The sequence below is a fragment of the Haliotis rubra genome, unplaced genomic scaffold (assembly GCF_003918875.1).
Source record: "Haliotis rubra isolate DU_JTF1 unplaced genomic scaffold, ASM391887v1 Scf1039, whole genome shotgun sequence".
NCBI classification, from domain to species: domain Eukaryota; kingdom Metazoa; phylum Mollusca; class Gastropoda; order Lepetellida; family Haliotidae; genus Haliotis; species Haliotis rubra.
In genome coordinates this window covers 162,325-234,413 of record NW_025764936.1, presented here as the reverse complement: position 1 = coordinate 234,413, position 72,089 = coordinate 162,325, and the positions used below count along the sequence as shown (strand labels likewise).

Sequence of the window (72,089 nt, the reverse complement as noted above, 5' to 3'; positions counted from 1 at the left end):
TGGCCAACAGGGTAGGAAATACGCTCGAAATGGTTTTGTTAATTTGTGGACTGATAACACACGAATGGCTTGGTTCCAATACCGCCTGAGGGCACTGGTACTGCACGAGTCGTCTAGTACAGGGGTTGGTTGTATAGAGTTGATTTCCTTAGCTGCACCAGAATCCGAAAATCGTGAGTTTGAACCGATTCGACCCTAAAAGAATACATGGTTAGTCAGCACAATACAAATGGTCGCCTGTTACCAAAGTTATCAACGTCAAAGACCGTCTTCTCTATGGTATTGTCTCCTCCATTAGGATGACATGGCATACTGATATACTGATTGAAACCAGTTAATTTACTTAACTCCGATTCTATTCGTCGAGAAACGATTGCAAGTGTGCTCATGGTGTGCGTTCACCTAACATTGTGTTTAACACCTAAGGTGTATGTTGGGGTGATGTAGGGTTTGGCGTGGTTGGAAGAGGGGAAGGGTAGCTGTGGTTGATTAAAAGTTTACGATCTAACATATTATTCATAGTTATACTTCCACTGACAGTGTCTATGTTCTGTATAAGACAAATTATATTAGTCATATCACACGTGGTTTGCCCATCTAATTGAAATATACGTTTACATCTATCCATATTTGAAAAAAATGTTTACTGATATGCTCTTTATTTATAGATGTTGAAACGTGTTCAAATTCTTAATAAAGTTGAAGAAGGTAAAATTCTAAACATGTTATGATGAATATTATTTTTTAAATTACTATTATTATTGTTATCGATGGTATCTCAAATAATTGATGACTTGATATATTTTCGAGGGATCCCAGGAACTCGAGTTAGCGGGGACGCAGTATAAATAATCATACATATAATTAATATTCCTGAAACAGCAATGACATACAGGAGAGAGAGGCATTATCAAAGGCTGTCGTGAAACCAAGCAGATTGCCGATGAAATCGCCTCAGATGATCTCTGTTATATCAGATAAGAATCATTCTACAACTATAAGGATCATTGGGTCTGTCATTACGAGAGGATGGAATAGCCATTTGGCATTATCCGTCCTTTAATTGATATTAATGTGTTGAGCTAGTCAGACTGCCATATGGTGTTCTGCTGGTCAATTTTTATATTGTTGGTGTGTCGCTGTGACATTTGATAACCGTGGCTGACGTACATGAATGGTCATTGCCGTGAGCATTAGCGATAACACAATGAAAGAGTCGAGTCATATTTTTTGTATTGTTTGAAAGAACCGACACTCAGCAGCAGTAACGTTCTCGGTGGAAACCATGTCAGTACTGATGAAACGGGATGAGTTTAGCTTTACGCCGCTTTTAGCAATATTCCAGCAATGTCACAGCAAGGGACACCAGAAATGGGCTTCACACATTGTACCCATGTGGGGAATTGAACCCGGATCTTCGGCGTGACGAGCTAACGCTTTAACCACTAGGCTACCCCACAAAGTTTTATTTTGAATACGACATACAGACTTCTTGGTTAAAAACGCAATGACCACATTCAAGATAACAGAATAATTCGTAGTAAACTTCGACAACGAACGACGGATTGTTTTAACCGGGAATTTGCTAGGCTACCCCACATGCAACGTAAAACACAACTTTGCAGATTCTTACCTTTCGGTATGGAAAACAAATCGTCAAAAATGCAAATTCAACTTATAAAGACATAACGCGAGACTTCTTCAAACGTTTCACTAAATTTCCCCGACTTAAAAAACGCTGGGCTGCGCTCATAGCATGTGCGCAGTGAAATAGGTTCCAGCTTGGATTCAATACTCGGTGAAGGCTAAGCTATTTTTCTAATGATATAATTTTATATGTTATGACAGTAAATTAAATGTTTATATTATTTCATTTGTCTATTTCCCCACACGTTCTTCTTACCGAGTCACTTTCTCAGTTCGATACTGCAATGTCATTATTCAGCGTTGACAGAATTTCTAACTGTGATATAGATATGTCGTTGTCAACTCAATGTCTTGTTTTATTGACCCTGTGTGTCTGCCTGCCTGTCTGCTAATGACAATATTCAATACACGCTGCTATCACTGACCACATGCAATATTATACCAATCAGGCTATACACCATAAACAAAATGCATATTTATGGCCCGAGTTCGGCCTCTGTCACATTTTGTAATTACACAGACAGGCAGGTGTGATACTTGAACACATGACATGTTATGATGTCTGTTGATTGCAAAATGTTATACACAAAAAATGAGCATGTTTTTACAAAACCCAACATCTCTATATATACACACACAATGAGCCGTGAAGGCATCTGCAAATGAACAAGCCGTTACACTTGAGTGCACACCCACCCGCTCTGACTGGGTTCGGTATCCCGGCTGCTTCGTTTCTTGGGAAGTGAACCCAAGTACACAATATTGCACTTTTGCTTTGCGATTGTACGCTTATAATTTTGTTTATATGTTTTTTCATAACCAGCAATGTATATTATATGTCATGAATAAGTGATAATTGTGTTTTAATTATGTTTGATTTTTTGGTTGCATGTGACCTTTAACTTGTCACACCTGTGCCCTCAATGATCGTCAGTGGTCCATACATATAGTTTTCACACCTATTTTGCATTTTACGCGAAACGGAATATGTGATTTCTTCTCATCGTCCATGCCATTTGCCAATCGTTTAATTAGTGAAATCATCAATGATTTTGCTAATACGTTGTCGTAAATTTGAATTTTAAAAAAAGAGAACAAATTGAAATTATGACATGAATTGATATGGAATAATAACTTGCAACTTCTCTGATTTGACGCACGGTAACGTAGAACACGCGTGGTTGTGGTTGTGGTTGTGGTTGTGGATGTGGATGTGGTTGTCGCTGACGTTAAAAGAATCGACACATGGCAAACGATTTGTTTGATCACATTCACGGGCATATGCAGTGTACTTATACCACCAAGACTTACAACAAAGTTAGTGCAATATTAACATAAAAATGTACAAATAAACTAATCTCATTTTATAGTTACCAGAACTGGTGTATGTATAGCTCAAAGGGTAACCCTTAAACGTGTTAGATTACATGACAAAGAATGTGTTTTAGGAACTAAACAGACATTTTACATTGCAACATTTGTCAGTTTGACACGTTGAAATCCGGCCATTCTTCATTTAATAGCTTCACCAATTATTTCTTTGTTTGAACGAGCCTTTATTGCCCTGCACTAATTTATCATGATCATCTCAAGTCAGAATGCACAACGAAACTGAAACCAAGCTGAGAGAGGTTATTAATTCTAAACATTCTTGACACATGTGAGTGTTATTGAACGATAACGCCGTCTTGACAACTACCACTTGGGTAATATTGAATTGCACGTTTTTATTCTTACTTTATAAACACGTTCTGTGAGCATATTGTGATTTTCCTCTCACACAAAGGTTTGACATATTATCCAGAAAATGTTACTATATGATGTAGGGGTCTGGGGGTGGGGGCGGGGTACAGGTGGGTTTGGATTGATGGGGTGAGGGTACAAATCGGTTTTCAGTATCAAGCGAGACAGAATGCTAATGGACCATCATGATGTCGCAATGACCTTGATCGTGCTTCATCCTTTGAAAACCGTGAAGATCTGGGTTAGAATTGGTCATCAGTAACGCATGCTTGTCGTAAGAGGCGACTAACGGGATCGGGGGTCAGGCTCGCTGACTTGGTTGACACATGTCATCGGTTCCCAAATGCATAGAACAATGCTCATGCTGTTGATCACGGAATTGTCTGGTACAGATTCGGTTATTTACAAACCGCCGCCATACCGCTGGAATATTGCTGAGTGCGGCGTTAAACAACAAACCAACGAATCATCCTCTGAGTCAATTTATTGTCTGGTCCAGATTCGATTATTTGCAGTACTATCCTAACATGTGTTTTTTTAAAATTTACTGCATTGATTGACATTAACCACCTGAAATATAATCAACCTGAAACATAGTCGAAAGGTTTTGTTGCTCGAGTACATTTTGTTGCACCATCAGTCAACCGATTTCTAATTTGGCATGTTATCAACAAATACTTAGCAAAATGAGATCGTTTCCAACCACTGCGTTTAATATTGGACGTTCAAAAACAAAGTGGGTTATTGAACTGGTACAATAGCAACCTGGACTCAAGGCCCGTGGGAACTCGCCATGTCATTGTTTGTGTTGACAGGACATAACTCACTGCAGTGGGAACTTTCACGGTTGTCTAAACTGTGGGGAAAAAGAAAGTATTGGCTTGAAAACTGTATCAAAACTTTACAGGGCTTAAAACAGTAGATGAAACGCGGCAATATGCAGACCAGAACTTCAAGTCAGATATATCACCATCGTTTTATTTGTTTCGATTCAGAAACCATCAAACATGAGTGTATACTTTTATGTCGGTGAGTTCTGTATGTGGACGGGTTTGGGGTTTTGCGCTAACTCTGCCGGATAGAGATAGGGGGATTGGATTTGATCCTTCTGTGGTCCGACTTTTTATGCATATATAGCCATGGTACATGGTCTCTTCAGCTTTCGCGATGCGGCATGCCGACTCGTACATGAGTGAGTGAGTTTAGTTTTAAGCCGCACTCAGCAATATTCCAGCTATATGGCGGCGGTCTGTAAATAATCGAGTCTCGACCAGACAATCCAGTGATCAACAGCATGAGCATCGATCTGCGCAATTGGGAACCGATGACATGTGTCAACCAAGTCAGCGAGCCTGACCACCCGATCCCGTTAGTCGCCTTTTACGACAAGCATAGTCGCCTTTTATGACAAGAATGGGTTGCTGAAGACCTATTCTACACCGGATCTTCACGGGTCGACTCGTACATGAACTTCTGTAGGAAAAGAGTAACTGTGGTCATAGATCAACTTCCAGCAAGGGTCTCTCCGGCCAGATGATCTTTACGAATGCACTGTGTTGAAAGGAAACGTTACCACGCAAATGTCAAGCTATACAAATAATTGTACATTCTCTCGGAATGCAGATCACCAGACATTTCTCTACACTTTTTGTAAACAACCTACACTTTACAAGGCAGAAATCAGACTAAATTTTTTTAATTTGTTTCAATGAAAATAAGGAAAATAATAATCACCAGACAAATAATAATCACCAGACTTTTAATATAAAAAATAGGAAAATAATAATCTCCAGACATTTCTCTATACTGTTTTGTAAAGAACACAAACTTTACAAGGCAGAAATCAGACTAAAAATTTTGAATTTGTTAAAATGAAAACTAGGAAAACATTTTTCGGTCCAGTTCGACCAATTGCACTGTAAACTTGGGAACTAAGGATATTGCGTTCCTTGCTTCTAAATTATCACAATGTACTTTACATCCATATGGTTCTGAAGTCCTTTCTGTTCCGGACTTCCATCCTGGATTGTCCCCAACAGAGGTCACTAATGTGTGAAACAGACATGTACCGTTACCTCACGACTGAAATCTAACTCAGCATGGAGCCACCTGGCGCGTGTACACATACTGAAGTGAACCTAATCACTCCATTACAACAGGTGCGTGTTGGTATTGACCAGACATGAGCAAACAATGAACAATATACAGTATTCTGTGTCATTACTCGCATAGCCAGAGCACTAGCATGGATTTTGCATATTGTTATGAAATCGACACCTGTTCATTTCAACGTGAAATCAACACTTGTTCATTTCAACGTGAAATCAACACTTGTTCATTTCAACTTAAGAAAAGTAATTCGCGTAATGAAAGTGTTTGACACGAATCATCTACAGTTATGTGGGGTGTTATATTTCATTCTATGACAAATACCGTGATCCAAATGCTACTCGACGGTGATATCTTATGTGGATGCGTAGCTATATTTTCCTCAACATTTTCATGACACTGAAATCTTTTAAACATAATAAGGTTGTATTTGTTTTTTAACTGTGTTCGTTTTTCGAAATACGTTCTCTTCGTGGGGCGGCGGGGTAGCCTAGTGGCTAAAGGGTTCACTCCCAAAAGACAGACCTCCCAAAAGACAGACTTCCCATAAGACAGACCTCCCATAAGACAGACCTCCCAAAAGACAGACCTCCCAAAAGACAGACTTCCCATAAGACAGACTCAATGAGTATACAAATTAGCTGAGCCATGCTGTCCACCCCTATTTAATTAATGAGCTGACCCAGAGTCACTACAGGGTACGTATAGTTACAACACACTCCTATCTCCTGTGCCCTTCTCAAAACATATTACTAATCCTTTTACTGAACATAACAGAATAGAACCGAAATGTTATTCTCAATAATCACATATAGTGACACAGAAAACATACAGCATGATGCAATATGTCTTAATTTAAAAATCATAATTGATTTCATGAATTGATAAAACTTTAGTTAGTACCTAATGTTGTCTTTTTAACTGGGCACATACCATTATTATCAAGGGTACAGCTTAATTAAGCCTTATGCAACCAACCATAAAATGTGTTGTTTTAAGCGGTCTGTCATTTGGGAGGTCTGTCTTATGGGAGATACCGGCTAGGTTGGGAGGTCTGTCTTATGGGAAGATACCGGCTAGAGTGTTTTCTCATCACGCCGAAGACCCGGGCTCGATTCCCCACATGGGTACAATTTGTGAAGCCCATTTCTGGTGTCCCCGAAGTGATATTGCTGGAATATTGCTAAAAGTGGCGTAAACACTCACTCACTCACTTTTTCCTTAGTAAATGTAAATCAAATGTAATTACATGTATTTACTTTCAATTGCTATCAGCTAATGGACTGGAATTATTTTCTCTGCAACGTATATGTTGATATTATTTACCAACAATAATATTATAATCAATGACATCAATTCGAAAACAACTAAATCTCAGTATTTCTCTGGTTATGATTCTTTGTACGTCAGCATAAACAAGTGTATACTTTTCACAAGTAACCTCGCAATATTCGTCATTAAGGTATTTAATTCCACTATAAATATAAGCTGGCACGTGATAATATAACTTAAATATATACAAGCACAGCTACATATGCCGACCCAGTTGCGTAGATCAGTTGGTGAATGTGTCTCGTGTAGTCCCATGAAGGTCTGCGTTAGAATGTGCCTTCCGTAGATCGATACTCATGCTGTTGATCACTGGATTGTTTGGTCCAGACTCGAGTAGTTACAGGCCGCCGCCATATAGCTGGAATATTTCTGAGTGCGGCGTAAAACTAAACTCACTCACATATGCCGACGTACCGACTCACACTAACAGATATCTAACACATACGTGATGTTTAAATCAAATTAACAGCTAAATAGGAAATATGGTTGTTCATAACATTCCATTCATTAAACAACTTGTTGAACCCTCATACATACTTAGACAGACTAACTTGGCTCTTACACTATTTACATATGCACAGTTCCACCGGTGTCCAACCCGGCTTCGTCCTAATACATGACCATTTCTATAGATATAACCTCCACAGGCGAGAAAATAAACAGCGATGTCAATAGCTTACCTGTACAGGTGAGGCGGGCGCGGGGACAGGTAAACGAGGTGTAAATTACCTATATTGACTTTGATCCCCTGCGAGGAGCCAGGTATATAACGTGATCGTATGATGTTGATGTCGTCGCTTGTTGCAGGGTGTTGGCAACGGCGACGGACGCTAAGGAGGAGCGAGGGGGCAGCACATAGTCATCATGATTGAGGGTATCGGGTCATCGAAAATGTACTTCAGGTAAGTGGAGATCAAAGAAACAGTGATACAGGTGTGATAATGATACCATCTATATTCTTTTGTGTTTCTTAGCAACACGTGATAGTGTTGTGTTTGCTGGTTGAGGAGCCAATCATATAATTTTGAAAAATGATGGGCTCCTTTTTTAAATGAACAGAATAATAATATGACGGTGTTTTTACATTATATTTTATGTTGCTATCTAGGGGTGTTGATAATTTGACTGTGTTAAAAACAGCATTAGTTCAAGCATGAAAATCAGTATAAAGGCATTTGCCGTTTGATCACTATTGACCACTAACTCAAGTGAAGCTTACGTTAAACGTCTCGGGAAAATTCCCTGGTTTTGATTCTGCCATTTTAGAAGCAAAACATAAACAATCCAGAGCAGCAAGAAGGAATTTCATCTAATGATCATCTGGATACCTACCTAATATCTCCATATCTTAAGGTTTCACGGAGATGTTGTTTACGTGGAAGACCAGCATTTTACTTATTGTTCCTTCAGTAAACGGTAATTTGCGTTGTCCGGCCTGCATCTATCTGCACAAAGCGGTCTTAGCGTCAAGACGATCGCAACTCCTATGCGTCCTCGTCTGTTTACGATAGTCGACTTTGCGCTAAGACCGCTTTGTGTAGGTGCACCCTGAACGTTTGAAGATATAACTATATGCATAATGGATCAAGCAGTGAAGTTTTAGACGGAACTCTACAATGCACTCTGCTTTTATAAGCAATGGTCTCTGAGTCCTAATGCATGGATTTATGTAGACTTTAGTGCAACTGTACAATGCACTCTACTTTTATAAGCAAGGGTCTCTGTGTGCTAATGCATGGATTTATGTAGACTTTAGTACAACTGTGCAATGGACTCTACTATTAAATCCAGGGATTTCCTATGATAATGCATGGATTTATACAGACTGTAGACAGAACTGCACGGTCTCTGTTATTATCAAAGATATTATAATGGTTATTGAAATGTTTTATCGTTTTTGTGTCTATATCCCAATATAACTTAAACTGGTTTGTTAAGGAATACTTGCTTCGACACAAATGGGTAACACGTCAGTACGGGAAAAACGTACCCGTATTCATGACGTGAATCTTTCCTGTTCCGGGTCGGTGGGGTAGCCAAGTGGTTAAAGCGTTCGCTCGTCACGCCGAAGAGCCAGGTTCGATTCCTCACATGAGTACAATGTTAAACCCATTTCTGGTGTCCCCCGCCGTGACATTTTCTGGAATATTGCTGTAACGACTTAAAACCATACTCACTCCCACTTTCCTGTGACCCGTGAAGATCCTGGTTAGAATTGGTATCACTTGATTGTATGGTGCAGACGCGATGATTTACAGACCCTACCGTCGCCATATAGCTCGAATATTTTCTGAGTGTAGCGTAAAACTAAACTCACTCACTCACGCACGCACTCACTCACTCGCTCACTTTCCTGTTCTAAGCACAACGGGGCGGTGGGGTAGCCTAGTGGTTAAAGCGTTGGCTCGTCACACCGAAGACCCGGGTTCGAATCCCCACATGGGTACAATGTGTGAAGCCCATTTCTGGTGTCCCCCGCCGTGATGTTGCTGGAATATTGCTAAAAGCGGCGTAAAACCAAACTCAGTCAGTCAGTCTAAGCACAACAGTTATATCATTGAATCAGGAAAGCTAGAAAACACAATGACCGGTTCTCTCGTACAAGTACACACAACCTCCACCTGCCCAGTATAATCTAGTTTACGTCATGTTGTTACGCATTGAACAAGAGAGTTGAATCAGTTCAGATGCAGGAGATTTTATACCAGTGTTTGTGAGGAAAGGTAATTATATTCCGTGTTCGCTGTCGATATGGATCTTATGAAAAGCAGTAGAGCTATCCGCCCTTGAAATTACATGACATATTCAGCCAGAGCGCCTTCGCTCAACGTCGGGCCCAAAGCGAATTCAACATCAAAGACAGTGATTACGGACATACGCCTGTGTATAGCTTGAAACGACACCGTCTGATATTATTAGTGTGTGTTGCCTATCTTGAAGGGTGTTAATCCTTGCTTCGGCTAAAAACAGGTGACATTCAACGGGGTTGAAGGTAATCGTTTCAAAAACGACTCAAACTATTATTTTATGGAATATCTATGAATGTAAGTATGAAAGATATATTTTTCTTATCTGAATTGTTATGGTCGCTATATTGCTGAAATTAATGCCGATGTGACGCTAATCTTAACTCACCACAACAACCATCATCGTCATCATCATCATCATCATCATCATCATCATCATCACAGCGTATATAAGATCCCCACAGTAAACATGTTTAAGTATTTTCGTTGATGATAATTTGGGAAGATGGCTACCATCAATTTAGAAATACTTATAAAATCCCAGTATAATTGGTCTCTTAAATTCGTGAACCTTGTCATTGCTTTCTTCCATAACTGACGTTGTGACGTATCGTTTTCAAGCCGTGAGGCGTGCAAATTACCCTTCTTGTAATTTTCTACCTATATCTGTCACATTTGTTGATGTTTGACTGTTAAGTCTCTTGCGTTTAAGACTTCCGCTGACACACGGTGTTTTATGAGTATTGATCTTATCTAACAGGACTTGAGATTCAGGTTCAGGTTGTAAATTTCTTCTGTTTCATCATCTTTAGGCGAAGATTTAATCAATGATAACGGTTGTATTTCTTCATACCAGTCGACATAATTATGTTATGTTCAGAAAAAGTATATTGTAACTTTCTTAGCAGCTTGAAATGACACACATATAAGATTACAGTTATTTTTGTTCGTCACTGGGCAAGAACCATGAGCGACCAGGTCATTTTCGATGCAGAATCGCGCTTAACAGAGTTCCGTCCCTTGGATGCCAGGATCCGGTTGTCGTACGTCTGACAATACCTATCCCTGAACATAGATGCTTATGTGTATGGCGCTATCATTTCTTTATAAACATATCATATGCTAACAAACCGTGAATAATTTGCCTTAGCATAAATAAGACATGACATAATACACCTCCTTGTATCTCCCATTCTGTTTTTTTAGTGTAATGTTCACGTTTGTGCTTAATCCTACATATCATTGAGAGACAGGTCCTGCGTCGTACCTGGCCTCTGTTTTGATGTAAGTATGTTGGTCTCGCTTTCAGACATATATACGTTATCATGCATTGTTTAACTAAATACTGTTCACACAGTCTGGAGAGTGTTGTACATAGAACCACAAATCTCATCCTCATTGTGTTTGTCGATTCCATACAGTCGTATTGCGTTTAGAGTGGACTTGAGGGATTCTTTAAGATCAATTCATAAATGTATTATTTGGTTTGAATGATGTATTAAAGTTTTTTTATATTGTTTGTTGTTTTACGCCGCATCCACCAATATTCCAGCTATATGGCGGGATGTATTAACAAACACGTTTCTAAGCAAATAAACATGGGCAATCTACTATAGCGACACCTTGTTGTACAGGAATTCAATTAACTCACACATATTTGTCTGCATCACTTTTTTCCTTCAACATTTAGCCAACACAACGTGAGGTACCTGAGACAATTAAAGTGGTGTTTAACCAAACTCACGTATTTCATTTATCACCTTGTATGTTACATGTCCTGTATACCCGTGAAGATCAGGGTTAGAACTGATCTTCAATAACCCATGCTTGTCGTAAGAGGTGACTTAAGGGGTCGGGTAGTCAGACTCGCAGACTTGGTTGACACATGTCATCGTATCCCACTTGCGTTGATCGATGCTCATGCTGTTGATCACTGGATTGTTTGTCCAGACTCGATTGTTTACAGACCGCCGGAATATAGCTGGAATATTGTTGATTGTGTTAAACAACAAACCAACCAACCAACATGTCCTTTAACGTCGAAGAGTATGAATGAATAGAAACTGGCATGGCAGCGTAAAACTTCACATGGACAGGAATCAGCGTACAAAGCTCGAGTTTTCATATGAACTGCTCTCATTGCTAAGCCCCATCGTAAGTAGTATCTCTCAAGTAGTGATAATTGAGGTGTTGGGACATCGTTTGGATCATAACATCGGAACATAGCAACTGCGAATTCATTAGCTGGAAGCGCTCTTTAAAGCTCTAGTCAGTGCCTGATATGAGAACTATTGAGGACATTACACCAGACTTGTTTTATGTTGTGTGTTATCAGATGCTAAATTGCTAAATACCCCTGTATGTAACTATAGTTCTCGTGCTCCACATTTATTTGTTATTTCACGAGCAGTGGAAATCAAGCCTAAACACCGGGTGTCTTTGTCCAACTCGAAATGAGTGAGATACAATTACAAGTACGCATTAGGAAATATCATACACACCTTTATCTAGCCAATGACATGACGGGCGGTGGTGTAGCACAGTGGTTAAAGCGTTCGCTCGTTACGCCGAAGACCCGGGTTCGATTCCCAATATTAATGCAAAGTGTGAAGCCCATTTCTGGTGTCCCCAGCCGCGATACTGCTGGAATATTGCTAAAAGCGGCGTAAAACTAAACTCATTCACTCACTAATATTAATGACATGTCATCACAGTGGGCAAGATGATAATGTCAACACCTAAAACTCTCTATCCTTATAGTATCATGATTTCCTACAACCGGAAGTGTAAAAAATAGAGGAATTATGGGTCCTTTCATAACAACATGCTACTTCCCTGTCGTTTGGAACGACGATTGCAATAAATAACTCATAACATTCTCACAATGGAGATTAAAGACGGCAATATTACAGGAAAATATTGAACGCCATTTTTTCTCGACATTCGGGAAGAATACAAACTACATGCAATCGGAAATTACACCATGGTAAGCCGGTGCCACTGTGAAGATTTTCTTGTAGAAATGCAATTATGGTTTTTACAACGATTGATTATTCAACGTTCAGCTGGTATTATTAACAGAGGTACGTGACTGAAGCCATGTTTACACGACTATTGATTTGGTTTGAATGTTTTAAAAACTCTATCTGGTCGTTGTGACAGCGGCATGAGCTTAAACTGACGTCTTTTTTAATACGAAGTTTCACCGAATCAGCATTTATAGTCTGTTTGTAGTGGAAACGTACCGATGAATTTCACTTTAAACAAAAAGTAAATCAAATAAATTGAAATTAAGATTGCGAATCCTCATAATTTTACCTTGCCATTTGAACTTTTAAATCTCAGAATTTTATTTAACTTAGGATAAAAGTTGTTTAACAAACGATCATAGTTTCAAATCGCTATTATTGGATTGTATTACAAGGGGGTATGCACATTAAATGAAACCCCGAGGACAAGAATGGTTGGTTTCTATGGTAGTCTAAGTTAACGCTCATTATGCACCGTACTGCATTTGTTTCACTGTTCCAACTACTGCGCGTACCCCCTTGTAATACAAACCAATAATAGCGATTTTTAACTATGATCGTTTGTTAAACAACTTTTATCCTAAGTTGAATAAAATTCTGAGATTTAAAAATTAAATTGGCAAACAGGGGTACGCACAGTAGTTGGAACAGACTATAGGTGAGCTCCGATTTCAGCAAGAACGTTGAATGTCTTGTGGCATTGTGTGTTGTTTACAAGTGGGATCGATATAATTTGGTATTTCTTTCTTTTTAATAACTTTGAGAAAATTATTGAATATTGTTTGCGCAATGTTAACTCTTCGTGTTATCGTCAAACTGATTGTGCACTCAAATGACACATTGTTATTATTGTGATTTGAAACTGACCGTATAGGATGTTTGCTCTGATCGACAAAGAGTATTATCTATTGTCCTGGTAGAATGACGGTAATCATTGAAGAAAGACAATATTAACAGTTTCAATGTGTAACGCCACGGACAGTCTTGCATTTAAACTGCGGAACGTCTTCACAATATTTAATGAAAATATGCAAAAATTCATAAAATAATATGCAACGCCAGCCAGCTATATTCCTCATGTGGGTGAGGTGAGGTGAAATTTGGTTTTACGTCGTGCTTGAGAATATTTTGCTCATATGACGACGTGCATGCGTGTGTATGTGTATGTGCGGCTGCTTGTACTAGCCCAGACTGAAGCTGGTTTTATAGTGCTAGCTCACTGAGATACCATGCCGCAGTGAAGCATGAATACCCCACTCAGACACATTATACTGACTCCGAGCCGACCAGTCCTTGTTGTACCCATTAATGCCGAGCGCCAGGCAGGACCAACAAGTACCATATTTTAACGTCTTTTGGTATGACGCGGTCGGGGATCGAACCCGCGACATTCCGCTCTCCGGGCGGACGCTCTAACCACTACACCACGGAGGCGGTCTATTCCTCATGTAATCAGCAGTTAAAAGCTAAAAGGGAGAATCTTTCAGTAATTCTTTAAAATAGATTTCATAGACTATATGTTAGTCGAGGATACGGAGGTAAAGGTTTCAAAACATTCACGCCAGGGAGTATCAGTCTCCATTATCAAGATTCCATGGGGGATAAAGGGGCAGAATAGCAATGTAAATTATATATATCGATCATTCAAAATGATGAGACAAGGTGTTCACAAAAAGAGGAGGATAAAAATGATCTGTACCGTAGTAACCGTACCAACACATTTTAATAAATATTTTCAGCTATATGCAGTCATTGAAAAAGATGAATTTTGATTAGGAGATAAACATACTGTGTTGGAAAATTAGAGGTATATAACGAAATTGTAATACCTCTAAATGTGATTTAAAACCGAACACGTGGCCATGGGTTTTAAATTAAAAAAATAGAGCTATTATGATTTCGTTATGTGCCTCTGGTTTTCTAAGACAGTATGTTTATCTCTATTCTACCATAACCGCGTTATTAAGATTTTAAAAAGAAATATACTCTGTTGGAAAATCAGAGGTATACAACGTGATTATATATCTCTGAATGACTTTAAGTAACCAATCACAATCAAGTATTTACTGAAGTCATGGTAGAATCATGCATATACGTTATTTCATTACGTGTTTTATTTATGATAATCGTTGTCCGGAGCAAGACGAGTTTGTCCATGTAGATGAATGACCATGTGGCCACGAGTGTCAGGTATCGTTAACGTGTACAAGTATAAATAACTAATGGCATATAAAAGCGGATCTTTTTCCTACACACATGTATTCTTACATTTCAGCTTAAATGCATACAATATACTCCTTGACCTTCAGCCCTTTAACCTCTGATCTTAGAGTCACCGACGGGTCGGGTATGTTCTATGCTATCATTGAATCTCCAAGCGCAGGCACAAAGCCCCATGAGAACTGCACAATAAAAATAACAACGATGATTATCGGAATTTATCGAACAGAGCACGGAGTCACCCGAGCGTGAAAGTCGCCCTGATCACTTTCTTAACGGGGAGTTTGTGAGCTTAAAGGACCGTTCGGTAGGAACCAAATTGTTATTGATGTATTTAGTTTACGTGAAACCACCCACCTTATATTCTATGGGAAGCGGCCAGTTTTACCATTCGTCCACTGCGGTAAACGTTAAGGTAAGATCATGGTTAGTATGTTCAGATTGTTTAAGGTCAAGATCAGTAGATGTTATTTGATTTTTGAGGTTTATATCTTCTTTTCCTTCCAGCGCCTGTCAGCCTGGGTTGTATACTTCTCAGGAAGCTGAGACAGATAAATATTGAGTGTATACTAAACACGCGGACGGAGGTGTTGGTGTTGTCGCATTGAACATACCTCTCAGGGTGGACGACAACGACATTGATCATCGTATCGTAATTGCGTAGATCGATGTCAATCATTGGATTGTCTGGTCCACAATAAAATTTATAATGAATAAAAAGTAAGAGGTCATGAATGTTTAGACGGAGGGTGTGGTGGAGGGGAAGGGGGGGGTGTGGTGTGTGGTGTGTATTATGACATGTGCTCAGCCTTCAACACAAGGGAACTAAAACTGTTCCAAAATATATACGATCCTAAACTGTGTTCAGTACATAACGGAAGGCGTCTATCCATATGTAAAAATACTTATTCAAAAACGTAATATGTTTTTTCAAACAGCAAATTACCTTAAATGTAGCAAGATTACGTACATGTATTTCAAAACAAAACTGTTGAACATTTTTATAAGTATTCCTTCAAATGCATTTGTACAATCCTGTCTTTAACGCATAGAGGGGCGGTGGGGTAGCCTATTGGTTAAAGCTCGTCACGCTGAAGACCTGGGTTCGATTCCCATTATGGGTACAATGTGTGATGGCCATTTTCCCAGCCGTGATATTACTGGAATATTTTTTTGAAGCAGCGTAAAACCACACTCACTCACTCACTCACTCACTTACTCACTCACTCATTCACCCACTCACTCATTCACTCACTCACTCACTCACTCATTCACTCACCCACTCACTCACTCACTTTAACGTATAGAATCTACAGTAGCTATCGACCCATCAGTCACAGTGACATCGAAATGAATTACCAACACTAAACTCCAAGAGATGTATTCAAGTGTGCATAGGTTCAATGTGTAGTTCAATGGGAATGTCGCCAGGCCGTGAATACAGGCGGTGAACTGGTGCAATGATATATCACACAGTCAATTGCCCTGCTTACAAAAGTCCAATTGTGTGCATGTACAGCGGCTATCAAATAACATGATTGCGTTTAATGGAGATAGATTTACAACTCTAACGGACACTGATTGTGGATGATTTGACACTGGGAAATGATCAACTGAGGTTATTTTTAGTCCTATTGAAATTTTTCGTCTCGAAGCTGTGACGTCGAATAATCATTGCAATTGAAGTCGAGAAAACGCGAGTTGATTGCCTTACTTCGAATAATTTCAGTTCCATATTGTCGTGTTTAAACTGAACATAACTTCGGCGAAAGATTAACAATGGATTACAGCGTGTTCAGCTCCGATGTAAGCAAGAACTTTCTTGTGACATTATGTGTTGCTAACAAGTGGGATCGATATAATTTGAGAGTCATTATAACTTTATTGAATATTGTTTGCGCTATGTTAACTCTTCGTGTTATCGTCAAACTGATTGTCGCACTCAAATGTGATTATTGTGTGATTATTGTGATTTGAAACTGACCGTATAGGATCTTTGCTCTGATTGACAAAGAGTATTATCTAACTGAGACGATCTTGATGATTTGCGTCGAGAAGCGAATGTGAATAACATTTTGCAACCTGCATGAATATAATACATAGAAATAGTTACTGAGAAGTAATTCAATTCGCCTACCAAATACATACAGTAAACCACGACGATTACAAACTCAAAGGAACCTCTAATTTATGTTCGTACTAACCGTAGTTCCATATACACATTTCGACTAAAATATTCAGCAAGTAGCCGAACAAAAACAGTTCGTTATATCCGTCAATTCGTTATATCCGTCAGTTTGTTATATCCGTCAGTTCGTTATATCCATCAGTTCGTTATATCCGTCAGTTCGTTATATCCGTCAGTTCGTTATATCCCTCAGTCCGTTATATCCCTCAGTTCGTTATATCCGTCAGTTCGTTATATCCCTCAGTTCGTTATATCTGTCAGTTCGTTATATCCCTCAGTTCGTTATATCCGTCAGTCGGTTATATCCGTCAGTTTGTTATATCCATCAGTCCGTTATATCCGTCGGTCCGTTATATCCGTCAGTACGTTATATCCGTCAGTTCGTTATATCCCTGTTCGTTATATCCATCAGTTCGTTATATCCATCAGTTCGTTATATCCATCAGTTCGTTATATCCGTCAGTTCGTTATAAGCCTCTTCGACATAAACGCAGTTTACTGTAATCTCACTTCACAAAACACTTTAAGCATGCATGTTCACAGTCTACGGTGTCCTGCTGTAACAGAATCACTTAAACCTGATCCCCGTTTGTTACGCCGAAGACCTTGTTTCAGTTTACAATGGTACAGATAGCTGAGTGTTATTTCTGGTATCTCTGGCCGGCACACAGTTGAGGAATTTATCAAAGCGAGCGTTAAATGTCACTGACACACTTGGTGTTTCATTCCCTCATACATGGTCGTCAAAGAGTGGTAATATCGTTCGGTATCGAGGGGATAAAACAAGAACTGATCTGTCTGAGTAGGTGTTGATGTAAAGACTTCGGTATGGTGTGTTGCTAGTCCAGTAATATAGACCGGACTATTACAATCAGACAGACGCACATACACGGATAAACTGTGGCCAAACCAATTCCTGTTGTATTTCTACACCTCTGTCAAGCGTACAACCCCATTCCTGTTGTATTTCTACACTATTGCCAAGCGTACAACCCTATTCCTGTTGTATTTCTACACCTCTGTCAAGCGTACAACCCCATTCCTGTTGTATTTCTACACTATAGCCAAGCGTACAACCCTATTCCTGTTGTATTTCTACACCTCTGTCAAGCGTACAACCCCATTCCTGTTGTATTTCTACACTATAGCCAAGCGTACAACCCTATTCCTGTTGTATTTCTACACCTCTGTCAAGCGTACAACCCCATTCCTGTTGTATTTCTACACTATTGCCAAGCGTACAACCCTATTCCTGTTGTATTTCTACACCTCTGTCAAGCGTACAACCCCATTCCTGTTGTATTTCTACACTATTGCCAAGCGTACAACCCTATTCATGTTGGATTTCTACTATTGCTCAACCCTATTCCGTTGTAATTTTACATTCTGCTCAAGCGTACAACCCCATTCCTGTTGTATTTCAAACTATTGCCAGGCGTACAACCCTATTCCTGTTGTAGTCATACGATTCTGTCAAGCGTACAAACCCCATTCATGTTGTATTTCTACACAACTGTCAAGCGTACAGCCCCATTTCTGTTGTATTTTTATGCTTCTGTCAAGCGTACAAACTAATTCCTGTTGTATTTCTACAGCATTGTCAAGCGTATAAACCCATTCCTGTTGTATTTCTACAACATTGTTCAAATGTACAAACCCATTCCTGTTGTATTTTTACGCTTCTGTCAAGCATACAAACCCATTCCTGAATTATTTCTACAACATTGTTCAAGCCAACAAACCCATTCTTGTTGTATTTCTAAACCCATTCCTGCTGTATTTCTACAGCATTGTTCAAGCCAACAAACCCATTCTTGTTGTATTTCTAAACCCATTCCTGTTGTATTTCTACAACATTGTTCAAACTACAACAAACCCATTCTTGTTGTATTTCTAAACCCATTCCTGCTGTATTTCTACAGCATTGTTCAAGCCAACAAACCCATTCTTGTTGTATTTCTAAACCCATTCCTGTTGTATTTCTACAGCATTGTTCAAGCCAACAAACCCATTCTTGTTGTATTTCTAAACCCATTCCTGTTGTATTTCTACAACATTGTTCAAAATTCAACAAACCCATTCTTGTTGTATTTCTAAACCCATTCCTGTTGTATTTCTACAACATTGTTCAAGCCAACAAACCCATTCTTGTTGTATTTCTAAACCCATTCCTGTTGTATTTCTACAACATTGTTCTCAAGCCAACAAACCCATTCTTTGTTGTATTTCTAAACCCATTCCTGTTGTATTTCTACAACATTGTTCAAGCCAACAAACCCATTCTTGTTGTATTTCTAAACCCATTCCTGTTGTATTTCTACAGCATTGTTCAAGCCAACAAACCCATTCTTGTTATATTTCTAAACCCATTCCTGTTGTATTTCTACAACATTGTTCAAGCCAACAAACCCATTCTTGTTGTATTTCTAAACCCATTCCTGTTGTATTTCTACAGCATTGTTCAAGCCAACAAACCCATTCTTGTTGTATTTCTAAACCCATTCCTGTTGTATTTCTACAACATTGTTCAAACCAACAAACCCATTCTTGTTGTATTTCTAATCGCCATTCCTGTTGTATTTCTACAGCATTGTCTCAAGCCAACAAACCCATTCTTGTTGTATTTTAAACCCATTCCTGTTGTATTTCTACAACATTGTTCAAGCTTTCAACAAACCCATTCTTGTTGTATTTCTAAACCCATTCCTGTTGTATTTCTACAGCATTGTTCAAGCCAACAAACCCATTCTTGTTGTATTTCTAAACCCATTCCTGTTGTATTTCTACAACATTGTTCAAGTCAACAAACCCATTCTTGTTGTATTTCTACAACATTGTTCAAGCCAACAAACCCATTCGCGTATTTCTACAAAATGGTTCGGAAGCTTACCAAGTGGAAGAAGCGGCTTTAGTAACACCTCTGATAATCATACATTGGCCTCCCTGCCTGGCTATAGGGTGTGGGTTCGAATACACAATGCCATTTTAAAAGAGTACTAAAATCTGTAATGTTACTATAAAGTGTAATCCCAAATATAACATATCAACCGTTAAAAGTCATGTTCTTGTAAGTCTCACGCGAAGGTTGGGTCCCATAGATATCAATGAAAAGCGTACATGCGGTATCCAACACGATCTGATACAGAGCCATTTGATGTAATTAATATAAAACAGTTGTTTAAAATCTGAGATATGAATCTCTATGCCCTCTCTGCACTAAATCCACCACTGTGTTTAATCTTCAAAGAAACTGCTAATAGATATGATACGTTCTGCCTCTTTGTTAAGTTTCATTTCACCTCGGATGAACTCAGCAGTGACCAGGGTATTAGCCAGTCCTAATTCCTCCAAACCAAATACTACTTTCCCAACACCTAATCCGTCTAATACGGCAATATGTAGTGAAGGAGTTCATTTGATAATCCAAATAACCATTCACTGAATAAACCAACCTTTCCATTGGCTGCCATTAATCTTTATGTACTGGAACCTGCCGCTAACAGTGTATCAATGACCAGGTTTGTTGATCTCTTATTGTAGCCCAGAGGGCTAATCTGATATTAATGGACGTGTAAACTTTACAATGATCGAAAGACATCGGCATGACACAAAATCCTCTGAGCGGCAAAGGTAACTGTTTTAATAAATTTGCTGCTGAATACTCTCTGTCCAGGTGATCGATTAATAAAAATATACATACCAATATTTAAACGTTTTATTAATATGAAATACTTTCACGCTTCTCTGTGATCTATTCATCGTATGAGAGGGTAACACAAATCCTCTTACAATTTGATGAAGTTCAAACAGAGTGCTCTCCCTTTGTCCCGCAAAGACCGGCGGCCATTTTTCTCTGTAATTGGCCAATCATTGCATATCAGGGGATATCAAAGACGCCGCCTGTTTTTGAAATGGTTAATATACAGAGTTAACCAGTGCCAGGAGTTACTTGTAAATAAGGACTAACGTTGGAACTACGCTTCGCACCAGTTCCAGTCATGGTGTGTTCGGTCGTCGGATATTCCTTCCAGCCTTTCGTTCCTTTTTCATTTATGTAAGTAAACTTTGGAGCTATTTTAATGCTTCTGAAAAGGACAATCCCGCAAGAAGAAAACAGTAATGTTTAAACCAGGCAAAAAATCATTTGATTGTCTTGGCATCCAGTTTTAGAACTTACGAGTCGTGTGTGGTACCAGTACCAATAACTGGAATTTCACACAGAATACATGAACGTCAGTTCACTGTAATTTGGGGTTTACCATTCTCTTCTAGTGTAGTCAAAATATGCTGTGAAAAATGCTATTTATCTGGTTTCATGGGTTTGTAGTTGTGGTGTATGCATAAAAGGACAACTAACAAGTTGAAGTGGTCTAAGTTAACGGGTTTTGTTTCATTTCCAGCTTCTGAGCTCAAGATGGGCGTACACTCCAATAATGGCATTTGAATCTATGATGGTTAAGGCAGTGGCCATGTGCTGAATATAATTCTGAGATTACTCAGAACAAGGATGAGCATTCGTAATCTTATTCACTTTAATTACACTATTGTTTAAAGTAGCACTTCATCGGGCCCTGTTGGGGATGGAATATAACATTTAGGGGTTTTGTATAGTGTCTGGTATTCAATCTCCCGTAGAAGTAGTTTGATGCCACAACAGTAGTTTCATAGTTCAGTAGTTCATATAAATGTAATTGTCTTCATTGTTTCATGAAATGATTAAGTCAATCATATTTAACCAAAGATGCATGGGCACGAAGTTCATGCATTCTGTGTGAAAACATGTGAGTTTGATGGATTGAAACTGAATGAGGAGCTGGAAAAGTGGCAATCTATATGATCATTCGTAACCACCTTGGTGATATTAGAACAATCGCTTGTGTGTGTAATTTACGGAAAGAGACGAGCTTTTCTGATGACCACACTTGGCCGAAATATATCAACAGTGTTAGTGACGAGTTTTTGTATCACCCTTAGTTTGATGATTCTCATTCAGTGGTCGGGACGGTGGGGTAGTCTAATGGTTAAAGCGTTCGCTCGTCTCGCTGATGACACGGGTTCGATTCCCCACATTGATACAATGTGTGAAGCCCATTTAGGGTGTAGCCCGCTGTGATGTTGCTGGAATATCATAAAAGCATACATACTTACTCACTCATTCACCCATTCACTAACTCGTCAGAGTGAGCGTAATATTCAGACTGATATCCAATGAGAGCCCAGATATCCCAGTGTCTACATCTCCTTCTGGGTTGTCATCGTCAATAGAAGAGAAGATTACTTCAAATTGATAAATCACATTTGATTAAGACGTGCCGGTAATATTAAATCACTACGGCCGTTGCCTACCTTTGGATGACATAACTATCATCATCATGCAAGATACATTTTGCTTCACAGTGTCTTTTTGTAATCTTTATTATTTATTACACCTTGAAGAGTTGCGTCCCTTATGTCAAGATGTGCTCATCGTTGGTTCGAATCCCAGGTTCGCATAGATCATTATGTTGTCAGCACATACCCGTGTTCCGGGTTTTAACATCTTCAGCATTTCGGGTCTGCCTCCCACATCAAGAACATAACCAGCCCAGCCACTCTTGACTTGAATCGTGGGTTTATCCTGGTTTCGTATGTTAGGCTGGTCAATGATAACTTATTGCCAACATATACTCTGACAGGGCCATACTGCTTCACATTATCCTTCGACTATGGGATGATGTTTCATGTTAAGGTGAGCTTCGAAAATCTAGTTTAACTGGTCAATAACTTATATGCCAACATAATTTCTAACAGGACGTAAAACTGCTTCCATTTATATTCCCCATTTTATGGTGTCCCCGCTGTAATGCCGCATGAAGCATGAATACTGCTAAACAAGTCCTTGGCGTAAAACTAAACTCCAGGCAGTCAGTCATGTTTATAGCCTTCCAGACAACTGGGATGATGTTTCATGTTAAGAGTGACTCTGCTTTGAATAGTATCTATTGTACATCACTTCGTGCCACTGTAATGTATGAGTGATCGAGTTTAGTTTTCCACCGCTCTTAGCAGTATTCCAGCAATATCACGGCGTAAGACCCTTGACAAGGGGCTTCACCCACTGTACCCATATTGGGAATCAAACCCAGGTCTTCGACGTGACGAGCGAACGCTTTAACCACTAGGCTACCCCAAATGCCGTATTGTATGAGAAAGGCCCATATTTATGCAGTTCTTCGACGTTTTATTCCACGAAACCCACGAACACAGGTATGGTGCTGTCAACGCCTGGAAACATAATCCGGGGAAACGAACCCACGACCATGGGTCCTGACATACCTAAGGGAAGTAACTCTGCACAGCGAATTGCGGCGCCTTGAGCGACTCGGCAACTCGAGCCCGTCGGATTAAGAAAGGACTGTTCAGCCTTAGCTTATCCACATTTTTGAAGGAGTGGTATGTTAAACCCGGCTCCATCCACAAGCAACTATCATAGAGACAGTAATCCCCATTGGTTTACTTATTCAACGACAGATCAACCGCAGCCTGTTTAATCTTTTCCACTAAGAGTATAAGGCATTTCCAGTATTGATTACATCGGGAGCTTGTTGTACTGGACATCTGAGTAATGCGCTAAGGCATTCGACAAAACACTCAAGTAAGTTTGACATATATTAACAATGCGAAAGACGGCATTTACCCATGGTTTCATTCGTGTAGTAGCTTCCTGAACATTGGATTTTTACGAGATTTAAATGTTTAGTTCTTACTCAAGGCCAATCAGCCCTGAATTTTGCGATCATATCTTTCGGGTACGATACAGTCGCAAGTGAATACCAAGTCGGAACCTTTTTACAATCATCATCATCATCATCCGTCAACATTTTGTAAGGAGACGGAGCGGCAAGTACTTGTGTACTCATGATCAGTCCTCATATACAACATGTTAAAGTAAAAACCAAGTTTCTGTGTTTTGGAATTATGGTCTTCAAAACTTGGTTGAACTCCATACAGTAGCATTCTTTGATGTTTTAATAATATTTCATCTGTGTATTTAAAAAAGACTAATGCAAATGAATATTTGATGCTGAATTTGGCGCTTTGTACACTTGTCAATTTGACCTGGAGTCTTTTGCCACTGTGAATGGTTTTTTTTATGATTTAAGACTGTCAACAGCTCGTATATCGCAGGGGCGGATACAGCTTTTTGAGAAATGGGGCTACACACTATTGACAAAAAGGAGGGGTGCACACTTCAATTCAATGGTCACAAACTTTCAGCAATATTGCATTCCGCCTATGTATCTACTTATCAGAAACGTAAACTTACAGATTCAGACACTTAATGACACGGTCGGTTGCAAGGTGACTTGTTGTTACACGATCCTCCATCGGTGTGGATAGACCTTTCCGGTGATTGCTTTGATATTGATTAGTGATTTTAGAAATCCCCCATACTCCTCTTTAGATGGGTTTGACTGACAGTCTGTACAGTCTGTACTGTACAGGTAATTTAATTCTAACGGTGTAAAGGTGACTTGTTCTGTTATCAACATGTACTTGCGATGGTTGAAATGTACACGACATACAGTGATTGATTGTCTGGTTGAATCAACAACTCGGTAATGGGTTGGACATGGCCCAACTTCTAGTGATGGCACTCACGTTACATGATAGCCTACTTCTAACTGGAACACGTGTTTATAGAAAAAGAATATAACTGTTATTAACCAGAGAAAACATGGAATAAACATGGAGATACGATCTTACATTAAACAGTTCCGGATAACCAACATGGCTCTTAGGTAAGAACATATATACAACAATTGTCAAAGGTCAGATTGTCAAATAGAGGAGTATTTAAACTATAATGCAAATTCTGCAAGGTATATAATTAGGCTTAAATATGTGTCAGAAGATGAGGAAGTATTCGATCGCGATAGTTTCTGTAAGAAGACGGTGCCGGGATTAGATGTGACATTTAAGTTAAATGCTGTAATGATAATACCTTAGAAGTGGCCAAAGCCTTTCCACAGGAAAACCCTACTATAGACAGAGTCCATGGTACTATACCGATTATACCATGATCATAAATAAATAGTATACGATTTGCACATGTATCACTCCCCAGTGCATACTTGCTATACCTGGAGAGCGGAAGGTCGCGGGTTGGATCCCCGACCGCGTCATACCAAAAGACGTTAAAATATGGTACTTGTTGGTCCCTGCCTGGCGCTCGGCATTAATGGGTACAACAAGGACCGGTTGGCTCGGAGTCAGTATAATGTGTCTGAGTGGGGTATTCATGCTTCACTGCGGCATGGTATCTCAGTGAGCTAGCACTGTAAAACCAGCTTCAGTCTGGGCTAGTACAAGCAGCCGCACATACACCAACACACGCATGCACGTCGTCATATGAGCGAAATATTCTCAAGCACGACGTTAAACCCAATTTCACCTCACCTCACCTCACCTCACCTCACTTGCTATACCTACTGTATGCAACAGGTGAGGGGGTATGGATTAACGCCCCTTCGGACACTATCACGCAGATGATACGCGAACGCCAGTGAATGAAATAATATATGATTTAAGAATGAAAATGCCAGACGGAGTTGACGTCATTGCTGAATCCAAGTTGGAGTTTGTTTGAACGTAAATTAATAATTCCAACATTCTTGGGTTCTCAAAAACTCATAACCTATTCTGAATTGCAATCCTGTTGTTTCTCTACAGTAGAGAAATATTTGTTTAACTAAGAACCAATCTTTGTATGAAGAACAGGGGGTATTATACCACTTTACTTTAAGGCGTCCATTGTAACGAAACCATGACCTATCTTCCGTGCCCGGCAATACTGAAGTGTTGACACTTTCTTCACAATACCTGCTGGGAAACAACGTAAACTCCTCTGAAAGTCAGAGACCTGAATGAATAACCTGAGAGTGATGTATTGGGCTTGAAATGGCTGTGTGTGTGTGAGTGCGTGTGTGCGTGCGTGTGCGGTGAATATTCAGTCAGATATGCCCGTGTGTTTTCTTTTGATGGAGTGGTTAACTGAAACCGCGCCAATGTTTTAGCGATAATCCGTTAAAGACACTACATGAGTTAATAATTGTCAAGAATCCTTACAGCATCGTCGGGACGGTGGGGTAGCCTAGTTGTTAAAGCGTTGCTCGTCACGACGAAGACCCGAGTTCGATTCCCCAAATTGGTACAATGTGTGAAGTCCCCTGCCGTGATATTGCTGGAATATTGCTAAAAGCGGAATAACTAAACTTACTCACTAACGACTATTGAAACGCGCATGGTCTATTCAGTAGTGTACATTTCTTTTGTCTTTTCAAGGTTGCCAGTGAAATTACAGTCTGTGATTGTCACGGTGAACCACCGTACAATCACCATTAAGACAGGCAAAATACAGTATTAAAAACTAGGTTTGACCAAAACATTACAAGCATAATTACAACGTTACTCGACTATTAGCAGTCACCGAAAACTGCACACTGAAGGTCCAAAGGCTCAATTAAGCTACCCGTGTCAAATACATCATTATCAATAACCGTTCCTTGTTTGTTGAGACTCACGTGTATACTGTTGTGCCCACACTATATACAAAGGCTTAGTGATAAGTTGAACTAGTCCAGATTATCTGATACAGTGACAAGTGTATATTCTGTTGACGCCAAGAAGCCCGGGTCCCGATCCACAAAACGTAAGAAGCGCTACGACATTCATAAGCCTATGCGAATCTATAGAGTTACGACAAGTCGTAAAGTTAAAAACGATCTGCGGATCGGGATCCTGGGTTCTCTTTCTTGCGTGATTGTATGTTACTGTTGTTAAGGCCGCATTAGAAACTCATCTATTTCACTCGACCTCAGACTTTTTGCTTTTTCTGTTTAAGACCATTTGTATTCGGGTCCAAACTGTAGCAGATTTGAGGTGTTGGGAACTGGTACCAAAGTATATCCCTCAAATACTGTCAGTGGGGACTGCCGTCACTGAATTTGTACTATTTGTTTGTTTATTTGCTATTTAACACATCAGTTAAATGTATTCCAACTACATGGAGGCGGTCTGTAGTTAATCGAGCCTGGAACAGACAATCCAGTGATGAACACTATGAGCGCAGATCTAGGCAAATTGGATATTATGACATGTGTCGAACAAGATCAGTGAACCTGACCACCCGATCCCGTTAGTCGCCTCTTACGACAAGCATGGGTTACTGGAGACTTATTCTAAACCGGATCTTCACGGGCCTGTATTTTAGCTGGAGCACAGCCGTCTATAGTGAAAACGCACGCACACACTTTATTTCGGTGTGTTAATATACTCGTAGGGGCGGTGGGGTAGCCTAGTGATTAAAGCGTTCGCTCGTCACGACGAAGACCCGGGTTCGATTCCCCACCTGGGTACAATGTGCGAAGCCCATTTCTGGTGTCCCCCGCCGTGATGTTGCTGGAATATGGCTAAAAGCGGCGTAAAACTGAACTCACTCACTCACTAATATACTCGTAAGTATATTTACTTACGTAAGTAAAAGGAAACTTTCCTTCTTAGAATGACAATGACCAAAGATGGGTATTTAACAGATGTAATGATGCAGCGTGTAACTTGAATGTCAACACGCGCGGACTTATGTCAGACACACCTAAGGCAGAGCATAATTTAGAGATGAACTTTTGAAATACACTCGAACTTGGTGCAAAATTTAATTGGGATAAATATATTCTCAAAAGCAGGTACAGGAGATCATGTACTCTGTACACCTCAGTGTGTTAGTACAAGCACTTGCCACTACTCAAGTGACAAAATCTTGGCAGACTAAAGTATTTCCGTGTCTAAATTGGTCTATTTTAGTGTCTCTTTAAATCATTGGAGGTTCATACCTCTCATCCGCTTTATTTCGACTGATTTGTCTGTGTCTGGTGTATGCTTGCCCCAGTCAATGATATCCCTTCGTGACATAGTGCCTCAGTCAAATAATGTATGGAGAGATATAAGTATTGGTTGTCAAGATTCACGGTGACGGGTACAACGGCTTACCTTTTCCTTATATTAACGTCGCGTTTCTCTATGCTGAAATAGGATTTCGCTTGCTCTGTTTTGTTTGACTGCTTGTCGGTGGTGAAGTCTTGGGCTACTGGGTACAGTGTTCAAAGCCATTGTTTAGGTTTCACAGCCGAGAATAGCTGCAAAACTGACCAAATAACGTTTAGAAACAATAATCTTTTTTCTGATTTCACGCACCTTCTTAATAAAATGACACAGCGAGGCTTCCGCTATTGTAATATGCAAACAAGTTTCTCTATTCCACCTTGCTCTGTTAAAAACACAATATTTGCCAGGTTACACTTCATACATAACCGGCGAAAAAAGTCATAGTCATATCAAATCTCTGTCAAAAGCATGTAAAGATTCAGAGTGTATCAGAAACATGTATTTATGAATAACTGTTCAGGGGTGGCACAAGGTGTTCACGAAACTTATGAACATCTCTTACCACGCCACAGCACGCCCCGCCACGCCACGTCACGGCGCACGCTCTTACTAACTTGAGTTCTCGGTTAATCAAAGAGTATCACGTCTGGTGACAACAGTGCTTTACACATCCACGTCCGATCAATCTTCTATTCTGTTGTTACCCTCAGTTCGCCCTGATTTTAACCCAGCACCACACCCGTACCCATTGGTTACAGCAAAGTTGTAAATGTTTGCATCACATCTGTGACCTGTATCACTGTGGAGATTTCACCCGCAGAATACATTGTGAGGAAACACTGTTTAAAGCTGCATTAATCCTCACTCACTAACTCACTCACGTACGCACGTACGCACGCACGCTCGCACGCACCCACTTACCAACCCATTCACCCACTCACTCACAGCATGCAATAGTAGGTATTCGTGTATTTTATAAATCATGAATAATGTATGTGCACTCGTTAAAGGTAGAGCCCTGTTTACCTGAACATTAACACCAGAGATCACGGAGTGTAACAACGCTGTTTATGTGTTGTTGCAATTATGGAGAAGCGCTGAAGTAAATCCTTAGCAAAGATCGATTATCGAACACCTCGAATCATTACAAACATTGAACGCTAACCGTTACGTTAATCCAAGACAAACGTAGACCACCTGAGGCCCAGTGTCTTACACTCGCTCCGAGGTATCGACCACGTGCAACATTACAGGATATATGCCCGCTCGTAAATTTGTATGTACATTCAAAACATGTCAGCCAATGAAATAGACCAGGCTAAGGAACAGATTGAATGATCGATTCCTTGGAATTATCGTACGGGATACACTATGGTGACGCATTGGGGGAAATTGAAAAAAATAGTTTCCACATGGTTTGGTCACGGACTTCCCCGATCGATGCTGAGTGCGACTCTTGAATGCTGCAAGTGTTAAACGTCTTTGATGATGGAACTGCGGCAAAGGCGGGAGTGGTTGGATTATACAGTGCTGAATATATCGCCGTGCTCATTCTATCTTCCTGGATACATATTGTAAGTATTCGTGTTGTAGAATGTACATTTGGTTTTGATCGTGTGTATTACTAATTACACAATTCGGATTCGTCAGAATAGTTTACACCTCTAGTTCTCTTGGATAAGATCCTGAGAATCATGTCGCCATAAAACAACTTTGACTTTCGTGTTTCAGTATAAGTGTAAGCTTCAAGTAAGACAAGGTTGGGGCGGTCGGTAGTTTAGTGGTTAAAGCGTTGGCTTGCACCAACGTCACGCCGAAGACACAGGGCTGTTGATGTCTCGAATCCCACATGGGTATAAGTGTGTGGTTAAAATCTCATTTCTTGATGATTGGTCCCCGATCAATCATCGATGTTGCGTGGAATGAATTTGTTAAAACATACGGCGTAAAACCAAAGTTCTTTTGGTTTTTGGTAAAATTTCACATCTTTAAAGGATGACTAGTATGTCAGGAACTCGCTTGGAGTTTTTAAGTAAATTCAATCTATGATTAAACCACTCGTAGTGCTTACGAAATGTAACAGACAAACCACCCTTGTGACAAAATATTGTTTATAGACACAGGTTCCAGAATTGATGTTCGATTATGAGAAAACATGATCGATTGCACTCGTTTAGTCACTGCGACCACTTCGATTTTTCCAATTAATCGGACCACCACTAGTGATAAGATGAAGCAACATGTTATGATACCGAAAGAACCATGGTTAACTATTATAGTCAGCATGACAATGTCGATTTACATTAATGTTAGACAGTTTAAATTAATGTTTTAGCTGCTGATGAATTCGTTATAGTTTTAAGCTCTAGCTGCGAAAAAAGTCCTTGTTGCCTGCTCGTAAACAGACAGAGATGATTGTTCAATGTTGGTGACGGCTCACAGTATAAGCTGGGTTTTCTAATCTAGTTTTCCCCTTCCTAATGTCCTTCTTGGTCTCCTTTCCACGGACTCTTCTCTAGTTTGCCATCTTTCAGTCTTTCATTTGTCTCCTTTCCTAGGATTCCTGTCCAGTTTTCCCTTCTTAAAGTCCTTCCCTTTTCTCCTTCCCTCGGATTCCTCTCTAGTTTCCCCTTTCTTAAAGTTTTCCCCTTGTTTTCCTTTCTCGGATTCCTTTCAAGGTTTCCACTTGATAAAGTATTTTGCTGGTATCCTTCCCTCGGATTCCTCTCTACTTTCCCCTTTCGTAAAATCTTTCCCTGATCTCCTTTCCCCGATTCCTTTCCAGGTTCTCCTTGTTAAAATCTTTCCTTGGTCTCCTTTCGTCGGATTCCTATCTAGTTTCCCCTTCTTTAAGTCTTTCCCGAGTCTCCTTTCCTCTGGTTCCTATCTAGTTTTACCCTTCTCAGGTCTGATTTCCGAGGAATTCCTATCTAGTTTCCCCTTCTTTAAGTCTTTCCCGAGTCTCCTTTTCTCTGATTCCTATCTAGTTTTACCCTTCTCAGGTCTGATTTCCGAGGAATTCCTATCTAGTTTCCCCTTCTTTAAGTCTTTCCCGAGTCTCCTTTCCTCTGGTTCCTATCTAGTTTTACCCTTCTCAGGTCTGATTTCCGAGGAATTCCTATCTAGTTTCCCCCTTCTTTAAGTCTTTCCCGAGTCTCCTTTTCTCTGATTCCTATCTAGTTTTACCCTTCTCAGGTCTGATTTCCGAGGTATTCCTCTCTAGTTTTCCCTTCCTTAAAAGCCTTTCGCTTGTCTCCTTTCCTTGGTCAACCCTCTAATTTTCCCCTTCTTAAAGTCCATCCCTGGTTTCCCTTCTTCGGTGTACTACCGGGTTTCCTTTCCTTGGATTCTTACCCTGATTGACGTGTTCCTACTAAAGAATGCACTCCGTGCAATGTAGAAGAAGTGTATATAATATAGTTATGATACAAGACTATCATTGAGCCTTTGGGGCAGTCGGAATATATTAGGGCATCACCAAGGTGATCTCTGTACGTATGGCGATCTCATCTAAAGTCACGAACTGACCAATTGCAGATGATCCCTGTAGTGAACGATGATAACATTGCGTTCTGATAACTGAAGGATCCCAGAGCTCACTCTCTCTGTGGGGTAGGTGAGGCAGGGTTGTGGGGTGGTTGGGTACGCTGTGGGGGGTAGGGAAAGGACGTGGCTCGAGTGTCACGACACCAACATGATCTCGGCACGATATGACAGCAAGTGGATCCTGCTTATAGAACAATGGACAATTATTTCCAGCACAGCTCGGTAAGGGGAGCTGACAGTGGGCGATATGTACAATAATGCCCTATCCGCGATAACAAATCTTTACAACATGGATAGTCAACACTTTAGGTAGTAAAAAAATCACAACATGGGAGCGACACCAGAAATGACTGTCTGGTTTAGTTGGAAATAGTGTCGACGGTGATGATAAATGATTCCAGAAAAACGGTTCCCGATATTATCGCCTTTACAACGAAATACCTTGATTTGAGATACACAGAATCAGGTGTATGTTCGAATAGTTTGAAACCCTTGTGAGGGAAAACGTTTAATACCCTGCCGCTATACAGTATTATATTGGAACCATATGTCACTTGAAAGAACACTGTCAAAGAACATTTAGTTCACCGTTCTCCTGTAATCATTTTACAGCCAATTCATGTTTACATCAAACAGTCGTCTCTAGTCAATTTTCTTCATCACCAACAGTAACTAAGGCCACCAATTACATGCGCGACTGATGGGGATAAAATCAGGTGGGGTGAACGGGGCGAGGTCATTCTACTGACAATACATTCGTCATCAATATAAACAATACGCTCAATTAACTCACATAATATTCGTCGTTTAATCGACAGCACTTAAATCCCCCGTTTACGCCTTGCCACAAAGTAGCGTATAATTTCTGAACTAGAAACCTCTTAATATCGTTTTACAAACAAGTGCCTGTTTGACAAATCATGTGTAAAACGTCATGTCATTTATAAATGATACATTATGTGCTGCACAATGTCCCGTATAGAAGTGTTACAGACTAAATGTACATGGCCATATCTGATTTCTATTTGCCATGACATGCTACATTCTTGACCTCAACGAGCCCCTTTCATTCACCATACTCAACAATAGCGTTTTAGACAGTGGATTCTCTGGGCTCAATAACGCTTACCTGAGTTTACCTATGTCAGGTAACTTCTTACCTGTGTCACCTGGACAGGTAGCGTCTTACTTGTTACACCTGGGTAGGTAACGCTCTCCACTCTCTGGGGGTCTGGTCTGTTTTCTGTGTAATCCTGTGCCGTGCAAGGGCAGCGATTATACACTTTCAGGGTGAGGGACACGGGCTCAATCTACCTGTGCGGTGGGCTCTAATAGTGTAATTAGAGTTGTTGGGGGTACAGGTATGGCTGTGTAGACTGAGATGGTTCAGGTAGGTTGTAGTGGAACAGATAGCACAGAAGATCTATTTATAGAACGTTGTTTCATTCAATGACCAGTTTTCAACATGTAGACTTCGGAGCACAGGTTCATTGTGTCACGGGAGGCTCCACGCAAGTCTCCTACAGCGTACAGTTTAGAAGCGATGCCGAAGGGAGTATTCCATATTACCTACATGTAGCGGGAAAAGTAAGTACTGTTGTGATTGAATAAGGTGATTCTCTGATATTTGTCATATATCATTTGTATAGTATGTCAGTGCTCCAAGTCATTTTTAACCTCAGGAGTACGTATGCCTGAAAAGAACTGAAGAGTAGTTCAGGGAATTCTGTTCTTGTTGGAAAACAGCATGGCTATGTCAAAATTAATTATTATCTTTATGTGACAATTACTGTCAAAGACACATTATATTGCAGTAATTTCAAAAGTTCTGTCAACTGTTCATGAACTACAGCTTATTGTAAAAAACTACAACTTTACATACCCGTGAAGATCCGGGTTAGAATTGATCTTCAGTAACCCATGCTTGTCGTACGAGGCGACTAACGGGATCGGGTGGTCAGGCTCGCTGACTTGGGGGACACATGTCATGCGCAGATCGATGTTCATGATGTTGACTACTGGATTGTCTGGTCCAGACTTGATTATTTACAGACCGCCGCCATCTATCTGCAATATTGCTGAGTGTGGCGTAAAACTAAACTCCGTCACTCACTCATTTAAAAGTTGGTACATACTTATTAGTTATATCTTACCAGAGGACATTACTTCAACCACGGCAAAGTTTACGATGTTCACATAAAGGCTGACTGAAGCGTGAAGATTAGGGTCAGTCCAAATCTGAAATAGTGGCGTACAGGCCTATATACTCCCCTACATGATAAGCTGTTAATTTAATCGTATTTGCATATTTATAGTCGTACATACGCAGATACACCGCTTGCTTAAGTCCAACATATGAACTGTTAAGGCCAATTTTAACGTTCCTCATTTTGATACCGATGTAGAATTTGCATATTTGTACACGTGTAATTTGGATGTCTTTTCGATCAATGGAACCGGAGATAGTCATCGCAAATGTTCACCATATGTTCCTTCAAGTCCGGGTTAGAATATTGATCTTCAGTAACCCATGCTTGTCGTAAGAGGTGACTAACGGGATCAGGTGGTCAGGCTCGCTGACTTGGTTGACACATGTCATCGGTTCCCAATTGCGCAGATCGATGCTCATGCTGTTGATCACTGGATTGTCTGGTCCAGACTCGATTATTTACAGACCACCGCCATAAAGCTGGAATAATGCTAAGTGCGGCGTAAAACTAAACTCACTCACTCGTTTAGAAGTTGGTACATACTTATTAGTGATATCTCATACTATCTTCACATGATTATATATCATATGCACTATGTAATAATAATATGTTCTCAAAATGTGTTGCGAGAACTACATCTGAAACATAATTATGTTGTTAACAAGCATCCTGGATCATACTTTACCTTGGAACGTGATATCAACGTAATTGTTGATGTCATCACGTGCCTCCCTGCGATGGGCGTCAGTGGCTTAGGGGCCATCTCAAACTGTTTTATGGAGATAAACATTATCATCAAGTTTCCTTGTGCAAATATATCTTCTCTATCAGAAAACTGACGTTGTGGATTATCCTGAAAAGTCAGTATACTATAACGTTTTCTTTCAATGCAGATGATTCAAATTGCAACATTAACACGTTATGAAACTTTTGAGTAGCCCCCTATATTTGAAGATCGATACGGTGATTGGTTGGATGAGGATAATAACAGTGTAGTTACATGTTTCTGGAACCGGTATCGATTTGGGGGTCAGGGGAATGGGAGGAACATCCGGTTGGAAGGTGAAATAGAACTTCAGCGCTTTTGACAGTAGGTGACGTTTTCTAGACTGGTAGATGGAGACAGTTTCCTCGGTAGTTGCTTGAGTTCTAGACAGATAGTTGGTTGTGTCATCGACAGAAAGGTTGACAGTGTCCTAGATAGGTAAGTGACGAGAGATATACCTAGATATACAGGTGTCTGTGTCTTAGACAGGTAGGTGTCTGTGTCGTAGATGGTATGTGTACTAGACTATGAGATAGTGTTTTAAATTGAAGAGGAGACGCTATTGAGATGGACAATTCAGAGAGCACTGTGAGTCCAGAGACGATGGTCCAGCCAGTCATGGGAGTTTGATATGTTCGGTCTTTAATCCGACCTCTGAAGAAATGTAGAAAAAGACAGAACCTGAGAAATGTAGACTTGCTTCAGTTAGGGTTTTATCTTGGCAAAAGGGTTTTGGTAGAAGAGAAAATAATGCGGTTCAGGCACTGTGGAGACTTACTATGTGTGTATAGATAAGAGAGCGAGCGAAACGACTAGTTAACCATTGACTTATACTAAAAACCTTTATGACTACTGAAGATGCATTTATTGATCGTCGTCTAAAGCTTACGTCTTGGAAAGATTTCGCTGCATGGGTAGACTGAAAGTTCGAACCATACGACACGCCGTAAACATAATGGGTTAATCTTGCCATGATGATACCCATTTCCCTTCCAGCCAACACAGGGACATCTATTTCGAATTTCAGTTCATGTGTTGAAAGAAATGTTTTTTGTCACAATGCATTAAATATTGCTTTATATCTTTCAGTCCCCTGCTACAGCGCCCAGTGACGTCATATGGGGAATTCCATCCATTCCGCAGGTGCGGTCAAGGTCAGCGAGGTATCCTTCAATAGGGTGTAACCATGCCTAGAAGTCACGTGAGCATCGCTAGGTTCTGCGATTGGTCAGAAGACCTTGGTGATTTATGTATCTCTGTGTCGAAACTTTATCGTGACCTTGCCAACATTCCCCGTCTTGAGACAAGGGGCAGAACAAGAACATGCAGTGGTGCAGCAACGGGGTCAGGGTCATTCCCGGCCGGATGTTCTCGCGGGATAAGGGGCGCTGACGAAAGGAGAAGGGGGAGATAATCGAGGGGATTTATCGCAACCGTGGAGAAAACAAATGCGTGATGTTCAGCGACAGCCTTCCCCTGTTCGGAATCATTACGATGCTTCGGCTGTAGATCGGTAGGACGATATCTAAGGGCGTAGGTCACCCAGACACAGCGCTCACAAGAGGTCAAGGAGTCGGAATTTAAAGTGCCAGAATCCTTGTTCACGGTAAGTCTCATTCCACCAACTGACATTGGAACTCTACCCTCAAGGCGAGTCGTCCTGTTATTTTTGTGCGAAAGAAAAGCAATTCAAAACAAATCGGATTCATTTTGTAGGTGAGACGTCACCTCACTGTAAGGACAGTGGTGATTGGTCCGACGAAGGCCCGCGGCGCCTCCCAGCACTCCTGATAGGCTACTTCCAGAAACGTGCGCGAGGAAGGCATATGGCAGCAGCGAGAACTCGTTTTCCTTTCCTCAGACAGCCCGGAGATCCACTCAGCTGGACTCCCCGAGGAGAGGTTAGGGTGAATGTCTATCTACCAGCAATGGCGGCAGAGCAAACCGATGAGGATATTAAAACCTGTCTCCTTCACCGGAAGAACGATGTTCCGGAAAAGAGAGACCTCTCAATAATCAGACTTTAGGTTAAAGAAAGACACATCTGCATCACAGGGTGAACATCCACTCGATTCAAGACCACGCACACCATCGAGGGAGCGACAAACACACGTTCACCTTGCACCAACAACGAGTATCAAAGAGGACGAGGGGACTTCAGAAGACAAGGCACTGGAAAATGATGGTAAACCTGGATGTGAGCTCCGGTAGGTGATATAAAGCACAAATATCACGATAAAACTATTACAGGCAAATGTGAAATGTCCGAACCACAGACTTATATATCTGGTTTGAGATCTGCCTGGTCAGAGTCTTTTGCCAGAGTGTGGTCAAGAGGTACGGCTGTATGATCATCATGTGATCATTTCGTTGACATAGCTGCATTAAAACGCATCAAATCAACTGTAAAACGCACCAAACGAAGACTTCTAAACAAGCTGTATATTTTTTGTGACCCAAATTACGGTTTAATCGCTTTCTGGACTTGAGGCGTCTTCATGGACCCATGACTCTGCAGCGGGATGTTGCCTTATACACCTGGAAAAAGTTAAACTTTACCCGCTTTTACTTCATATATCCCTAGAAAAAAGCATCCATCTAACCTTCGGGGGGATGCGTACAAATGACATTGATCTCGACGGAAACAAATGGTACTCAAAGATAGCTGCAGTACAGTTGGTACCAGATTACCACATATTACTCTAATGGTACTCATCATTGCAATATGACACAAGAAATGCCATGGAGCAATGAATTAACTAGTGCCATAGACGTTTGGAGTATATGTCATTTTGATCAGGTCCGATTTGTTCCTGTACAGCGATATGTTTGGGACGTATGCACAAAAAGTGTTTTGTAAACATCCATCTCATGGAAATATATAGTAAGCGGTGCTTAACTTTATTTTCAAGTGTCTAGTTACAGCCTGACAATGTTGTCATCTTAATCAACAACAGTTGTGCCCAGGATCTGAGGAAGTTTCGAGAAAAGACCCAAGTGCAGGTGGCAAAGCAAGACCCTCACTGAACGACACATAGAATATCTATACTGGACGATGTGTACAATGTATCTTTAAAGAATTTATGTAAGCGTAAGTGCTGGAAACTAATTTCAGTTATTGTTTGTGCCTGTGTCCAGACGAGGAGGTTTAGCAGGTAAAGATGCGATAAGAAAAGAAGAGTCGGTGTACAATGTTGACAGTGACATTATCGGTGGCTCAAGAGCAACCGCATATGATGACACCATTAATGGTGTGGATGTCATCATCAAAGGGAATAATGAACGAATATGTGAAATGGAGCGTACAGGGGATACCAACGTACATTTCCAGAATGAAATAATTTTCGAGGTATTAAGCGTATTAATAAGCCCATCCCCTCGAGAATCCAGGTGTATTATGTCTGAATTCCCGTTTTCATAATCACCGTCGATTAATTTACCACCAAAGCTTCTTTAGGAAGTAGTCACCATTTCCGGTTCTCTGACAGTACTTTCACAAAGAGCAATAAAGCGTTTGTTGCATGAAGGTAATCTGGCAGAAAACGTCCACTTAGGTTAACTATACTTACGCTACAGGAGCCCAGGCTTTTCACAGTTCACGAATAATTCTTTTCTAGCTTCGTTTCATTCGAGTTGAAGACAAAAGAAAGCAGTAGCGAGTTGGCTCCAAAGGGAAGCGAGTTATCAGATTTTCAAAGGGAATATTAAACTGGGGAATGGTTTAAACTGCCATTTACCAAACATAACATATTTTTTAAAACACTTAGGGATACCTGGTGAAATATTTTTAAAACTGAAAGCCTTGTATTTCCTGTAGTTAGCAATAATAGCTGACTGTCATGATAAACATAAAAGAGCGCTGGGAGAACATTTACAGCAGGTGATCAGGTATGACAGTGTTAGATGTTGTGATGATCAGTAAACCTATTAACGATCCTGATGATGGGTAATTCAAATGTGACAGTTTGGTTTTCAACCTGCCAGAATATGCCGTCCCAAATTTGTCGCCACATTCATGTTCATTCGTCATTATGCCATTCGAAGTATGCTGCCTATATGTCTTGCCGATGGCGATTTAGAGGAGTCACATCTACTCCTTTTTAAAGGCATTACGTTCCAAGTTAAAACGGCGGTCGGTGTACTGCATGGGGTGAGACACGTCTATCATGTCCCAGATATGCCCTATGACGTATGGCGTCTATGGATGTGTCGTATGCTGCTGGAGATTGGCATAGAAGCTGTCCTGAAGAGATGAAGCGATAACGCTCACGCAAAGATGCACGCCAGTATGGTCGCCTTTTGTGTACTGTTTAGTGAGCCTTCCTTGCACAATATTGATTGGAATTCGCTCGAGTTTGTAGTGCTTTTACTTACCCCACACCGAGGCGTCCACGACTATATACCCATCAAAAAGAAGTACAAGTGAGATAGGTTTCATCTACAAACAAGACACGTGAATAAGAACGGTTAAGCCAGCTTCGATGTCCCTGCACGCCATTTGTTGTCGGTTGCCAATATGACAATTTGTGCGTTAAGCATCAGGCATGACCTGCAGAAGCAGACGTGCAAATCGTCTGACCTATAACTCGTACTCCAACAGCCTATTGAGCATTTCCGGTCTTTTGATTTGCCGACTAGGCCGATTTCTTGGCGGTGTCCACTGCCGGATAGTGAATCCACGACTTTTTGTACTTGTTCCATTGTACTGGTAATCAAAGAGACTGTGTGACATTAAACGTATTGAGCGCTGCACGTTGACGTCAGAAGCATTTTCCGCTACGCCAATAGCCCCAAGCTGTTCGCGCGTTGCGAGACTGACTCAGTCACTAATTTATGCACAAACATTGAATGGGAAATAAAGTAAATCACGGTTGTATGATAAGCAGAATCAATAAGATTATTTGACATTATAGTCCACGAGAGATTGGTTCTTCCTTGAATGTATTATAAAATTCAGGAATGACACCCATTACCGTTTTGGCCCCCTGTGTTTTTGGTGTTTGAAACATCAACGTTCGTGCTTAGGTTTGTCATCAACACGTATCGTTGTTCTTATAATTGATATTAACTGTTTTCCTTATTTCATCAATACTGCTTTTTTAGAATATACATTTCGAGAGGCTCATTGCTGGGGAAATGGGGTTATCATCTGTCATCATCATCATCATCACCCTTAGTTCGTTTTGTCTGTGGAATGCAAAGAATTGGAGCGTTTCATTTTCACAATCACATCATCCTTCGTCACATGTTTTCAATTTTAGATATTACATGCAAATCTATTCCCATTATTGTACTTGCAACTGTATCGTGATGGCATAGAACTACCACAGAGTAGAATTTTTTAACCTGAGAGAATCTGAAATACTGAGTTGCCTTTCTTTCTCTTTCAAAATCTCTACCAAAGTGTGTAGTGAATATAACCCTTACCATGTTAACGAACGCCTGTTGAATACATAACGAAGTTGGCATGTGGCCATAGAAGATTCACTGGACGGAAGGTTCAGAGGCTCGTTCCAGTACCCTATCAACAGTCATAACCTTGGCCCTTTCTTCACACAAGCCAGTCGTAACTGCCAAAGGTCTTTAACGTAAAGGATTACACGATCATCGTGGGACAAAGAGGCTGCGTTGTGGAACAGCGGGTCCCAGGTGGAACTTTTAACAACATAATTAATTACCAGTAGAAACGGCAGATAACAAGTAACTCGTAAGAGACGACAAAATGGATCATTTAGGTCGACCCGATGATCTGGCTGACGTGTCATCGTATGCCAGTTGCGATGCATCGATGCTCAGCATATGAACACTTTGAACTGTTTTGTTTGGTAGCGATTTTATTTACAGACCACACCACAAAGAGCTGTATTTGCTAATTACAGCCAAACGGAATAAAACATCAAAACAAGATAGGTGTTGATGGTTGTTGTACTTCTGACGACCGATTAATTCATTGTTTTGATAAGCCGGGTACAATGGGGTAAAGAGCTCACGGGTGGTCCCCGCTTAGTGATATTGCTGGAATATTGCTAAAAGCGACGGTAAAACCAAACTCAGTCCAGTCAGTCAGTTTTGATAAAACTGATGGGACGGGAACCGTTATCCCACTCTGTTCAGTTACACATCCCAATACATTGGGGCAACCAAAGAGTGTGTTTCATTTCACCTTGACACAAACGTTGATGGTGGATAGGTGAGTGGAGTTTAACGCTGTTTTGAACAGTAATCCAGTTATAGATTTCTTATTGGCGTTTACGACTGGTGGTGGCGAGGATGTGATGTGACAGCCTACACGAACAGGGATTTGAACATACGGTGATACGTTTCTGTCCTGCACAACGCCGGTTGGCCACCTGTGCTTCAAGTTCTGGTAGAACAACATGGTACCGGGCAATCATTAACCACTGCTAATGCCCAATGGTGAATTTGTCTGGTCCAGGCAGGACCGTAATTTTCACTGCTGGTACAGTTGAAGCATTACCCTCATATTCCGAATCACCCCTCCTCTGCAACACCCGCGCATGGTGGGGAACCGTTTTAACAGCTTTTATCCAAACACCGACTTACCATAAACTATTCAAGCATTACAAATCCGATTGTCTCTCGTCAAGATGTGTGCGGCTTGACGTGTTTCCATAACGCAATGCACATTAACCATGCTTTGCTATGGGCATTCGCTGAATGGTTAACTCGTGATTTGAATTTCGGCGAACGGACCTTTCCGGCATTTCAGAGCCAAATGAATCACGGGTACAAAGAGACACCAGGAGCATAGTCGTCTAAGCGTGCAGAGTTGCTTTCTTAGAGGTGCCAGAATCCTATTGGGGTAGGTTCGAAACCAAAACTCATCCTCACGGAGTCCAGGTTTCTCAACATGTGTCATGCTTATGGGTTTCGACAAAGTGGTCAACGTTAAGAGACGATACATACATTCCTCCTCCCCTATCCGACGAAGGGGGCGGTGGGGTAGCCTGGTGGTTAAAGCGATAGCTCGTCGCCGAGGCCAGTTCGATTCCCCACATGCACAATGTGTGAAAACCCATTTCTGGTGCGTCAAATAGTTTTGGAAGAGCGGAAGTCTATTGTGACTGAATGATGGCATCTATATTACCAAGACTGTTTCCCATTCACCAACTTCCTCCTATAACCAGCATTCACTGGAACAGATGAATTTCAGAAGTGGGGCTCAAAAGCGCAACACTGCATTCCAACGGCAAACAGAACAGCTTCGCTTATACTATCTATACCAATAGAGTCAGTATATCGCACCACAGGCAAATTGTAGGCGCAAATAGGGTTGCGCAACGAAAATGACCAGTCTTTCCATATGCGGGCGAAGCGCTCGCAACTCCTGCAATATGGGAGAGACTGGTCATTCTGATACCACAACCACTAACGATAAATTATTTTTCGAGACCATATCTATTATATATACCATTCTCTGGTATTCCCTACCGTAACAAGCACAGGGGATCTCACTAATCTACATTATTGCCCGTTGTGGAGATTAACGAACGTTGTGTGTATCATCACTTGGTATTGATTTTTTTACCTCAATGACCGTGGTATCGATTTGAGGGGTCAAATGTCCACATGAAATCAGAAATGACACAATTTAGATAAAGACCACCCATGCGAAGAAAATGTGCGACATAATTTTTTGTGACCCGGGAACAGGAATTTCAAAAAGGAGAGTGCACACATTTTACTGATGATTCATCACATACACCACCACACGTGTAGAAAAAGAAACATAACCTGTAGGATTTCTTGTCAAAGTAGACGGGGTTTTCCTAAGACTTCGTATTGGAGACACTGTTCTTCAGCATATACTACACGAGTCGATTCAAACATTTAACACCCCATGCTGCTAAATGACAGCCGCTTATACCTTGTTGAGTTGTGGCTCGGACAAAGCTATAAATCCGGTTTTAGTGAAAACGTGCCGATGAATTTCACTTTAAACAAGAAGTAAATCGAATAAAGTGACGATTAGAGTTACAGAATCCTCATAATTTTACCTTGCCAACTGAACAGTTTAAATATCGTGAATTTTATTGAAACTTAGGATAAAGTTGTTTAACAAACGATCATAGTTTCAAATCGTGATTATTGGTTTGTATTACAAGGGGTGTATGCACATTAAATGAACACCGAGAACAAGTAGGGGTTGGTCTAAGTTAACGCTCATCACGTACCGCACGCGCATTTGTTTCAGTGTTCCAACTACTGCGCTTACTCCCTTGTAATACAAACCAATAATAACGATTTGAATCTATGATTGTTTGTTAAACAACTTTATTCTATGATGAATAAAATTCTGAGATTCAAATGTTCAATTGGCTGGGCTAAAATTATGAGGATTCGCAATCTTAATTTCACTGTTGATTTGGATTTTACTTTCTTGTTTAAAGTGAAATTCATCGGTACGTTTTCACCGCAAAACAGACTATACAAGGGTACGGCTCTCACTAAATGAATGGTTAGTCTCCCTTAATGTGTAAATGTGTTTGGTGTGGAGAAAAAGAAAAGAGGTTGTTTTGAGGAAGACACCCAAACGTCCCTGTTCAATGCATCCTCGATAATCTCCAGGGTATACGTTACGATCACTCCCACTATAGCCCTGATATCCGCTTGGCATCCAGGGTATAGTGGAGAGTGATCGTAACGTATACCCTGGAGATTATCGAGGATGCGTTCAATGCAAAAATAAGTAAATTGTTGATTCTGTCAAGAAAATAAATGTTTTGTTGGGCGCAACTGGGAATAAAATACCTTGGCTGGGGCATGGCGTCACAAACAGCCCACTCCAAACCCTTCCACAGTGCGATACGTGTGTTTGTTGTTTAACGCCACAATGCGCAATATTCCAGCCATATGACGGTGAATAATCGAATCTGGACCAAACAGTCCAGAGACAGACATCGTGAGCATCGATCTGTTCAATTTTGACGTGTGTCAACCAAGTCGGTGAGCATGACCACCCTGTAGCCTTTTACAACGACAATCGTGGGTTGCTTAAGATCAGGTCTAACCCGGTTCTTCACGGGTATCATAGCAGTAAGACGTTAAGTATTCTCAATCAATACCATTGAAACCAACCTATTAACATGTCCAATCTATCTTGATATATGCAATGATTCCGAATAATTGTAACTGGAATACTCAATACTTTAGTATGTCTAAATTTTACACCCTGTCGCCGGATCTCTCCCTATTAAGCATATGTGGGATACAATGGAGCAACATCTTACGCATGATAACGTTCGTGATTTGCCAGCAGAGTTGCAGAGAATATGACAAGCCATCCCACAAGCCTTCCATACCCCATTTGACAGACTCTATGCATCGGACTCGTGAAGGTCCGGGTAAGAATTGGTCTTCAGTAACCCATGCTTGTCGTAAGAGGCGACTAACGGGATCGGGTGGTCAGGCTTGCTGACTTGGTTGACACATTTCATCGTATCCGAATTGCGTAGATCGATGTTCATGCTGTTGATCACTGGATTGTCTGGTCCAGATTTGATTATTTACAGACCGCCGCCATACAGCTGGAATTTTGCTGAGTGCGGCGTAAAACTAAACTCACTCACTCTATGCATTGGTGATGCACTGCTGTTCTCGCTGCTCACGCTGGGCATAACCGTTACAGAGTTTGTGACATTGATGACTGCCCCCTGGCCAGCATTTGGACTCGTCACGTCAATGTCATGGACATTAAACGTGCTGTTCTTTCGGCTTACTGCCCTCAATATCAACCCATTAAAGTCACATAGAAACTGTTCATTGTTACATTTTGTTTCTATTTGAGGCTAGTTTTGAATACGTGGGTAGCGTTTTGTGGCACGCATTATGGGAGCGTCATCATTAGTGCATCAAACATTTGAGCCCTCCTACAATAAATAAACTGGCCCCTTTCAGAAACAGCATTTTACCACTTTCCGTACAACACCGACTTGCGTCAGTACAAAAACAATAATCAATTGAGTATTATAAGAGACCAATATGGTCTCTGGTTTTATTCAATAAATATACAAAAACATAACAAATGACTGATATGTCCTTATGGAAATGTTTGAGCACAGCGGACATAGCTGGTCTGAACACAACACCAGCAAACCACTAGTCAAGGTTAAGCAGTCAATACCTGAAACAAGCTGCAAAACCATAACAAATAAAACAAAGCTTTATCTTACAGATATGGCCTCATGGCCTTGACATTCACTGCCTGCCATTTTCATGAGTAAGAAACAGATTTCTTTTGTAAAGCGCACGATTATTTGATAACCCTAATTCACTCGCAGCAGCATGGGATACTCTGTATATTGTTTGTTACCGCAACAGTTGCAACTCTAACATTATGCACCTCACAAAATCATCAAATACAAAGAAGCGCCCAACTGGTATCATCAATAGAACTCCATCAATGAGTGTATCACAGGTGATAGTTTTTATCATGCATATCTCCGGTTGTGTTTTTTGCTGCCGTTTCTATTGCCCTTCAATTTGCATAAAAGGTTCAAGGTCACATCAGTCTCACACAAGGTCAAATATATCACAGATGTTCGTTCTAATTATGTGTATCTGCGATCGTTTGGTGTCCACTGCCCTTTCGAAGGGAAATATGCAAAGTTCATGGTCACATTAAGTGTCACACAAGGCAAGGTCATGGTCAAAGCCACTTTCTGCAATACAGCTAAAACGATGAATGCGTTAGTTTTTCACACTGCGACTTCTGTCTACATGTCCGAGTTGATGTCGGATAACACTAGGGCGCTAGGGTGAGGATGCGGGTTGGAAATATATCCAGATGTTGGTTAACCAGCTGAGGAGACTGAATTTAACATATACACAATGTAAACAAATAAACAATGGCAAAAGTAACCCAGTTCCAAAATAAATCACAAAACGACACAACGAGTAGTCTGCCATTTGATTTGAGTCCAAGACCTTACACTGCACTCAAAGTCCATGACCTAAACCTGGGTAGTATATCACCATGTTTATACAGTCATTGTCAATGTAGGCCTCTGTCTGAAGAAACATGACATCCATGGCTGTACTTGCTAGACATATAGCATCCATTGTAATGGAACATTATCTTTTGTCCCAAATATTTTGAACAGTAAAATGAGTTAAAAGTAGATTCCAGCCTTTCACAGCTTTTTCCTGCTGATAACCGTATTTTGAATCAAAAACAAAATGAAAGCGAGTAGCTGTGACCCTTGAAAATATTAACAATTATGAAAATGACTTAACTCAAATATTTGATCATCTCACTTGTAAATTTATGATTGATCGTCCTTCAGGCAATTACTTAATACATAACAAATTACAAAATATAATGTTATTCATGTTAATAACAATAAACAGGTTATGCAACATACAATTACATCGAGCTCACATCCAAAATCAACAAACATTCATCTGGAATAGTTAAGGAAGCCATTGTTTTCTGTTGAATACAACAGTTGTCATGGTATTAGAGCATTCCCTTAGGAGGCTGGTGTTCTCCCGGGGCCCTGTTGGCCAAGTGAGAGCTGGGGTGTTGGTTTTTGTTGTTTTTCTTCATAAAAACAAACAAAAACAGCCATACCATCAAGAAACATTAACTACCAACCTGGATAATATCTGGAACTTGTTACAAACCAGAATAAAAACTCTTTTTGTCTTCGTGTTACTTTTGTGATGCTTGACTTACTGGCTATTTTGAGCATACATTCACAAGTAAAACTGACGTGTATATAGGTCATGATGCATATTTATACACAAATATTATCTCAAGATGACATTTTTTAGTACTCAAATCTGTCAAATTTGTTGATTATGAAAATATATGAACAGATTCCCATGACTTCTCCATATCAAAACTTGCCCTGATTGAGGCAGTGTTATTTTTAGTGTGGTATTGCCACATACAGAACAGTCATGACACAAGGATGATCAAGTGTGGGCAGCAATTTGGTGCATGATTCTAATTACAATATAACCTTATATCGTAAGCAATACACCCACATTAAACACTGACTGACTGAGTTTAGTTTTACGCCGCTTTTAGCATTATTCCAGCAATATCACGGTGGGGGACACCAGAAATGGGCTTCACACATTTTGCCCATGTGGGGATTCGAACCCGGGTCTTTGGCGTGACGAGGCAACGCTTTAACCACTAGGCTACCCCGCCGCCCCCCCACATTAAACAAGTATGACAAATCATCTGTCAATGAAAGTCACTTGCAAGCTTGTTTGCACTGAGACAATAAACCTGACTGATATGTTTTAGAGCAGGCTCCACATCACAGTGTGCCACTTTCATAGCTGTCCCTGTCAGGAGCTTTGCAGTATGCATAGATGAAACAGCATGTTTGATTGGCTCACACCACTTGGAAACCTTGGTTTAGCTAAGCTAAGATGGGTAAATCTAAAGACATGGTAAGACTTGACAACCTGACTACCCAATTCATTGTTACCTCCGACAACCACATAGGTCTAAGCTGCACTGGCCCCAGTGTATGAGAGATATCACACCCCAATATCATGATTATGTCAGTTTGACTTATCAACTAATCAAGACCAATGACATCACATCCATTTGAAATGTTAATAACATCATATAACAAAAGCATTATTCAAAATATAGCAGAGATGGAGAGAGAGCAATGCGATTTTGTATGTTAATGGACATGCTATGACTATTTTCTCTCCATGTCCCCGACCGCGTCATAAGACGTTAAAATATGGTACTTGTTGGTCCCTGCCTGGCGCTCGGCATTAATGGGTACAACAAGGACTGGTCGGCTCGGAGTCAGTATAATGTGTCTGAGTGGGGTATTCATGTTTCACTGCGGCATGGTATCTCAGTGGGCTAGCACTATAAAACCAGCTTCAGTCTGGGCTAGTCCAAGCAGCCGCACATACACACACACGCATGCAGGTCGTCATATGAGCGAAATATTCTCAAGCACGACGATAAACCCAATTTCACCTCACCTCTCTCTCCATGTGACTCTATAGCATAGACTTTATCTGTAGCCTTTATTAGCAAATAAATGAAGATTGGTGGTAAGAAAATAGCAGACATATTATCATAATACAGGAATCTGTACTGGACACTTACAAATCCAGATCTTATTCAATACCAGACTACATTTACAGCCCAGATGTTACTGTAACATATAATAATGAAGTAACAGATTTTTATGAAAGGTATATAAAGATATTCTTTGACTTTATTTGTAAACAACATAAAAAAATAGAACATAAAAAATAGTCTTGTAAAATTAGCAAAAATAATATTATATTGAAGATCTTCGTCATCTCACAGCAAGGGAAGCAACTCCTGTTAAAATCTCATTACTCCAAATCACTGTCCAATCTGGACTTAACATAAGGTCAAACACAAGTCCAGTTTAGACAGATTCCACTGTAATATCTTGAATAGTTATGTGATTGACTGCAATGGATTGTCAACTCTGCAATGACAAGCACCAGTCAAACCTGATATGAAAATAGACAGTCCCATCACGTGTTTTTAAATCTTACCACCTTCAAAACCAGACTTGACCTTCTTTAGGTCACAGAACCTGTACCCATTGGTATGGCAAGCTAACACATGAACCACTGTGCTACTGACAGTCAAGTAAAGGCCCCATACAATGAATGACAAAAACAGAATGGTTCAAAAGTTGTTAGGAATGATTATGCAAAAGTGAGTGAATAAATGAGTGAAAGAGGGAGGGAGACGGTGAACAACACTTTGAGCAGTGAATGAATGAGCATGCGTCACTGACAAAACCTATGACCAAGCAATTTGTTTGAGTGGCATTATACAAGTTGGTGGTATAGAGATGACAAAACTTTATGTATGATCAACTTCTTTAAATTCACAATAGTGACGTTTCGGTATAGCTTCTTATACCGTCTTATACCATTGCTTGAAAACGGTACAAGAAGCTATATCGAAACGTCGCTATTGTGAATATAAAGAAGTTGATCATCCACAACGTCTTGTCATCTCCATGACCAAGCAAGCTTGGCATACAACTCTGCACAACAAATTGCAAATTGCAGCTCTAACTTGGCAGGACTGAATTCAAACCCAGGTATTAAAGTCCTTGCTCTCAAAATGTCCTTAATTAAAGGGGGACCATCATTCAGTGTCTGAACCCATGTCAAGTGAGTCTGGTGTGACAGTAGGACATCATCTCTGCATTACAAGTGTCATTATTTGCTGGAAGATTGAAAAACATTTGTTTTGGGGATTCTAATGAAAGAGAATGCTGGTTTGAATGTTTGAAACATGCCAGGATTGTCAGTAGACCCAACTACTGCTTACCCCTTACATTTAAGTAATATTCAATCCACCACTCAAACCATGATGGCTTATGTTAACATCATTCTATTGCAGTCAAGAAATGAAGATGTGTTGATGCTGCTGGTGATTAGATCACTCTGAAACAACAACTTCAACCTGCACAGGTTATCATCTCTTGAAAAAAGCAAAGGCTAGTCCAAGTCCCAGAGACACTAAAGCCAGCGTGGCAGACACTTTCTTCACATAACTCACACTGTTGTTCCCTGAGAACATGGATGGAACCCAGGAGCTCTGATCAGAGTTACCTCCCCTAGCACTGTCAGCAGACGTCTGGGAAGAGCTGGTCAGAGTCTGGAAAGTGTCTGAATCTGCTGGTCCATCAGACACAATGTCAACATGATCTGTTCCGTTGGATAACTGTTGAGGAGGACTTGGTGATGTATCCTGACTGGGTACGGTGTCGTCTCCGACTGCTGGTTCAGTTGTTGCTGTTGATGTTGCTGCAGGTGCAGTGACAGGAGCCTCAGTCTGGGCAAGGGGGTTGACAAGATGGCTGTTGAGTTCTGGTGATGTTACACATGAGCTGCTTGATTCTGTTGACACCAGTCCACTCTGGAACAAATCAACTAGGATGTCAGGACATAACCAAATAAAAGAGGCATTCAGCCTTCATAAGAATGGTGGTGATATAGTTTAAGGGCAACTTGGACCAGAAAGAGGGTCCATTTGAACCCATCCTTCCCTTCATAAGAATGATTAGTCAAAGAGTTACCTCCCTTGTCTATATTCTTATTACAGTCAGCAGGAAGAAAAGTACCACCATTTATGAGTGAGTTGAGTTTTAGCTTTTATCGCTTTAGCAGTATTCCAGCAACATCACGGCAGGGGACACCAGAAATGGGCTTCACGCATTGTACCCATGTGGGGAATCGAACCCGGGTCTTCTACATGACGAGCCAACGCGTTAACCACTTGGCTACCCCACCATTTATGAAAAGGGGATTTATCGGAACATGTTGTCCCAATCAATAACGGTTTATCTTCAGCAAATGAGAGAGTGCTGGCTGGCTGAGAATGGTTTTACGCCGTTTTTAGCAATATTCCAGCAATATCACGGCGGGGGACACCAGAAATGGGCTTCACAAGTTGTACCCATGTGGGGAATCGAACCCGGCCTTCGGCGTGACGAGCGGACGCTTTAACCACTAGGCTACCCCACCGCCCGGAATGAGAGAGTGAGTGAGTAAGGTTTAATGCTCTCTGAACAGTATTCCAGTAATATCATGGCATGTCATTCTTAAAAGGGAGGATCTCCCTGGTGATACAGGTCTCAGGTGTTCCTAAGTTTGGTGGTGGCAAATCAACAACCATCAGGGCAAACTGGTCTTTGAAACCACAATAAGCTTCTGGCATGACTAAGGGAGTCAACTCTGCACAGCAACTTAACTAATGTGCACTCAAGACTTGCACGGATTATATCAGCAGTGGAGTCGTTAAAAGTGAGGTAACATAAAGTTTTAAAATATCAGACTTTTCAGAGAATGCATCAAGTTTGATGTGACAGTTCAGTATCATGGAAAACACTCTACAAACATTTTTTAAAATTATATTGGAATTGCAACACACTTTTACAAATTGATATATCTACTTAATGTCTCAGTACCTACCCATCCTCCTTGTTGAATGATGAAGTCTGCAGCCAGGTCAGCCAGCAGTTTGACGGAGTAGTCCACGACGTTACTGATGCCACTCCCTCCTGCTGTAGCCATCCTGAATGCCACACCTTGACTGTAGAGCAGGAGAAGGGCAACCTCAATAGAAGAAACTATCTTTGTTAGTCAGAACCTTGCTGGTGGCATATGAGGGATTCAGATAAGCAACTCAGGCCTAGATCTGGACCTATACTTGTCCAAAAATCTGCAGCAACTATCAGGAACAACTCCAATAATGGAAGTCCCAAACATGTTCCTAGGTCCTAGCTTTGTTGAGGTGACATGTGTTTCACTGATAACATTGCTAGTGATATGTTTTGGTACATATTCTTACATTATCGATATCATATTTATCATATCATGTGTTGAACTGTATGTTAAAATAAAACCTAAAACACATAAAATACTTCTGAATTAAAGAAAATAAATACTTTATATCCCAATTTTGCAAAAACTTACAATTTTTTCCCAAATTACCTACAAAGGAACCTTAGTTTGGAATCCTACAAAAAACACTCCTTACGAACCAGCATGCTTGTACATTAGAACAAATTTTCCCCAGGGAAGTAAACTTTTGAAAGGAATAACATCAGGTTTTCTCCCATCATATCCAACTCTGAATAGAGACTGGCTACTTCACGCTCCACACATCCCACTATCTGTGGACCCGTAGCAACCAACAGCAACGTACAGCGTCTACCCCTACCTGTCGCCATCCTGGAATGTTTTCATCAACGACCGATCTGGCAACTTCTCGGAATGTTTCGTATGTAAGACAAGACTGCTCATTGAACAGTCTGGCTATGGCGAACTCCACTTTGGCTAGATGTGTCTCCTGAATCTCGTCCCCGATTCGGGCCAGTATTTGAGCTGCCTCTGTATGAGGGGTCAAAGGGCAGGATGGGCCCGTGAAAGGAGACGGTAAGCTGGTTACACGATGGGTGCGGTAAGCTGAAATGTTTATAAGGAAAATTATTATACAATGTTTATTATTGCAAGTATCATTGGCAGAACGTCATTCCAAAGACGACCTGCTATCCAGAGGCTAGTTAAAATTTATTAGGACAAAATAAATGATGATCTGCACATTTTTCAAATTGCCTAAACATTTTGGAAGCCTAATATATTCAATCCTGGTAGCCCACTGACAATTTTCAAAAAGCTGCTCACTTTTTTCATAACTTTGTTACCATGGTTACAACATGTAAAAGAATACACAAGGACACACAGATGAGGAAGTATTCAGCATGGTGATGATGATCATGGTTTCACAAAAACAGATTCCTAATGTGCATGTCATCCTTGCTTTGAGGCTGTCGAACGATGTTCACAGCCTTTGCTTTGAGTCATGACACTAACTATCTCAACAGAAATGTGTGATTGCATCTGCAATGTTTCAGCAACATTGTGACCAAGTAAATACAATGTCTGTATTGTTTAATGGCCAAACGTATTCCAGAGTGTTGAGACAGGAGATAAAACACCAAAACAACAGTCTGTGTCCCAATCCACACAGCCACTGCAGCAATATCACTGTCAGGGCTTGATTTAAGAGATGTTAACCTACTTGCACCAGGTGCAACCTAAGATGAAATCCTAGTTGCACCAGCCAAATTCCAGTTGCAACGTAGTGTGTTAAAACGTCAGAGGTTTAGGTGCACATAAACATATTTCTGTGATGTTGTACCCATGAAACCATAGCAACACATAGACACAGCTGGTTCCTGTTTACTGGAGCTGTCACAGCCAAGAGGTGTCTATAAATAGCAATGTTTTGGTGCCATAGCTATTCAAAGTTTAGAAGAAATATGAGCTGACATATTTATGCTTATAATGTTAGATTTATTGTTGATTTATTTCTCGAAACTTGACTTGCACCTGATGCAAGTTAAACTAATAACTAGGTTGCACTTTGTAATATTGGGTTGCACAAGTGCAAGTAACAAAGCACTAAATCGAGCCCTCCTGTCCTATGGGAGTCACAATTTTCTTAATAACTAATATCACTTCAACTAAGGAACCTATTTTAGCGGACTGCATTGCTCAAGCTCACAATTTTTTTCATTTTGCAGAATTACAGATAAATATCATTACTACTCACTTGTGTTCATCTCAATTGGAACAGGGTAACTTTTTGGGTCATTGAGTTATGCACTCCCTTGTCTTCATCTCAATTGGGTATCCTAATTTTCCTTTGAGTAACGAAATAAATTGTACTAACCTCACTCAAACTCAATTGGGTATTTTGCCATTTTCCATTAATTTTAAAAATATAATAAAGTTTAAATGTTAGTGTTTGTGATTTACATTTGATCTGTAATATGGGAAACGATAAGAAAGACTGCAAGTTGTCAAGTTCATGTCCTGAAATAGAACCTCCCAGTATACCTAAGTTATTTTATCTATCCACTTGTACACAAGCTAAGATTTGACATTTACACATGTATACATATGTAAGATCACATTTATTGAGTATTTACAAACATTTAAGCATACTTGTATGCAATAGGCTTAATATGAATTAAGAGTTTTCATATAAATATTTGCATTATTTACGGTTTACGGTTCAGACATGAAAACGATACATTGTTAACGTCACGCTGATCGAAAACCGGTATTTTGACATGCATTCAGAAAACTTTGTAACACTCTGAAATCTTAGGATATTTCCGTTTTTTTAATTGTTCTTTTCCCTGTTTCATTAGTGCCAAATGTTACTTACATTTTTATTTTGTCATGATTAAAAGTTTTTATAAAAGGTTAATCAATCATAGTGATTTTGTTGTGTTTTTGCTTTATAATCAAGAATTAACTCGATTCTCAGTAGTTTTTGCTAAAAAAATAATCCTTGCAATATATTGCAATACATATCGCAATATATGCTTCCGCATCGCAATATGAAATTTCGCTGTAATACCCACCCCTATTATTTACGCATATACGCAGCATATAATCTGTACCTCTGTTAAAGTCAGAGATGTTCCAGTTATACAGCAGCCTTTAACTAATCTAATGACACAATTCATTGTTTGCTTCTCACCATGTTTACAACCAGCATAGGCTGCTGAGAAGATTTCAATGTTAAATTTGGCTGTCTTGACGCATTGGTCTTCAGCAACCCATGCTTGTCGTAGGAGGCGACTAATGGGATCGGGTGGTCAGGCTCACTGACTTGGTTGACACATGTCATCGTATCCAAATTGCATAGATTGATGCTCATGATGTTGATCACTGGATTGTCTGGTCCAGACTCAATTATTTATAGACCGTTGCCGCATAGCTGGACTATTGTTGAGTGCTGTGTAAAACTAAGCTCACTCACTCACTACCTTGATGTGATTCTAAATGGTGAGGCGAAGGTGAGGTGAGTAGTGGTTAGGCCGAACGCCATGCTTGAGAATTCGATCCCCGACCAGCGCCATACCAAAAGGCGTTAAAATATGCGCTTGTTGTGTGCCTGGCGCAGCATTAATGTACAACAAGGACTGGTCGCTGGAGTCAGTATAGTGTCTGAGTGGGTATTCATGCATCACTGCGATGGTATCTCATGGGCTAGCACTATAAAACCAGCTTCAGTTTGGGCTAGTACAAGCAGCCGCATTACACATACACACGTATCCTGTTGAGTTTGTGAAAGTTCCTGAAACTGAACTCACCATCCTCCACCTCTGACTCCAGGGAGTGCATCTCCTCCTGCAGCTCCTCATGGAGTGACGCCATCACTGTCGTCACATCGGTCTGCGGTGGAGTCACTAATGAAGAATGACTCAAGTCAAGAAACAACCTGTCTCGTCGCCCTGATCTTGGTCCAGAAGAGGCTCTAGCCTCAGTAGCATTTCCATTAGCTATCTCAGGTGCTTCTGTTCCCCCTGCCGCCATGCCAAGCTTCCCAACCTCCTCTTCCTCAATGTCACTATCCCCCTTCGCACCCACAGCCTCATCTAATTCAAGGTCAGACAAATCAGAGTCTGTAAACCCATCCACAACGTCACCATCATCATCTACTGTATGTACAACATTTCCACTTTCATCATCATTCAAGTCAAAGGCGATGTCCTCCACATCTACAGTTAGCTCAGTAGTTTCCGCAGCAGTACTTGTATCTCCTTGGGCATCCGCTTCAGGTTCCGACTCACTTGGCACTGTTGACAACCTTGACACTCGCAGATAGTGCCCCGAACTCTTCAGTAACTCATTATTCCTGGAGCCTCTCAGACCACTTGATGCTGATCCTTGAGAAAAGTCCAGTTCGTCATCTGCATCACTGATGTAGGTGCTGCCATCTTGGCTACTGTTGTCACTTAGACTCCGCTGATAAACTGGAGCCCTTGCAGGAGCTGATTGTGATGATTTGCTAGAGTCTGTTGATTCGAAGCTTGGGCTTTGTTGCTGTAGCGAATACCGAGCACCAAGTTGGCGATGTGATTTTTTGTGGAATTTTTTTTGCATGTGAGACAATGGTAGATCCCAGCTGTTGTAAGATGGCCCAGATTCAGGTTTTGATTGACGATGAAGGTTCTCATCGGATGAAAACTGCCGAAATTTGTCCTCTGATATTTGAGGCTTTTTTGGCCTCCTTCTCTGTTTTGGTGGAGTTGAGGGAAGCGACCGGGTCTTCCAGTGCCTTGCATACTCTCGGACATTTTTCTGTGTGTCAGATTTTAGTCTTTGTTGATCCTCTCGCTCTTGGGTTAAGTGATTGAGGAAGGTTAAGACAATGAATTTTGTTTCATACAAGAAACTATCTGGTGTTGGGCTGGATGACGATTTGTCTGGACTGGGTGTTTTGGGGTCACTCATGGTTTAGGGAATGAAGACTGCCTTGGCTGAAATAGAAAACACAACAGTGTCAGCAATATTAGTCAGAGAATTTGCCTGCTAGGGGCCTTAAAATTTCTCTGTGGGTTTTTGACCAGCCAACAACTATTACGGACCCTGGGTCAATAAATAAGAAATTAAGCAATGGATCTTGTGATCAGGTGGTCAGGCTCAGCGACTTGGCTTATAACTTTGTCATTTACCACGATAGATATAATCACTGGATGGTCTAGAGTTGATTTCTAACAAGGAGCCTAACAACTAGTAGGAATATGCCTGAATGCGGTACGAAAAAACAAATACCATACAATGACCAATCAACCTTGACCCTTAGGCTGAAAGGGTCGGTGTCGGCACGGGTACTACAGATGTGAACTTTTTTACTAAGAATGTGTAATCCTAAATATAACGTAAGTGACATTTGACCACTTTCTAAATGCCATTGTGTAATTACAGAAACGTACCCAAGCCAAAGCCAGAATACAGAAACATACCCAAGGACGATTCCATTCCGCATTGTGCAGTTTTCTTGATTAGAACTGTCATACTTTTGCATGAGATGCGTAATATGAGAAACATACACTGTAAAGATCATACACTGTAAAGATCATACACTATAACAAATAATTTACGATGCACAGTACCACTCGCAATCAGTTTAAAAACAAAAAATGTATACGTTTTCGGTTTGGGGTTTCGGAATATGGTCATTTAGGGTACCATTATGGTTCTGTATTTTGACTTTGTTTTGGGTACTGGCTAGCCAGTACATTCCTGTATACAGTAGGTTTCTGGGGTGCATATCAGTAGTACCTATGTCGACAGTGACCCCTTCAGCGACGCTTAGGCTGACTATCAAATACATTGAGGAAAATATTGCATTTATTTATTTATCTAAACAAGATGCAATAACAAGCACAATAGAATATTATGCAATATACATACATATGGCATTGATCTACACCGAAACTTACCTGAATACCTCCACAACCCAACATTAATTCTGGCTCATTATTATATACGTGGAGGATAAATATTGAAATTTCTATCATTACAAAAGTAATTTCAGAGATGTATATCATCAAAATAAATCTCCGTGTCAAAGGATCAGGTGCCCTTTCTTCAAGTGCGCGAGTGTTATCTCAATGTCACAGCGTCAAATACCGTGCGGTCATCAATGAAGTCAGCATGAAATATAACCAGTAATAAGTAACTGTGTAAATGTTGCTTTCAAAAGGCAAGAACGCAATCTATGGACGTTTAGGAAGAGAAATGTCTGTCATTGTGTACCTGACATTACGAAAAATGAGAAGTCCATTCATATATCAACAAACCTACGTTAAATCCATCACACTCCACGATATTATACGGATGGTTCGGTTGGACGATGCAGCCGTTCCGGGAAATAGAGATGTTATGCGCTCTACGTCATCCAGAGAGCAGGAAGATTATTTTACTGACAACTAGCTCATACTTACGGAAGCGCTGAAGGGACCTGATGAAATAAAATTTATCTTGAGCGCACAAGTTAGTATGTTGAGTACACAAGTTAATATATTGAGCGCACAAGTTAACATCTTGAGCGCACAAGTTAGTATGTTGAGCGCTCAACTTAGTATCTTGAGATACACTACTCAATAAGCAGTTCATGTCGAAGCAAGGAGGAGCGGAAACACGAGCTGATTCATGCTTATTTCAGCCTTGGGATCCAATACAAAGATATAACACATCTTCTTGTCAAAAATCATGGTATAGTATAGTACGCCATTTGAAGCGTATTCTGAAGTGTTTGTCCCTCTTTCGCACCAGATACCAGATTTGCTGATGTTACAAGTGAGTGAGTGAGTGAGTACAGTTTACGCCGCTTTTAGCAATATTCCAGCAATATCACGGCGCTCAAGACACTGTCTTCATCGACGTGTTTATTCTTCAACTTCCTGTGTTGTTAAAACATGTTAAATAAACTACAACACACATACGTATACATAAGGGATTGAAACGGAGGAAGTGAAACGTCGAAAATGGTATTTTAGTAAGAAATAAAGTCGGTATGCTATACATGCACATACTAATGGATCAAATTAATCAGGCAGGTTTTATATAATATCGTACAGAGTTAAACTGCCATTGTACCCACGTTAGGAAACATTACTGATACATGCAAACCAAGACTACAGACTATAGTTCCCTGAAAGCGGTCGACTTTACTTCCAATACATCAGACATCAGTTTTATAATTAAGTATAACACTCAGTGTTTTTACATTTTCATGGTCATGTAATACTATATATACATAATAAAGCCGTAGCACAAAACAAGTTATCCAAGCTTTACGCTAGTGTTCATGATACTTTGGACCATCCCTGCAATAAACTCCTACTCATGTTTTAATGAGAAAGACCTATTTTGTACATAACTTGGGGTGGGGGGGTGGGTGTTCCCATTGTACATCATCATCACCCCACACCACCCATAGCCATAAATTTTGAACGGTTCCTAATGGCCAATCAACGCTTGTCAAATATTTCTTAAATGTTAACTACCCATGTTAGATTCAGTTGTTATGTTGCAGTTGTCATTTTGTCATCACTTATAGACAAATATTCAAGAGATAAAACAGCTTTCATCACATCTGAAATGCAGTATCACTGCTTTCTCGTCCATCTTTCTATTACATTAAGATCAGGAGATGTCGCTCTACTTTAATAAGTTGTTTAGAAAGTACTATCCATTAATTTGCGTGTTTCGTCATCAGTTTGTGTGGTCACACGACCGGCTATATTTCCGGGAGAGAAGTTGACTGGGCTGTCGGCGTCAGAAATTTATTTATTTTTGTTGCACCCCAACCATCAAAATGGCTTTGAGCGACGCAGATGTACAAAAGCAGGTTAGTTAAACGACGGTATTAAGACGAAATAGTTATTTCGTACTTGGATGCAGTATACACTAGTCAGATGACTGAGTATTTTGATCTCAGGATTCCCCGAATAATATGTCGATTATGTGCCTGTCACGAGTGCAGAAACATGAACTCTTGTCATTGACGTGACCGTGAGGGTGACTTTGAAAATATAACAGGAGTTGCATCCGCGTGATCATATTTAAACTGAATCTGTTTTTCTCCGATCTGTAAAGGTTTATATAAATATAATAGCTGACTAGATCTGAGCCGCGAGCACCTGACTGTGACACTATCTCAACAGCTGGATGATGGAATATTTCCACACAGAACGTCGTGGCAGATCATTTATGCTTGAATGAAAAACAACACACATTGATCGTTGATTTGGATCAGATTCAACAATGTCCCCTTTGTAAAACGGACAAAAACTTTAGCTTCATTTTGTGTTAATTTCTGAGATACTGGATTAAAAAAAATGGAAGTCACAAACGAGCCAGTGCTTATATCCGAAATAAGATTGTAAGAGTCACACAAACACTGAAACAGGATATTCAGACATGCTGCTTTCAGTTGAACATTTTCCATTGTATCAAAACAAAGTAAATGATTAACAGTGTTATCATAGATGCATAATCATGATGATCTATATAGCAATTTGAGTCATACAATATATTTTATTTCACATTTACACTTTTATTATTCAGATTTCTTATAATTAGATTCATTATTTTTTAATTATTGCCACCCATAATATTAAGTTAATTGCAAACTGGGTGTAATGAGAAGACGGCAGTGGTAAGGTCAGTGGAGGAAGTAGAGGACACACTGCAGTGATAGATGAAAGCTGACAACACAGGAATCTCTGCCTGAGGGGCTTTATAGATAAGCTGTTTATATAGACCACCACTACAGGGCTCTGACATGTTTCACTTGTGCAGGTGAAAATTTACAAGGGACAAATATCACATTTAAAGTTCTTTAGTTTTAACCTTGGTTTTCTTGATTATTATTCAGATTTGAACTCAAAATAGTTTTAGTACATCAGCTTTCATCTTGAAACAGTTGAGGGGATGATCCTCAATCTTTATGGGGACGTCAAACTCATAATCATTATGATGATGATATGATGATAATAGAACTCAGATTTGTTAATGGGGTTAGAATCAAACTGTGATTGCTCTTGCTTTTCTTTAAATTCGAATAAATGAATTATAAAGGTGAGAAGTCATCTTCTCAAAATGCTCAAACAAGACCTTTGCCTGACTACATCTATAGCAAACTGACGGAAGCATCAAATATTTGTTGTCCCAGCCAATTACAGTGTATTTAAGTCAAAATATGTATAATGAACTATATATGGTCCCTTTGCGTTCATTATGACCAATGATTATTGTATATAGATTTTATGAAACCAAAGCCAATTTAGGTTATATAGATCAAACTAGCTTCAGTTCTAATCAGGTCCCTTTCAAACTTTTAGGCCACTCGCTGGCTGTTGTTCATCCGTCAGTTTGGTCTGCACAACATCTGGTTGGTCATTTACCAGGAGGAATAAATCAGGTCTTTCCTAATAGTTTTCGTCAGGAAACTGGTGGACAATAATGCATTAGTGAAAAAGAATGGAAGGAAAGGCCTTGTTATATTTTCAAAAAGACGCCATTACTGTACATGTATTCCCACAGTTGCTACATTTGCCAATTACATAACAATATGTGCAAAAAAACAAAACCAGACAAAGTTATTTTATGAGCTTGATGAGCTTGGAAATATGAGAATGTATTGTATTTTTGTCAGCAACTGCTTACAGGCAAAGTGTAAAAATCGCCTGGTCCTGAATCACATGCTCCAACGTGTCCAACCTTTTACGACCAGTCAGCATGCAAACTTTCTCATTATATTCAGTGGTGGTACATTTTAAAATTATGTGACTTCAGCCATGTTAGGGAATTTCTATGATTTCTTTTGTCATGGCCATGTTGAAGAATGTTCATGGAGTCGTATATATTTATTTTAAATTAAATAAAATTCTAACAAATTAGAATATGAACTTTTAATGTGAAGCCCCGATCAGTTATTACAGAGCAAGACTTTTTAAAATAGCATGATGATAATAATCCCTCCTAATTGTGAAATATGTAGTTACTATAGTTACGGATATATATTTCAACACCAATGCTGATGTGCTTCAGTTTGCTTTGTTGTTCAACATTCTATTGTATTATATTTCAGATCAAGCACATGATGGCCTTCATAGAGCAGGAGGCCAATGAGAAGGCTGACGAGATTGACGCCAAGGTGAGTTGCAGATGTAGCCATGGCAATAGTCTGTCATACAGACCCTGAAGCAAATATATACAAGAAATCCCACGTAAGTCTAGAAAATGTGGCAAGTCTTGATTTCCAAAGCTTCTGAAAATGAAGAAAGTCTCAGGGCTCCTTTTTATTATATTTTGATTTTTTCACTATGAGCCTTTTTTCTGTAAAATATGTTCATTTCAGAGACTAGTTGTTAGTCTACCATGGCAACTCTATGCTGTTATATTTTCCACTTCCACGGTGCTCTAATGCCAGTGATGAAACATGCTAAGATTGGCAAAAGTTCAAGTATATGGTGTAAATACAGTTTACCATGGATTTTGTCACTTTGACATGTGTTCACTGACAAGATTTTGAGTTTGTGCCTGTTTTCATTGAGTGAGGGATTAGTTAACATGTTTGACAGTGGATGAGGCTGTATTGATTGTAGGCTGAAGAAGAGTTCAACATAGAGAAGGGTCGTCTAGTGCAGCAGCAGCGTGTCAAGATCATGGAGCTGTACGAGAGGAAGGAGAAGCAGGTGGAGCTACACAAGAAGATGTGAGTGGTGGGGGTTTGGGAGAGGTGGTGGGGGTTTGGGAGAGGTGGTGAGGGCTAGGGTAGAGGTGGTGAGGGCTTGGGTAGAGGTGGTGAGGGCTAGGGTAGAGGTGGTGAGGGCTAGGGTAGAGGTGGTGAGGGCTAGGGTAGAGGTGGTGAGGGCTAGGGTAGAGGTGGTGAGGGCTAGGGTAGAGGTGGTGAGGTGGAGGAGTGGAGCTGGGGCAGGGAGAGGTGGTGAGGGCTGGGGTAGAGGTGGTGAGGGCTTGGGGTAGAGGTGGTGGGAGGGCTGGGCAGAGGTGGTGAGGGCTGGGGTAGAGGTGGTGAGGGCTTGGGGTAGAGGTGGTGAGGGCTGGGGTAGAGGTGGTGGTGAGGGCTGGGGTAGAGGTGGTGAGAGGGCTGGGGTAGAGGTGGTGAGGGCTGGGGTAGAGGTGGTGAGGGCTTTGGGTAGAGGTGGTGAGGGCTGGGGAGGAGAGGTGGTGAGGAGCTGGGGTAGAGGTGGTGGGGGCTGGGGTAGAGGTGGTGAGGGCTTGGGTGGAGGTGGGGCTGAGGGCTGGGGTAGAGAGGTGGTGAGGGCTGGGGGTAGAGGTGGTGAGGCTGGTGGGGGTGGCTGGGTGGGTGAGGTGAGGGGCTGGGGTAGAGGTGGTGAGGGGCTGGGGTAGAGGTGGTGAGGGGTTTGGGGTAGAGGTGGTGAGGGCTGGGTAGAGGTGGTGAGGGCTGGGGTAGAAGGGTGGTGGTGGGCTGGGGGTGGGCAGAGGTGGTGGTGGGGCTGGGGTAGAGGTGGTGAGGGCTGGGGGTAGAGGTGGGTGAGGGCTGGGGTAGAGGTGGTGAGGGCTTGGATAGTGGTGTAGAGGTGGTGGGGCTTGGGTAGTAGAGGTGAGGGCTGGGGTAGAGGTGGTGAGGGCTGGGGTAGAGGTGGTGAGGGCTTGGGTAGAGGTGGTGAGGGCTTGGGTAGAGGTGGTGAGGGCTGGGGTAGAGGTGGTGAGGGCTGGGGTAGAGGTGGTGAGGGCTGGGGGGTGGGGTAGAGGTGGTGAGGGCTTGGGTAGAGGAAGGAGAAGCAGCTGGAGCTACACAAGAAGATGTGAGTTAGTAGATGTCGGTGGAGGGGTTCAGAGAAGTGTTGGAGCTAGGGCTGACTATTGATGGGGAAGCAACTACTGTGATAGTGTTTTTCAACAAACTTTTCGACCAACTATTGAGGTACTATTGCAGTAGTTGTTTTTCTCCTTCAATTGTCTCATTTAAAGTCAATTCCAAAGTGAATGTATAATTTATATGAAATAAAGACAAGATGAAGTAGTTTCAGACTCTTTTAATAACTGACAAGAAACTTGAAACCCAGATCATGTTTGTTTTAGAGGTAACAGGGGCAGATAACTCTCAATCAAAGTGAACGATTCTTGTACTAACTGTATTTTGCTGTGCATTTATCAACAGAAGTCAATTACTAAACTATCGATAGTCACACATACTATCTGAGCATCGATAGTTTTTCGTTTTTATCATCGATTAATTGCTATTGGAGACTCAACAATTGCAATCCATCGATAGTTCGATGCATCGTTACAGCCCTAGTTAAAGCAGTTGCTAAAGGGAGTGGCCCAGGAGGAACATGGAGAAGTGGGTAGATGTCCGTGATACATGGAGAAGTGGGTAGATGTCCATGATACATGGAGAAGTGGGTAGATGTCCGTGATACATGGAGAAAGGGGTAGATGTCTGTGATACATGGAGAAGTGGTGGGTAGATGTCCGTGATACATGGAGAAGTGGGTAGATGTCCGTGATACATGGAGAAGTGGGTAGATGTCCGTGATACATGGAGAAGTGGGTAGATGTCCGTGATACATGGAGAAGAAGTGGGTAGATGTCCGTTATACATGGAGAAGAAGTGGGTAGATGTCCGTGATACATGGGGGAGAAATATGGAGTGGTTCAGAGAGGTGTTAGATCAGTTGCTGGAAAGTGGTGGAGGGAGAAACAGGGATAGGGGTTTGAAGCTAATGGAAAGTCCTGGAGGGGCAGGGATAGGGAAAATGTCCTCACAGACTTTTTGCACAGGGTGTCATGTTCTGTAACTCGTAAATGTTTAACATTCTGTCCTGTGAATTAGATCATGTTGCATCTAGTGGTGTTTTCTGTCCACAGTCAGATGTCCAACTTGCTGAACCAGGCCAGACTGAGGGTGCTGAAGGCCAGGGAAGACCACATCAAGGTGGGTGGTAGGAGCTATGTGACTCAGATATTGTTTACAGTGGCCTTAACTTAAGCCCAGTTCATCCAGTATGCTATGTTGTTGGAATGAACTGCATCAACAGGTCGGGCTATTATTGCTTTCAGGTCCTGCTTGAGGACTGCTCCAAGCGACTGGAGACAGGGCGTGTAACTGAAGACAAGGCCAAGTACCAGAAGGTGTTGGAAGGGCTGATCTCACAGGTGAGTTGTACAGGTGATAGATCAGGTGTTTGTAGGGCTGATCTCACAGGTGGGTTGTACAGTTGATAGATGAGGTGTTGGAAGGGCTGATCTCACAGGTGAGTTGTACAGGTGATAGATGAGGTGTTGGATGGGCTGATCTCCCAGGTGAGTTGTGCAGGTGATAGATGAGGTGTTTGTAGGGCTGATCTCACAGGTGAGTTGTACAGGTGATAGATGAGGTGTTGGAAGGGCTGATCTCACAGGTGAGTTGTACAGGTGATAGATGAGGTGTTTGTAGGGCTCATCTCACAGGTGGGTTGTACAGTTGATAGATGAGGTGTTGGAAGGGCTGATCTCACAGGTGAGTTGTACAGGTGATAGATGAGGTGTTGGATGGGCTGATCTCCCAGGTGAGTTGTGCAGGTGATAGATGGGGTGTTGGAAGGGCTGATCTCACAGGTGAGTTGTACAGGTGATAGATGAGGTGTTGGAAGGGCTGATCTCACAGGTGAGTTGTACAGGTGATAGATGAGGTGTTTGTAGGGCTGATCTCACAGGTGAGTTGTACAGGTGATAGATGAGGTGTTTGTAGGGCTCATATCACAGGTGAGTTGTACAGGTGATAGATGAGGTGTTTGTAGGGCTCATCTCACAGGTGAGTTGTACAGGTGATAGATGAGGTGTTTGTAGGGCTGATCTCACAGGTGAGTTGTACAGGTGATAGATGAGGTGTTTGTAGGGCTGATCTCACAGGTGAGTTGTACAGGTGATAGATGAGGTGTTGGATGGGCTGATCTCCCAGGTGGGTTGTACAGGTGATAGATCAGGTGTTTGGAAGGGCTCATATTCCAGGTGGGTTGCACAGGTGATAGATCAGGTGTTGGATGGGACTGAGAATAATAAACATACATGAATGCCCAAGGAAAACTATCAGTACCCAGGTACAGTGATAACATGAATACCAAGGTTCCAGTGATAACATGAATACAAAGGAAGAATGTCTCCAAAGTTAATGCAGGAAAAGCATAGAACAGAAACAAAGGAAACTTCTAAAATGGCTGAATGGTTATAGCTTCCATGCTTCAATCAAGGATAACTGCCCATGTTTCCATGCTCCAGTCAAGGATAACTCTCATGAATGTGGAAATCACAGACTGCATTGTGTTGTATATGATTTTGTTTCCATGATAAGAAACTAATGTTGTTTGTGATGTTTCAGGGTCTGTACCAGCTCCTGGAGACAAACGTCACCATCAGATGTAGGGAGGTGGATCGCGACATTGTCCAGGTGCGTGGTTTCTTCAGCAAAGGGAGATAACCTGTGTTCAACATTTTTTACTCCCACGCTTGACATAACCTTAGTCTGTCATGCAATAACCAGTGTTTGCACTGTTTTCATCATAGTTGCCTTATGTTTTGTTGTCCGACATATTAGGTACTGAGAAAATATCTGTATTTTAATTTTCAGAATTATATTTTGCATGTTTGATGATTGACTTATGTCCAGGATGTTTCTCTAAGGTGCTAAAACCCATGTACAGTAGGATGATAAATAATCTAAAATCAATGTTCAATTTATGCAGGCTGCTATTCCTTCTGCGGTGGACAGCTACAAGACAGCTACAAAAGGCAGGGACGTGAAGGTGACAGTAGACACGGACAACTACTTGCCGTCAGACATGTGAGTACTTTCACTTAGATAATCCCCTGTTAGAAACGGGCGTGGCTTTGGCTCGTCACGCCGAAGACGGTTCGAATCCCCACATGGGTACAATGAGTGAAGCCCATTTCTGGTGTCCCCCGCCATGATATTGCTGGAATATTGCTAAAAGCGGCGTAAAACCAAACTCAGTCAGTCAGTCAGGGTTAGAAACAGTCTCCAACTTCTGTTTGTCGAAAGAGGCAATAAAATGAATAGAGTAGTAAGGCTTGGCGACTTGGTTGAGTGGATGTTTCAGCAATATTCCAACACTATCACAGCAGAGGACACCAGAAATGGGCTTCACTCATTGTACCCATGTGGGGAATCGAACCTGGGTCTACGACATGACAAGTGAACACTTTAACCACCAGGCTACCTCTCAGCCTCAAAATAAAAATATAAACATCATAGAGATTACAGTGGGCTGATGTTGGTCCTGCCCGTTGATGTAAATGTCAGACTAGTTGACTCCTCCCAATGCAGGGCATCAACCAATCAATTCCTGTTTCAGTGCTGGAGGGGTGGAGCTTGTTTCACAGTCCAAGTTCAAGGTGGAGAATACACTTGACAGCCGACTGGATCTCATCAGTCAACAGGTTGGTAGACCTGAAATCTAGGCCTTAACAAGTATTGTGTAATATGCTGTTTGCCAGGGCAGTTAGTCTTACAATGAAACCAAGGCTTGTTGCGACCAGCTTGCCGTACATCCATGACCATTTTAGTTCACACTATATAAAACCACCTATGCTTAATTATTTCTGTGTATAACTTTGGCCTTAGTTGCAAGAAATATCTTGAAATATGGTTTTCAGACGGATCTACATGTAGATTATATATTTCTTGGCATAAAAAAACATGCTGTCAATTAGTGGTGGTCCAATTAATTGAAATAATCGAAGATTGGTCGCAGTGACTTAACGACCAAGCAATCGATCATGTTTTCTCAGAATCGAACACAACAATTCTGGAACACTTTTTGCATTAACAATATTTTTCACAAGGTTGGTTTTGTCAGTTACATTTCATGAGCACTACAAGCTTGTTCCAAGTCATGATTGAATTTATCCCAAAGACCCCAAGAAAATTATGTTCCTAACATACTAGTCATCCTTACACGATGTGAAATTTGCCCAAAAGAACTACATGTTTTTTCTTTATGTTTTTGTGCATTAACAAAAATAGCCAGGAAAATTTCATAAATGATGCTAACCAATTATTTTCGATGATTGATCGGTTGTAATTAAGCAATCATCAATTATGAGATTTTAACCAATTCCCAACACTACTGTCAATAGGCGCTCAAGTCTGATGTTAAATTTTCCTTTCAGATGCTGCCTGAACTACGAGAGATCCTGTTCGGGAAGAACCCCAACCGTCGCTTTATGGACTAAACGTCATGGATTTCACCTCAGCATATCAACATTCCATGTGACAGAGCGAACAAACTGAATCTTCATTACTTAATGTAGCCATAGAATAAAGCACTAGTAATAATCCAGGTTAGCAAGTATGGCTAGGGTTAGCTCCCTTGTTTGGGTTAATTATCTCCCCTTGAACACATGTAAATCCATAATCACAGTGCTCAGACCTTTTCTGTCTCTGTCAAGTATATCTAGTCTTTTTATAAAATCAATTTCTGAAGAATGAATGGTATTGTTGTTTGGATGTGGTGTTTATTATTGGAGAGAGTAGACAGTCCCAAAATACTACGTTTATTGATGGTGCTTGAATTGAATTCTGGAATGTTTATGTCTATTTATCTGATATTTCATCTTTTATGTCCAAATACAACAAATGAGTAGAATATTGTGTACATATATATTTTCCCTGAATATGTTTCTCTTTTTTTTAAATTTTGAAAATAGCTAGGTGTTCGAGTTGATGTGGGCATAAAAGCAGTGCTATCAATGTGTGCTCTGTACAACAGTTTTTAAGAATGAATATATTATTGACAGGCCTCAAATTTTGATGTTATGTTATTCTTTTATGGCGTTATGGTTCATAAATGTTTTGAGTTGACAAAAAGAAAATGACAAAATTATTTTGACATACTTCACATGAACATTTCTGTGATCATTATTTTCAGGTTCATCAAAGTTTGGGCCTAGTTGAAGCAGATCACTGTTAAAATTATTGGTTGAAAGCTTTCCTGAATAATACTTTATGATCATTCCATGAAGTGATGTACATGTTTTCTTTACATAGGAGCTATAAGCAGCTGTATCAGAATCTAGATTTACTCAATCTGCTACATGTTTAAGGCTGTTTAGAGTGGACAATAAAAAGAAATTCCTTCATGGATGAAAATGAAGTTTGGTATGTTTCCAATTTCAGTGAAGCAACTATGATATTACTGGAATATGATATTAACAAATTGATTGCAAAAATTTGTTTTCATTCAGAAAAAATATTGATAAATGTTATGATCCCTCCAGTTTAACAGTTATTCTGTTGATGCAGATTGGCACATGCATTTCTACAGTAGTAACAATATATTTAGACTGCCCAATATTCTCCACTCTTGAAACATTATGTGTATATATTTTGATTCATTATTTGATTCTGTTCAAATATATTAATTACCTGATGCATTTCCTTGTGTAAAAAGCAGTACTTGTTATTGTTACGTCAGAGATCTACAACCTGTTTCCCAATCACTGTTTAACTGGGTGGTTCCTCATCATTGTCGTAGCTAATCAAACTCTTCCACTGGATGATATACTTAGCATAATTATACACTGCCTTCTTAGTGCACCAGTACATGGCAGCAGCAGACTGGATAGTTGTGTTCATGGAGTTTCCAGCTGTGCAGTATGTTACAACCGACAGGAACCTTTCCGCACACAATTCTAGACTAGTTACTTGGATACCAGTTTGAGATGTAATGATCCAGGTTTTGGAGGGGGCTACTTTGTACCTATACAATAGCCTTGCATTATATCTTAAGGAAATGTATGGAACCAAAATAATATATGATTTACAAAAGAGAACGTTCAGTCTTGCTTGAAATAAGATTTGAATATTGACACAATTTTAGGGAATCTACAGTACAGCAAGATATGTTAGAAGGGAGAGTTTTAGATAACAAAGGTGGCTGAATGTTTGGTGGCAATTCTCCCTTCAGTCCACTGGATGGAATACTTATCAGAAGAATTCCTATTAGCTGAAAGCCCCATGTAAATCATTGAAATATCCCATGAACCCCAGGGGAAAGACGTTTGAGACTGTTTTGGTGACTGTGGTCCCTGTAGGAATAGAACGCTGCAGTTGAAAGAATCTGCCGTGTATTGGTGCAAGTGCAGACATTTTCCTATGGTTGTTGTGTTGTGAGTACTGGCGTCGTCGCTTGCACCATTGGTTGCAAGGGCCTCATCATATCGGCTGTGATCGGAGTTGGGCGTGGGTCTACGTTATTGACAACGTATTATTAGGCACTGGGACTTTTTTTGTTGACTAGCACTGAGGTAGGCTATATTGCAGATTGTGTATGTGGAGAAGGTGTAGACCTTGGAAATAAACCATTTCAGCAAGTTGCTTGTTTGTTTTATTAAATGCTGAAGAACAAGATAGTGACACTGAGTGGGCTTAAGTTTTACTCCGCTAATTACGTCAGCGGACACCAGAAAATGAGCTTCACCCATGTGGGGTATCGAACCCAGGTCTTCCGCCGGACGAGCAAACACCTTATCCACTTGCCTCCCCCACTTCCCCAGATTAGTGAGAATACCTGACTAGGAACATTGTCATTGGGAATTTCTTTATGTTGAAGCATCTGTTTATCTAGACCTGTTTAGGGCCAGTCTTAAGTCTACAGCCACTCATTGGTACCCTGTTCTATAGACTGCATCACCTCAGAAAGTGTGTTTTCCAGGCCACCAGAACATAAATCCACAAATTCAATTAACATTTTTACACCTTTTACAGGAAATAATGCAGAAAGGAGTTCCCTTCTCTGACAGTAGTGAGTATGCCATAACGTTGCTTTTACCAGTATTCCATCAATATCACGGCGGGGAGTACCAGAACCAGGCTTCTTATTGTACCCACCTGCGGAATCAATCCCGGGTCCAAGGCGTGGAGAATGAACGCTTTAACCACAAGGCTACCCCAAAGCCAGTACTCTACATATAGCGTGTGTGAAACTCATTTCTGGTGTTCCCCGCCGTGATATTGCTGGAATATTGCTAAAGCGGCGTAAAACCATATTCACTTACTGCATATAACATGTCTCATATCTGCAGTCACAAGAATTACTCAATGTTTTGTCGGCATGGTTGGGGAAAGTCACTGGCCAGGTCACTGATCACATTAGCTTTAACACTGCCCCATGCCTCTTCTCGTATATCTCCTTTACCCCCTGCTCGTGTTTCGAACCGCCCCCGCCTTCTATTCCCTATCCAGACAGTGCTAGTACCAGGCTCACTCGACACCACTAATAGGCACTATGAAGCTAAACATACTCCTCTGTGTTATTCAACTGACCACACAGTTTCTAACTTCCCATGGAGGTAAGGATGTGTGATTTAGCCTTCCCGTTTGTTCGGAGTGTGAATACACCCACATGTTTTGTATGTTGTTTTTACTGGTCAAGAAGTAATTGTGACATCGTTCAAATAACATTATTTACATTACGGTTTCCTGGGCTTGAAAAAGACACAGTCGTTCTTAGGGGCGGTGGGGTAGGCTATAGGGGTGGGCATTGCAGAGAATTTTCATATTGCAATATATTGCGATGCGAAAGCATGTATTGCGATTTCTAAGATGTCTAGCGGTTAGAACAATCGAAAAAAAGATACATTATCAGACAATAAAGGTATAGTTTTTTGATGACGTAACAATTGAATGACGTTATCCCGTCACAATGTAAGCGACGTCACGATGCATGTCAGTTGTCATCGCCTCGTACGGCCTCCTACAGTAAACTACACCGTTGCATTGCGTTTCTTGGTTTGCTGTTGCTTCACGCAGCTAACATCACTGGTGAAAACATTATGTTTATGTTTTACGACGGTTAAAAGGTGTCATTTCGACTCACAAGTTTTCAGCGACACGGTAACGTTCGTAATGTTTACATTCCCACAATGCAATTGTGGAATGTCGCTTGACTACTCAACTTCCTCTGGATGTACTGATCTAAACTTACGCTGGTAGTAGAAATGCAACGTTCATATTGCCCCATATGGTTTACGTTAATGACAGATGTAATTAAAATAATTCAGAGAAGACATTTAATCCGAACGTAAACCGTCATCAAATTGTTATCAATTGTTTTTTTCTGGTAACGTTCGTCTTAACGTAGGGGGCAGACACATCAATAGAACAGCGCGCCAGTTAGCCCTGTGCGAGGATTCTTAATTTAGGTCACCGACACCGTCGTTTGTTTTCTACCTTAAATTAATCGTAATTATCTTTAGAAAGTATTAAATAGGATAGGATCAGACGTCTGCTGTATCCCCCAGCACTGAAGGTGCACCTGCTGACAGTTCAATAATTGGGAACATCATAAGGTTGCATTACCTTGGATAATTGAAGGCAGATTCATCGACCTGATGGCTCGCGTCACAATATATCTCCTACATTAGTTCCTGTAACAATATACATGTCCTCTGGAGTGCATGCTGTAGCATACACATTTTGGCAGCCAGTGTATGTGAAGTGTGAGGTTTCCTTTTCAACATTCAGGTGATGTCAGACCTGGACTGGAGTAATGTGGTACCTGAAAATCCCAAGATTGATGTAGAGCTAAGATTCTTCATATGATATAGATAAAGTCCTTGAAAGGTATTCAGAAATTAGAAGAACATTAGTTCATAAAACACTTGTATGGAAAACAACTTCTTTTATTCTTTGCCATGACATTTCAGGGATACTTCTTGCTCCTCACCCATGAAGGTCCGGGTTAGAATTGATCTTCAGTAACCCATGCTTGTCGTAAGAGGCGACTGAGGGGATTGGGTGGTCAGGCTGACTGACTTGGTCGACACATGTCATCGTTACCCAATTGTGCAGATTTATGCTCATGTTGATCACTGGATTGTCTGGTCCAGACTCGATAATTTACAGACCACCGTCATATAGCTGGAACATTGCTGAGTGCAGCGTAAACTAAACTCACTCACTGTAGTAGTTCTGAACTGTGACAAAGAGTAAAAACTGTTGTTATCCATGAAAAGTGTTAAGATAATTTGTACTATATCTGGGTCTTATCTTTACCAGGATATTTTAGCTCATAATGCCATGACACCAGTGAACATCCGGGTGAGAATATTGATCTTCAGTAATCCATGCTTGTTAAAGGCGACTAACAGGATCGGGTAGTCAGGCTCGCTGACTTGGTTGACACATGTCATTGGTTCCGAACTGCGCAGGTCGATGCTCATGCTGTTGATCAGTGGATTGTCTGGTGCAGACTCAATTATTTACAGACCACCGCCATATAGCTGGAATATGTGCGGCATAAAACTAAACTCACTCACTCATAAAGCCATGAAATGTGCAACCTGATGTATACCAGATACAGAATTTTGTCATCAGAGAATATAGTTACGATGTTTGTAAATGACATGTGGGAGGCATGGGTGGTCAAGTCAAGGTGTAACAGAAACCTGCGATTCTGGGTTTGAATCCCAATTTGCCGCATGTCACTAGGTTTGTGAGCACCATAACCGTGCTCATGGGTTTCTCCAAGGTTGTAAACATTTCGGCTTCCCTCTCATGTTAGGCTGACACAAAGTGAATTCTGGCTTTAAACCTGTCTCACTCACTCACCCTATCACTATGAAATACATGTATATATAAGATAAAAATTGTGAGATACAGATGCAGGAATGGCAATATTCTGCTGATCAGATTTCTGCTGGTTTTAATTCAAATTGATCAATTCTGTGAATCGTCTAAATCCCTGAACCACCCATTTA

At 40.7% G+C, this 72,089-nt stretch overlaps 2 protein-coding genes and 2 long non-coding RNA genes across 5 annotated transcripts; 2 read left to right on the top strand and 2 right to left on the bottom strand.

The window, feature by feature from the left end:
* Positions 1-29,329: 29,329 nt before the first annotated feature.
* On the top strand, positions 29,330-37,354 carry LOC124273914. Its single transcript, XR_006897773.1, has 2 exons — positions 29,330-29,512; positions 35,550-37,354. It is a non-coding gene; the product is annotated as an uncharacterized LOC124273914 (long non-coding RNA).
* Positions 37,355-44,440: 7,086 nt separating this feature from the next.
* LOC124273909 lies at positions 44,441-47,251 on the bottom strand. Its single transcript, XR_006897772.1, has 2 exons — positions 46,659-47,251; positions 44,441-46,480 (listed from the first exon to the last, which is right to left on the bottom strand). It is a non-coding gene; the product is annotated as an uncharacterized LOC124273909 (long non-coding RNA).
* Positions 47,252-47,375: 124 nt separating this feature from the next.
* Positions 47,376-56,718, bottom strand: LOC124273880. Of its 2 annotated transcripts, none has more exons than XM_046709236.1 (5): positions 56,640-56,718; positions 54,140-55,309; positions 51,190-51,434; positions 50,439-50,582; positions 47,376-49,383 (listed from the first exon to the last, which is right to left on the bottom strand). In XM_046709236.1, the coding sequence occupies exons 2-5, from the start codon at positions 55,281-55,283 to the stop codon at positions 48,940-48,942; spliced, it is 1,977 nt and encodes a 658-aa protein (XP_046565192.1). In that variant the 5' UTR covers positions 55,284-55,309; positions 56,640-56,718; the 3' UTR covers positions 47,376-48,939. The 2 variants fall into 2 exon arrangements, with proteins under 2 accessions (XP_046565192.1, XP_046565185.1); XM_046709229.1 differs by having other exon boundaries at positions 56,636-56,713.
* Positions 56,719-58,056: 1,338 nt separating this feature from the next.
* LOC124273899 (V-type proton ATPase subunit E 1-like) lies at positions 58,057-68,702 on the top strand. Its single transcript, XM_046709244.1, has 9 exons — positions 58,057-58,188; positions 60,433-60,498; positions 60,950-61,059; positions 63,201-63,267; positions 63,393-63,488; positions 64,690-64,758; positions 65,054-65,151; positions 65,684-65,768; positions 66,501-68,702. Exons 1-9 carry the CDS (start codon positions 58,156-58,158, stop codon positions 66,561-66,563), a joined length of 687 nt encoding a protein of 228 aa, XP_046565200.1. The 5' UTR covers positions 58,057-58,155; the 3' UTR covers positions 66,564-68,702.
* The last annotated feature ends 3,387 nt before the right edge of the window (positions 68,703-72,089 follow it).

Bases quoted from the DNA above. Each gene is read 5' to 3' on its own strand.
- LOC124273899 (XM_046709244.1), top strand. From the start codon at position 58,156: ATGGCTTTGAGCGACGCAGATGTACAAAAGCAG. The intron at 64,759-65,053 runs GTGCGTGGTTTC...CAATTTATGCAG, and splicing joins TGGATCGCGACATTGTCCAG to GCTGCTATTCCTTCTGCGGT. The intron at 65,769-66,500 runs GTTGGTAGACCT...TTTTCCTTTCAG, and splicing joins TGGATCTCATCAGTCAACAG to ATGCTGCCTGAACTACGAGA.
- LOC124273880 (XM_046709236.1), bottom strand. From the start codon at position 55,283: ATGAGTGACCCCAAAACACCCAGTCCAGACAAATCGTCATCCAGCCCA. The intron at 50,583-51,189 runs GTAGGGGTAGAC...TCTTCTATTGAG, and splicing joins ACATTCCAGGATGGCGACAG to GTTGCCCTTCTCCTGCTCTA. The intron at 49,384-50,438 runs GTAGGTACTGAG...GATTTGTTCCAG, and splicing joins TCATTCAACAAGGAGGATGG to AGTGGACTGGTGTCAACAGA.